Raw genomic sequence first — 72,089 nt, 5'->3', positions numbered from 1 at the left:
AAAATAGCTTAGATAATGATATAGATCCATAATATTATATTCTCAAGGCAAATAAAAATAATCATACATATTTATTAAAGAGTGAATCATAAACTCTTTGGATACATTAAATTGTTTATCAAAGCATTTTTGTAAGAAAATGATTAGAGATGATGAACTACTTCAAATTGTTTATTAAAGCATTTTCATAAGAAAATGATTAGAGATGATGAACTACTTTTCACAAATGCTACAAATATATTGTGATTGTAAGTCCCACAAGTGTATGGATCTTGTTTACTATTCATGCTTGATTTTGATTTTATGAATGATTCTTTTGGAATATATTGTTGATTTGCTACAAATATATTGTGATTGTAAGTCCCACAAGTGTATGGATCTTGTTTACTATTCATGCTTGATTTTGATTTTATGAATGATTCTTTTGGAATATATTGTTGATTTTTGTTTTGTAACAATTGTGTTATTATTAAATGTTAAATCCATTTGACTTATTCAATTTCACCATTTCTATTTGTATATGTTGATTTTATGTTAATTTTATGAATTCAATACTTTGATGTGATTTAATGACTAAAAATAATTTCACATATTTTCCAATTTGCTATATTTGCTATATTTCTATAGTTTAATTTAGGTTTATTAATTTTTTATTTAATATTGTCAATGTTTCTAACTTTAAATTTTTGATCAATTGATGAAAATATTAAAATTGAAGAAGATGAATAATTATTGAGTCTGATAAATTTGATTTTATATGGATGGCATAAATAGTGTGATACAATTCTTCAATTTTTATTAAGAATTTAATTTTAACATGATTTTAGTGTGTAGGTTTTTAATTAGAACATATACATTAGTGTTCAAATTACGTAAGTATAGTAAAAAATTATTATATATTAATTTGCATAAACTTTGAATAAGAATTTCTTTTATATAACTATCCAGCAATCTTCATCATATTATTTAATTTAACTTTTGATCAATGTTTGTTTATAATTTATTAAGTTTCTTAATGACTATATTGTCTCTTAACATGCTAGTCAATGGAAAAACAAAATAAATTCCTATAGTTGCAAATTATTAAATGTAATTATGATATCAAAAGTATATTGTAAATATCAAAATAAACTTATTAAATTCAAATAGTTATATTTAAGTATTGAAGAATGAATTGAAAACTCTTCAAATAATTCCCTTAGCTATTGCATTGTCACTTGAATTGCTAACTCTATGTGTATTAATAGTAATAAAACTAATCCCTAAATATTTTCAAATATAGTCAAGATATTTAAATAACAAAATATACCCCCTAGTTTTGGTTGCTTTATATTTCAAAAACAAAATATACCCATGATATTATCTTCTTGATTAATAAAAACCATCATACTTATGTATCAAATAATGAATTGAAAACCCTTTGAACCACTTAAGTGAATCACTTCAAGTTATGGATTGAGATGGCTATACAAGGAAAAATAAATGGATATGATGAATAGATTTTTATAAATTCTCTAAATACATTATGCTAGCAATAATTATCGGGTTAAATACTTTTTATATGTTGAAATTTAGTTGAGATATTAAAAAAAAAGATTTAAAAACACAATAGATCGATATGATTATCTTCTTGAACATATATACATATAAACATAAATGTATATTAAGGAATAAATTAGAAAATCTTTGGATCACTTCAAGTTGTTGATCAAGGCGGTTGTAGAAAGAAAAATATTGAAGATGAAGAATTGATTCATATGAATGCTCCAAATACACTATGATATCAATCATAATAGATAATTAATTCCTACATATTTGAATATAGTCAAGCTAATAAAAAGTAGCTTTAATAATGTAATAGACCCATAAGATTATCTTATCAAGGAAAACAAATCACTTATACACATTATCTATTAAAGAGTGGATTGTAAACTATTTAGATCACTTCAAATTGTTTATCAAAGTGATTGTATTAAGAAAACGATTAGAGAATATGAACCAATTTTCACACACTACAACATTTGGGGTCAAACGGTGATGACAATTTGCGATGGTGGTGTAATTTGTGTTGATTTTCATATTTTTTTGTGATTGTCCTCGATGTTGTTGCAATAACTGACATTAGTGTCATAATTGTGACACTCGCGTGAGTATAAACAAAAAAAGAAGAGAAAATGACAAAAATCATTCCTCATTTGTTTTGATTGTGGAGAGTTGCACGTGAAAGAGGGTGGAGAGCTCCAAATGAGAGTGGAGAGCTCTAAATGTTGTCATGCCCTTGTGATTGGTGCATTTTGTTACCGTGATCTCTATATTTCATTGCCATGCCCTTGCTTTGTAATTTCGTTGCTATGATCTTTGCATTTCATTATTGTGCCCTTGCTCTACGATTTTGTTGTCGTGCCCTAGCTTTGTGATTTTCTTCAACAACTATGTAAATGTTTGTTTCTTTTCCTTCTAAATACGTATCTCTTTATATTTCCTTCTAAACATGTATATTTAGAGATTTTTTTAAAGGTTCTTATTGCATCTTAGCATAATAGAAAATTGATCCAACTGCATACATATTCCAAAATCTAAATAATAAAATGATAAAACTCACTCAACTTGTGCTAAGTGACTTACCTCAAGATCCTCCACAAAAATAATGTAGACCAGGAAAAATGGGCAAAGTTCGCAAGAAATTTTACAAAAACATATCATAGCAGATATTTTTAGAAAGAAACTAATCATAACCTAATTAAATGGGTTTAGTTTCTAATTATTTGGGTTGATTACAAATTCCTATATAACTATGATTAAATTAGGTACAATAAAATGAACAATCAACCATTCCCAACTAGCAAGATCAAATATAGTTTTCCAAGGTGATAAAATTGCATATGCAAGGAATTGAAGAATAACTTTAGTGAAAAGTTGAGTATAAGGAGTTGAAGAAGCAAGTTCTACTTCTGTGTAAATGCCATAATTTTGAGGCTCATTCCCTTGTAGAAGCCTCTGCCACAATGACATTACCTCTAAACCATGCAAAGGATGTTGAAGTGGTTCCCAACCTTGAAACACTCTTATAAGCATTTGATACTTGGGATCATCATAAGGAGACTATGCCAATAATTGATTTACACTCTTATAAGCATTTGATACTTGGATTGTAAATTCTCAAAGACACTTGAAAGTGATTCCAATGTCATAGTACCTACTGCAACACTTTCCTAGATTCTATCTAGTGGCCCCCATACTGTCCTCTATGTTGTCTAGCTATTGTTTCTGTCATGCAGTCTCTTTCTAAAGGCACCCCTTCTCCTTCTCTTTCTAAAGCTACTCTTTCTCCTTTTCTCTCGTGCCTTCAATTTTAATTATCAAAATTCTCAATATCTGCCTCTACCTTATCTAAAATCAACTTCACATTGTGTTGTAACTCTAGGATAGGTGTTTGATCATTGATAGCTTTCATTTCAACATTCAAGTTTTCAAGATTGGTCAACACCCTCACTTGTGGAGCTCTCATGTCAATCACTTTTTGCACTATTTCAACACCATGTTCTTGTTTCTGAGCTAACAATTCTTCAAGTGCATTTTCTTGTAAAACATTAATTTTGTTGAACAATTGTAAACTCTTAGAAAGAGTATTGCTATTTTCATGTATGTATGTATATATGTATGTATATATATATGTACATATGTATATATGTATGTTATATATGTATGTATGTATGTATATATATGTATGTATATGTATGTATGTACACACACACACACACACACACACACACATACGTATTTATATTTGTATATATATGTGTATACATACATACATACACACACATATCTATGTGTCTATGTATGTATGTATGTATATATATAGAGTTCTTGTGGATTGTGGATTATGAATTATGGATTATGGATTATAATTAAAATAGAAAAGAAAAAATGACATTAATAATTCCCCATTTGTTTTGATTGATTGTGGAGAGTTGCATGTGAAAGAGGGTGGAGAGCTCTGAACGTTGATGGAGATTAGTGGAGATCTAAGATTTTGTTGCCATTCCCTTGTGATCACTGCATTTTGTTGTCATGTCATGCCCTTGTGATCTCCATGCTCTTGCTCTATGATTTTCTTCAAGGGGAGAAGATCTACCTATTTAAATGTTCTTTTTTCCTTCTAAACATGTATCTCTTATTCATATATAATAGTTTTGGCCAGATTCAAGGATAACTAATTATGATTATTGTATGCATATGTGCAAGTATGTATGTATATCAATTCACTATATGAATTTCTTTACATGCATACATATACACTTGCATAGTACCTATGCTAAATTAAATTAATCATTCACATCTTGAATTCACAAAAGAAATTATCCTTGCATTCAATCAAAACTATTCATACCAAACTAAGTATGTAGAAATATGTACTTATAGATTATATCATCTCTTAGTTATTGAGTAAAGATCTCATGCATAATATCATCTAGGTAATGATAAGATGCATTCACATTAAGTCATAATAGGATCAAGCAGATGATCCATTTATGCTACTTCATACTTGTTTTATTGAACATTTTGTTTAACATAATCAATAATACTAGAATTATACAACTACGGCTAGTACTCTTATTTATTTTATTTAATCATATACATTTAAGACTATTATTTTTCTTAAAATTTGATAGTATATTTTTTATCACTAAAATACAAATATAGATCTCTAATTGTTATCTTTTTTAATTACAAGATCTTCATATTTAATGTGAAGAGTTTCCACTAATGGACAGTGGAATAGCCACAATGTGGAGCCACATAGCTCATGGTTTTTTCCACTAGATTATATTTTTATTATATTTTTTTCCTTCAAAAATATTATAGGTGAATGTTTTTCTAATTTTCCATATATTTAATAATCATTTTCTTGTTGTTTGAGGTAATTTTCTATTCCGAGATAGAGACATCTATCATAAGGATTGACATGCCAATTTTGATCATCCCGCTTTCAAAGCTGATTCCCTTATCAAATTAATGAAACTATTTGTAACTGAAACCCTGATTTCCTGCAACTTTCTTGATCAACCATTTACATAATCATCTTCCTCCTACCCCACCATAGCATGCAACCCTTGTTTGAGGTTTACATCTTAGTCCCTCTTGGGTTTTGAACCTCGTTGAACTTATTTCAAAATGGTTCCATTGGTTCAAGGAGTTTCATATGTTTGATAAATTTAGTGTCCTGGGAAGTTAAGTGGTTTCAATGTGTTAGAAATCTCTTGGCTTGGATTAGAGTACTAAGATTTAAAGACTCTTTAATTTAGATTGAATGGTTCATATCAATTTGTGTAGATGCTTTCAGATGTCTCCAAGAACATTTAGGTGTATTTTGGTTCATAATAGTCCATGCACCACAAATCAAAATCAAAGTTCACATTTCAAAGGCCAAAGGTTCTAAAAATGAAACTAGTGATTCAAAGTGCCGCTTTATCAATTTTAATGTACAACTCAACGGTTCAAGTTTGACAATTCCAAGTAGCCCATACTATTTTAGAAGACCAAGTCCAGTGATTTGTATCTAATAATTAGATGATATAAAAATTCAATATGGAGGATGATATATTGGAATCACAAATGAATCATCCCATATCCAACATAAAAATCTACTTTCATATGGTCATCGACCCTTCTAAGATACATATGCATTGATATATATATGCAATGTCTCTAATGATCAAGTTTTCAGGTTTGAATTTTTAGTGTAAATGGGTGGAGTCATTCAATGGAATGTTGATGAAGCACACATTGAAGATAGGGGAGTTCATTTGGATAAGTCTTGAAATCATTTGAACATGGAAAACATCGATGATATTTACTAAAACACCCATGAATGGGGAGTCAATGGACCCCATTGAGATTGGCCATAACATCGAGTTCAAATTTGATAGAAACATGTATATTTCTCTCGCAATGTGGAAGGACTTTATAGGGCATGAGAAGACCATAAAGAGCTCATGACAAGAAATCTTTAGGGATATTAGGTGATGGCATAATATGCACACAGTAAATCCAGAGGTAGTCACCTTCTCCCAATGCATATTCAATGCAATCCCATCCAACATCAGCATGCTTTGACTCGATACAAATAAAAAACAATATCACCTTAGATGGAAATGATAGAGGGTAATATCTATAAACAAATGTAGGAAATTCTAATCAATCATTATTCATATCTTTGAAAAAAAATGCAAATAACTGCAGACTTAAATTTTACTAACATAAAATGTGCTCCATGTCCCAAAAAAGTAAAGAGCTAATATAAATGGCATACAGTTGCTCACTCACAGGTGAATACTTACTCTAGTAGAAAAATAAACTTTTGTAACTAGGGTTTTTTCATGAAAAGTGTATGATACACATGAATACCTTTGGCCTATGGTCATTAGATATGAATCCATATAAGTTGTTTGCAAAACAACATCACAATAATTTTATTCAAATCTCATCTCATATTTTTATCTTCTAAGCAAGTAGGGATTCTAAGTGAGTAGGGATATTATAATTTTGATAGTGGAGATATTATTTGGTCTTCAAGAATGACACACAACACATAAGTATATCTCTATGGCTCCATTATAATATCATCTTACTAGTAAAGTAGTATTAATTCCAAATAGTCCACAAGTTTGAATGTCTCTCACGATATGAGATTTTTGCATGAGTGTAATTTATTATTTGGATAAATCTTTGGAGGTACTATGTAGTTTGATAACATGATAATGATGGATAGAGTGTGGTAATTGAAAGGTCAAATTTGGATTACTTAATTGCTCAATTTATTGAGTTCATCTTTGACATAATTCTGAATATCTATAAGAGGATTATATATGTTTCTTCATTGTTTCCAATATCTATGTTCATTATAAATATGCAATCTTGCTTGTTTTTAGCACATTCTTTGACAACAATTAACCTTTCAACTGTTATTAGGGCCTAAGCTTTAGAATCAATGTAAGTTAATTTGCATGGTAGTAGATTTTTTTGAATTTATTGACATAGTGCTAAGTGAAATCCAAAAAAAATGCATTTTAATTCTTTGTTAGGGATATAATCATATTTTATTCCTTAATTTTGGATGCAGTAATGATGGTTTTAGCTTAGGCCATGGGAGAGCATTTGAGTTGTGAACATTTGAGCTAGAAACAACATCTAATCTTTTGTAAGCCTCTCTCCTTTAAAGACACAAGACATGGAATCATTATCATCATGAGTAGACTCACTCTCCTCAGATGAATTCAATCAAAACTATCCATACCAAACTAAGTATGTATAAATATGTACTTACAAATTATATTATCTCTTGGTGATTGTGTAAAGATCAAATAAAATTTTCCAAGGTGATAAAATTGCATATGCGGATGTATGTATGTATGTATGAATATATGTATGTATGTATATATATATATATACATACATACATACATCTCTGCATTTTGTTTCCATGGCCTTGTGTTCTATGCATCTCATTGTCATGCCCTTGTGATCTCTCTCTCTATATATGTATGTATGTAATAGAGAGATCAATGTATATATACATATATACATACATACATAGAAACACACATATGTGTGTATGTATATATATACACATACATATACATAGAGAGAAGATTCTCTATATATACATACATACATAGACACACACATGTGTGTGTATTTATGTATATATACACATATATATACATAAAGAGAAGCTTCTTTAATCACCTACTGGGGGAAATATAAAGAGATACATGTTTAGAAGGAAAAGAAAATAACATTTACATAGGTACCTCATCTTCCCTTGAAGAAAATCATAGAGCAGGCACTACTACATTTGGGCCCAAATTACAACACAAATTACACTGCCATTGCAAATTGCAAAAAAGAAAACATGAAAATCACCACAAATTACACTACTGTCATAAATTTCCATTGCAATTTGACTCAAAATATTGTAGTGAAAAGGGCATAGAGATCACAAGGGAAAGTCACGAAAAAAAATCATAGAGTAAGGGCACGAAGATCACAAGGGCATGTCAACAAAATGTATAGATCACAAGGGAACAACAATGAAATGTAGTGATCACAAGGGCACAAAAATGAAATCGTAGATCTCCACCAATCTCCACCAAGGGAACGAAAATAAAATGCAAAGATCATAAGGGAACAATAATGGAATGTAGCAATCACAAGGACACGATAATGAAATCTCCACCAATGTTTAGAGCTCAAAGCTCTCCACCAATGTTTAGAACTCTCTACCCTTTTTTGGAGCTCCTCACCCTCTTTCATGCTCAACTCTCCATAGTCAAAACAAATGGTGAATGATTTATGTCATTTAAAAATAATAATTTAAATATCTAAAATTAATTTCACATTGTGTTGTAAATCTGGCAGAGGTGTTTGATCCTCGATAACTTTCATTTTAGCATTTCAACATTCAAGTTTTCAAGTTTCTTCTTCATTATATGTTAGGTTTATCAATGATTTCCTCCAATTTGATTACAATGCATCTCAACTAGCTGCTCCAATGATGCAATCACCCATCTATCTCCAAATTATGCAAGTGCTTGTTGTTTTACATAATCTAGATAGATACTGAGTGTCAAAGTCATAAACTTGAAGACCATCATGTGTGTGTTCCACTTTAGAGAAAAATTGGATGTCATGTTCTTGTGCATATATTTCAATCACTTCCTTCAAACTCAATTGAATGGTACCCATGGAATTATCCATGTGGCTCCCACTACCCATGGAAGCTAAGGCTTGTTTTTGAGCATATGTTGTTGTTGCTTGTTGCTATTGAAGTGCCTCAAATTGGTGCTACTCTATCACCTTAAGATAGCTTACATTATTTCTAGCCAATGATACAAACCTCTGCCACCCTCAGGGAGAAATAGTCCTTTCCACCCTAAAAACCACTTTGTTACTTCATTAAAATTAGGACTTGAACAAAGCCAATGATACAAAACCTGCTACCACTTTGGAAAAAATGTTGCCTCCAACATTGAAACCATATGATAAATGGGAATTGTAGTGCCTGCCCCTAGGTCACATTTTTGCTATCATGGTCAGACTATGTTAGACTAGTTTTATGTTGATGGTTAGTAACATTATTTTGAGATTATTAGATATTGTGCTATGGATTCAGTTGATATGTGATGAGATTTCTTAGACTCTACATTTAAGGTACATATGATGATTATTTAAGTGATTTCAGTTATTGAAGATGATTAGATTAGATGGTTTATCATCATATGTGTTTTCTTATGGATACTTACCCCATACTCGCATATGTATGGTGTGCATGTTTGCTTTTGTATGGCGTGTCTGATGTGGTTAAGGAAGGGATTCGTAGTCACCTGCTAGTCGAGATCTACACGATGCACCACTTCTTGCCATTGCCTATTTAGTTAGTAAATATTGTGCTTGTACATGCATGGTTTTTATGCAGGTTGCAGGTACTGGGTATTGACTTCCCTGAATAGTTAGGATGAGCGTACCCTATCACATTATCTCAATGATAAGAGAGGGGAGATAATTCTCAAGTCCAAATCCCAACCCTTTAAGCCATTTGTTCTAATTGAAAATTAGGACAAGTATCTGAGTTGAGTACCCTCCAAATATGTCGGATGATGTAATTCATGATATTAACCCTTGGCTTGATTTTGTATGTATTTTGGCTATGACAGGTTTTCACATTTTTACCTTATGAGTCTTTGGAGTATTTTCTATTAATTAAGCCTAATTAAAAGATTTAATTAATGGTTTAATTTAATGGAAAATTAATATGATATTTTAATATTTATTTTATTTAATTAATTGGAAAATTAATTGAATAAAATAATTAAATTTGAGGATAAAAGTTATAATTTGAAATTTGAAATGTGATAATATTTATTTAATAGTAATATATTTAGAATTCATTTTTAAATAAATGACTAAATAATAATATTATTAAAGTTAATAAATATTTTAGCAATTAAGTTTTGAAAATGAAATGTAAAAGTGGAAAAGATATTAAAATTATTAAAAGATTCTAGATTTCATGTGATTAAAATATAAATATATTAAGATAAGAATAAATGGAATTATTAAAGTTAGTGCATGAGTTTTAAAAATAAATAAATAAAATTGGAAAGAGTAAAGTGAATATTATATTAATTAATGTACATTATTTTAATGTTTGCTCACATAGGAGTTTGTAAATTCTTGGGAGTTGTCATGTAGACAACATAGAAGTTTCAACTCTAAGTATGCACAAGTTGTCTACACTTAGGAGTTAGCATATTATTTAAGCACATGGTGTCTACAACCTTATGACTCATCTAGAAGGTTGGAGTAGACTCATGCTTAGTTGTCATGCTTATCTTCTAGTTGTTTCTAGAGACATTCTAGATGCATCTTAGAGGCCTTTAAATAGAGGCTCTCCTAGTGTGTTTGGACAAGCTTCAAAGCTTACATGCATTTGAGAAGCTCATATGCTTCTACATGCTCATATGTTTCTATGTGCTCTTATGCTTCTTCAAGCACTTCTAGTCACGTGGGAATTTCAGTTGGCTTGGATCTTGGAGGAATTGCGAATGTTGGAGAAGGAAGGGATTTTCTATGGACTTCTGAGGCATGAAAAGTTAGCATCAGTGTCCAGGTGCACTCATGATATTTTCATATTCCTTTTGCACTCTTTCTCTTCCTATCTTCATTGTGTCTGTTATTTGTGTTTGAATACTCTTTGTGATTGAATTTGCAATTTGAAATTAGAATCTAGATATGTATGTTATTTGGTTGCAAAGAAAATAATAGAAAACCCTAGCTTTAATTTAGAAAAGAAATTAGATTTGAATAGGGTCTGGGTTTGAATTGTATTGGAATCAAAGATTTGATTAGACAAGGGTTGGTATTTTAATGAAAAAATTCTAAGTTGAAATTTATGATCAAACCTATTAGACAAATTAATAGGCAATTCTGAGGAACGATTATTATGAGTAAATTTAGAGACCATTATTTTAAAAGGGAAATTCTTAATTTAAAAAGTTGGAAGACCCTTTTTATTTAGAACTATGTATATGTTCTCATTTTATATATATATGTTTATGAAATACTATAATGCTTAAATTTTGCATATATATATATATACACATACACATACACATACATATACATATATGCATATACATACATACATACATACATACATACATACATACATACATACATACATATATATATATATATATATATATATATATATAATTTAAACACTGATCATTTATAATCGTAATTAAAAATGCGACGAAAAAACTTTTATTAAAAATGAATCGCATAGTTGCTGAGATCGTTTTATACGATTTGAAAGAAAATATTTATTAATATTGGTGAGGGTGGGCAGTCACACCCCACCCCCACTGGCGGTCAATGTCCATGACAGTGGTACCGCCGGCAGTCATTTAAGATTGCACGGCGACCACTGTCGTGGTAGTGCCGCGACAGCCTCCCATATGGGAGTGCTACGTTCGCAGGCTACAGACTGTACTATACAATACCGTGCATTTTATATTATGTTTGATACATGTGCAATTCGATTTTTTATATATGAAGTTATTAAATATTATTTTATGTATATATATATATGTGTGTGTGTGTATAAATGTATACATATATATATATATATATATATATATATATATATATATATATATATATATATATATATATATATATATATATATATATATATATATATATATATATATATATATATAAATTAAGTAATGAATTGGTGTAATTAAGATTAATAAAAATGTTGTAATTGAAATATTGAAGTTGTCCAAATAATTTTGGAATTCTCATGAATGGAAAATTGAGAAAATTATATATGAATTTTAAAAGAACAAATTTTCTTAGAGATATTAATGTTTACTTAATACTCATGAAATGATTGAATGAACGATGAGTCTGATCTAAATATTGATCATTATAATTAAATAATGAAATTATTAATGAGTTATTATTTATTAATAATTGTTAAGGTTAGCAATTATTAATGAATGATAAGTATAGCTAGTATAACTATTAATTAATTCAATTCAAATTGAAGTTAGTTAATAATTGAAGTATAGCAATAAGTCATAATTTTAAATTGGTTTAGACAATCTCAAGAGATATGAGACGAAGGGTTAAAGTAATTAATAGATAAAGATATTAAGAGGTAGTTATCCTTATATCATTGAGAATATTAATGCATCGAAAAATAATTATGGAAGTTTCTCTAGATCGACTAATAATAGTTTTGAAGAGTTTACTATTTATTAATATTTGTTGGGTCTAACAAACTATTAATAAATAATGGTTTAAATAGTTATCAATAAATTTGATTAGAGTTAATTTAGTGGAGATTATTTAATGATTGAAGTTTTGTAAAAGATATTGATTTTTGGATTTGGAGTATAGTTGATTTTTAATCAATTGATATTTATTGAGTTGATATAATAACTATGATATTATTAATTAAGTTGTGTGATAGAGTCTTATTTGAAATGATTATTGATAATACGAATTTGTCAAGGGAATGTTACTATTCTTTGAAAGAAAGATGAATGTGGTCATTATAGATTTATTAATAAGATTTCCAATATAGATTGTTATTAAATATTAACAAGATATTATTATTGAATTATGAATATGAATATTTGTGTATTGGATTATGGCTGACTTTTAGTTATTAGCCAACTGATATTCATTAGGTTGATGGTATGGTTGTGTAATTATTAATTAAATCAATTAACTAGAGTTAATTGGATTTAATTAATGATTATGTTATGTAATAGAGATTTAATTGATATAAATATTTTAACGAGATTGTAAAAAATATTGATATCGATGTTGATAAGTCTTATTCTGATGACTTGAATAATGACCTTAAATATTTTAATGATGAGACTTAGTAATATTTAATTGAGAACTATTAGAATGTTAAAAGGTCATGGATTGTGTACCTATGTTAATTGATCGAGATAAATAAAGTTATAATCTTCTTATTCGAAGATTGATAATTGGCTCTCTTATAATATAACGAATAATGATCCTCTGATTATGTTGAAAAGTTGAAGTAACATTAAAGAAGAGTTAATCAATAAGAATATGGATCTTAGTTAAATAAAGATAACAATTTAATTAAGGGTCAATGATGATCAGTTTAATGAGTAAAATATTTACCCTTAAGTTATTCTTAGAATATTATTTTAAAATAATGGAAGGATAATGCTATCGGGGAAACAAATGGGTTGACTTGTAGGTCAAATGATAAATCCTATACACTAGAAGTATACTGGTAAACAGAAACTAGAAACCTCTACAGATTATTCAGCTATGTGATTTTAGTAAACCAAAACATGTGTTTGCATTGTGTTTTCTCTATGCTTCTATTTTGGGTTTTGGGTTGACTAGTGTTGACCAGTTATAGGACATCTACTAGAGGCTCAGGGGTTATGATTGTGATGTCATGATGATGTCTTAATTCTGATATTTATAAACCCAATCATGGTTATGTGATGGTATGCTCTATGAGATGTTGTATTTATTGATTTGTTAATGCTTTTCAGTCTTCATGTGTGAAGCTGAGATTCTTATGTATCTGAGAACACTGGACTTAACCATTTTGAGTCATTGATCAGTTATCCTTGGGTTACTTTCCAGTCACCATGATGGGACTGAAATGTTTATTTATGATGTCATGTTGTGATATGTTTTGACTCAACCATTTTGGAGTCTTCGATCAGTATTAATTTGAGATACTTTTTTTGGATGCTTGTTAAGAACCAATGGGTATTGTGAATTCATATTGGTGATTACATTTATGAGGTTTATTTTGTGGAACTTTTATGTGTTCTTGGATGGGAGAACCATCTTATTATTAGGTTGCCTGTTAAGGAACCGAGTTTGATCTTTATTAGTGTTGTGGTATGGGACACAACTGTGAATTTATGTGCTTAGGAGAGGTTGTCTAGGTACATGACTGTGGGAGTGGCTTGCATAGGGGTCCGGGGCCCAAAGTGGTAAGTACTAGGGTAACCTAATGCAAGTTATGTAATAAGTGATAATCTAGTAATTAAAATTTATGAGAGGAAACACACTAAAAAGATAAGTTAGAGATATTTGATCCACCCATGCCTTGAGTGCTTGTATAGACTAAGGATGGGATGAGTGCCTCATCTTCTTGAGAGGGCTTCTTGGTTTCCACATGTGCCACATTGAGGGTTCGTGGTTCAAAGTAACTAGTCCAAGGTAACTCAATGCTTGAGGGTCCGAGGTCTATTAAGAGACCAATCTAAGGTAACTCAAGCAGCCATGTGATGACACTCCCTAGTATGTAGCCTGAGTCTGGACTCTATAGATTTTGTGTACCTCTGGTGGTGTACTTATTCTTGTGTCTCTAGGATTAGATGTCAATTTTGTGATTGGAACCTTTGAGTTAGTATACTTTTAGGATTCCTGGACTTAGAGAGTATTTTTATGCTATGTGATTTTGATAGCCTATTTGGGACTTGAGATTATCTCCTCAGCACGGTGGGAGTGGACCACTTAGGTTCCACGTGGTCGGGTGGTAGTTTTTTTCCACTCTTATCATTTGAGATCTATCCAAGACACCGTGGCTGGAACATTCTTGATTGGTATTTATCTTCATTATGTTCTTGGAGTATTATGATAGATGATATACCCTATGATGGATGTATTTACTAGTATGTTTCTTATATTGATGATTTGCATATGTTAGATGATGATATCTTATGCTTTTATTTGCATGTTAGATAACTTTCTATATATGATGTAGTATGTTTAGGTGTGACATTCCTACTATGTTAATACCGATGATCTCTTCAGTGCTTTGGGATGTTATGCATGGAGGGATGGCTAGGATCCACGATGGTCTAATGATGCTATTAATAGTTGGGAGGAACCGTGCACTTAGTTATGTTTGTGATATATGGTTATCTTTTATGATGGATGTTTATATCTTTTGTGATGATGTATCATGTATGGTTTTATTTATGTTATTGCATCATGGATTAGAGTTAGTATGATGATGTACTTTCTTTACATGGATGTTTATTCTTTTAAGCCTCTCATACCTTGTGACATGTATAGTGGATAATTGAGCTAAACTAAAATGTAAATTTCAAAAGGACACTTGTATATTGTTTAAGAACTTTGGATGTATCATTGCTAAGGATGTAATGATAGATGAATAGTTAGCTTAGATGTAATTCAACGTTAAGGGATCCTTAAAGAATGCAATCTGTTATGTTATGTTATGTTTACTTTTAGTTGGATGTTACTATTGCTTCCGTGAATGTTATGAATGGTTTTACTTTCATGTTTAAAAAAAAAAAATTGTTTGGCAAACTTAATAAGAATTTAGGTTAATTCTTTTGGGTCCCTTGGCGGGGCATTACAGGAATAACACATGCCCAAGCTATAACCAAGTTAAATTGGTCTAGTTTTTGATTAGCTAGGTTGATTACAAATTCTTGTAGAACTATCATCACATTAGGTGTGATAAAATGAACAATCAGTTGTTCCTAGCTAGCAGGATCAAATACAGTTTTCCAAGGTGATAAAATTGCATATGTAGATGCATCACTTGTATGCTAGGCATGTAGTGCATTCCCCAATTTATAACGAATGGTTGGATATAAAGGCTCCATATAATGGACCAAAAATGGAAGCCAAGGATGTAAGCATGCATGTATTTGCATGCTCTCCTTGTGATGATCCCAAGTATTTGTTGCTGCTATTAATTTGGGAATCACTATATGATCCAGAATGTTATGAAGTACTAAAATTACTAGTAACTTTTCCAATGTCTCTAGAAAATGTGGCATAGGTTTAGGATCCCTTGGCTCCCATAAATTTATAACATAGGTTTAGGGTAGTAGTAACTCCTTAAACTCAACTCTTCACTGAAGTTATTCTCACTACCACAATGACATTACCTCTAAACCATGCAAAGGATGTTGAAGTGGTTCCCAACCTTGAAACACTCTTATAAGCAATGGCAAAGCAAATGTAGATGCAATACATGAAAAATTGTACAACTTGAAGTCTTTATATGTACAAAGAGATATTTTTAAAGGTGCTTATTACATATTAGCATAACATAAAAATTGATCCAGCTATATACATATTCTAGAATCCAAATAATAAAACAATAAAATTCACTCAACTTGTGCTAAGTGACATAGCTCAAGATCCTGCAATAAAATAATGTAGACTAGGAAAAATAGGCAAAGTTTGCAAGAAATTTTAGAAAAACATATCATAGAAGATGTTTTTAGAAAGAAACAAGCTGCAACCTAGTTAAGTTGGTCTAGTTGATTAGCTTAGTTGTTTACAAATTCCTATATAACTATCATTAGATTAGGTACAATAAAATGAACAATCACCTGTTCCTAGCTAGCATGATCAAATACAAATTTCCAAGGTGATAAAATTGTATATGTGGATGTATGTATGTATGTATGTATATGTATATATATATGTATGCATATGTATGTATGTATATACATATATACATATCTATATGTATATATGTGGATACATACATACACACACACATGTGTGTGTGTATCTATGTATGTATGTATATATATAGAGAGATCATGTGGATTGTGGAGATTAGTGGAGATATACAATTTCATTGTCATGCCCTTGTGATCGCTAAATTTTGTTGCCATGCCCTTGTGATTTCTTCATCTCATTTCTATGCCCTTGTGATCTCTGTATATGTGTGTGTGTGTGTGTGTGTGTGTGTGCGCGCGCGCATACATACAAACATAAGTGTGTGTCTATGTGTGTATGTATGTAAACATAAAGATCTTGGCACAATAGAAAAATAATAAAACTCACTCAATAGGTAGCATGGCCATAGATGTGATGGTAACACCTATTGGTAAGTAGATTCCTCTTTTTCTCTCTCATTTGTCATGTGTTTATTTCACTTGAACTATTATTTCGTATAGGCCATTTTGTAACACTGGATACATTTTATGCAGGAGGTGTTGAGGACATTCCAGGTACTTTAAAGAATGATCTCATGAAATTCTAGGTATCTTACCATGCTTATACACACATGGATGTTTAGGTAATCAACCTTATTTTTAATAAAAGGAATATGTGCTTCAAAACCAGCTTTGCATTAAACATAAGAATCTTGCATGTGCAACCAGTTTTACATTTGAATAAAGGGTCCCCTTATAGAACAAATAATCTATACTTGTGGTTTATCTTAAGATATTTCAGCAGATGCAACCTAGTCTACTTGGCTTTTGAAAATAGAAGGCTAAACTTTGAGTTTCAACATTAACTTTACTGGTCTATTTAGACCCATTGATTATTGTTGCAATCTTTTAAATATAACTATATAAGGAGTAAGTTAGGATGTATATAGGTTAACCTTACATTAATTGCAAAATACAATACAAAGGTTGTAGTAGGGTATTATAGTATTGTACTTATAGAAAATTGCCTGATTCACCTGAGTGGGTGTATGATGGCGAAGAGCTGTATTAGGTGAGTAAAGCTCATTAGTGATTATAGGAATACAACTACATAAAATTAATTAGAAACTAGAACTACATATTCATTAGAGTGAGTAGTTCAAGGGTCTTGATCCCATGGATACAGGTATGTCAGTAGTCTAGTACGCAGAGTATGCCTCTAGTGTATAAATGCCTTAGACATAGTTAAGGTAGCACTTAACTATTCTAAGACATTATATGTTAACTCACGAGGCTCATTCCCTTGTAGAAGTCTCTGCCACAATGACATTACCTCTAAACCATGCAAAGGATTTTGAAGTGGTTCCCAACTTTGAAACACTCTTATAAGAAATGGCAAAGAAAATGTAGATGCAATACACATATTACTATTATTTATGTATGTAGATATGTATGTATGTATGTATATACATATATATATACATATAAACACATAAGTGTGTGCCTATGTATCTATATATAGAGAGAGAGATCTTGGCACAATATAAAATTGATCCGGCTACATACATATTCTAGAATCCAAATAATAAAACAATTAAGCTCACTCAACCCATGCTAAGTGACTTACCTCAAGATCCTACACAAAAATAATGTAAACCAAGAAAAATGGGTAGAGTTCGCAAGAAATTTTACAAAAACATATCATAGCAGATATTTTAGAAAGAAAAAAGCCATGACCTAGTTAAATTGGTCTAGTTTTTGATTAGCTGGGTTGATTAAAAATTCCTGTAGAACTATGATTAGATTAGGTACAATGAAAGGAAAAATCAACTGTTCCTAGCTAGCAGGATCAAATACAATTTTCCAAGGTGATAAAGTTGCATATGCAAATGCATCACTTGAATGCTAGGCATGAAGCACATTCCCCAATTTATAAAAAATGGTTGGATATAAAGGCTCCATATACTGGCTCAACAATGGAAGCCAAGGATGTAACTATGCATGTATTGGAATGCTCTCCCTACAAGGATCCCAAGTATCTATTACTATTATTAATTTGGGCATCACTATATAATCCAAAATGTTATGAAGTACTGAAACTGATAGTAACTTCTCCCATGTCTCCAGAAAACATAACATAGGTTCAAGTCCCTTGGCTCCCAAGAATTTGTAGCATCTATTCTCACTGCTGGAAGAATAACTTCAGTGAAGAGTTGAGTGTAAGGAGTTGAAGAAGAAAGTTTTGCTTCTGTGTAAATGCCATAATCATGTCACTCATTCCCTTGTAGAAAGCCTCTGCCACAATGACAATACCTCTAAACCATGCAAATGATGTATGTATGTATACAAAGAGATCTTGTGGATTGTGGAGATTAGTGGAGATCTAGTATTTCATTTCCATGCCCTTATGATTGTTGCATTTCGTTACCATGCCCTTGTGATCTATGTATATGTATGTATGTATGTATGTATATATACATATGTATATGTATAAGTATGTATATATACATAAATATAGAAATATGTGCGTGTGTATGTATGTATGTATGTATATAAACATAAAGATCTTGGCACAAGAGAAAACCAATAAAACTCACTCAACTAGTAGCATGGCCATAGATGCGATGGAAACATCTATTGGTAAGTATATTGCTCTTTTTCTCTCTCATTTTTCATGTGTTTATTTCACTTGAAATATTATTTCTTAGGGAGCATTTTGTAATACTAGATTCATTTTATGCAAGAGGTGATGAGGACTTTCCTCAATGTACAATCATTTGAAACTCAAATTTGTGACTATGTTATGCTTGAAAATATTGCAACTGATAAAATAGCATATCAGGTAAGTGTATTTTTTTATACACCCAATGAGAACATTAAAAAGTTTCAAAAATTTGTAAAAAGGCTACTATAGTTGGTGATGTCCTTTTACCTCTAAACCAATTTATTGAATGATTTATTAGCATTTTAGATTAATATTTGATATTTTCATCAGAGTAAGGGTTTCTTATCACTTGGAGGAGATTATTTGAGATTTTTGAAGCTCATTGATGAGATTCCATTCAAATTTTGGTTGTTGAGAGAAGAGAGAGGCTTTCTAATAGTAGGGAATGGAGTTTCAAGTGGACATGTGTCACTTCTAGATCAAATCTAAGATTTCTTTCCTCTCCTATATCTTTTTTCTTTCTTTCTTTCTCTAGGATTGATAGTTGGTTATTTGTCCAGACAATTGAGTAGAGCTCTAGCTATGATCCCAACATTTATGCCCAACATTTTCTCTCTGTATATGAACAACATATAATGAAGTTATATAGATAGTTTTGATCTATTTAATTTTTTCATGGGTTATTTACACGCATCTTGAATGTATTGTTTCAAAGAAATGAATACAAGGAACATCAAACTTCTTAGTTTCATTTTGATTCTCATCTTATATCTTTGTTGTTTGCAATGGTTTATGGTTTAGGAATAAAGGACTTGAACCCATTTGCAAATCCTTAAAGTTGTATGTCTCAATATAGGTTTTCTATTGCAACAAAGAGCCAAGTAATTGCTTACTTATCTTGACAGGGTTGTAGGTTTCATGAGAAGGCCATCTTAGGAGTATGAGGGTTTTTATGAACATTGATGTCTGATTCAGAAAATGATAGGATAGATCTAATATCTTGATGTATGGGATACACCATTGATATCATGGATGTATGTTTGTGATTTTTGAAATTACCCAATAGACAAGGCACTTATTAGTTATAGGATCAACATGTTCTTATTGTTGCATATTTGGATTTTGCTGATATCAAACTTTAATCAATTATCATTTTCCTTTTCTATTTAGGAGCTGAAAGGATGCCCCCACTCAACTTGTGGATTTCATAGGATTTGCAATTTTCTATTGCATTCCTTCTTTCATTGAATGAGTATAGGAGAAATAGGGGTTTTTATCTGCTTTGTCAAGATTCAGATTATATGATTTGGAACTGGTACCATATGAATGAATCTATAGGTTCACTTACCTAGGTTTTGTAGAGCTTGAACAAGAAGGAGGAGTATAGCTTTATAGTTGGCCCCGATGTTTGAATAGGTATGTTGAAGATGAGAATTAGCTACCCCTAGATGTATTTGTTACTATCATTGGGTTAGTCAAAATTTGTTAATTCAGGAGCCAACAATATGGAAATGTCATCTCTATTTTACACAATCTATAGACCCAATAAAAACTTAATCTCACCAATCATACTCATCTCAAATTCATTATTCATCTTATCAACAAACTTATAACTTGCTTCATCATTGCCTCCAAAGATTATGTCATCAACACATTGTAGTGCCTGCCCCTAAGTTACATTTTTGCTATCATTGCCAAACTCTTTTAGGCTAGTTTTATGTTTGATGGTTAGTACTATTATTTTGGAGATTATCAGATGTTGTTTTACATTCAGTTTATTATATGAATAGATTACTTGGTACTCTATATTTCATGTATGTATGATGATTATTCAGTGTTTTTAGTTATTGAAGATGATTAGTTAGATGATTTATTATCAAATGTGTTTTCTTATGGATACTTACCCCATACTGCATGTGTATGGTGTGCATCTTTATTTTCTTTATGTATAGCATTTTTTATGTGGTTAAGGAAGGAAATCATAGTCACCTACTAGTCAGGATCTACACGATGCACCACTTCCTACCATTGCCTGTTTAGCTTATAATATTATGTCTGTACATGTGTGAATTTTATGCAGGTTGCAAGTACCGAGTATTGACTTCCCTAAATTTCCAGGATGAGCATATCCTATCACATTATCTCAATGGTAAGAGAAGGGAGATAAATTCCCAAGTCCAAATCCTAAAGTTTTAAGCCATTGTCCTAATTAAAAATTAGGACAAATATCTTAGTCAAGTACCCTTCGAATGCATCAAATGATGTTAATTCGTGATTATAACCCTTTTGTTTGATTTGGTATATGTTTTGCCATGATGGGTTTTCGTATGTTTTTTAATGAGTCTTTGGTGTATTTTCTATTAATTAAGTCTAATTAAAAGATTAATTAATAATTTAATTTAATGGGAAATTATTATGAGACTTTAATATTTAATTGTATTTAATTAATTGAAAAATTAATTAAATAAAAAGAATTAAATTTGAAGATAAAAGTTTTAAGTATAAATTTAGAATGTGATAATATTAATTTAATTTAATAATAATATATTTAGAGTTCATTTTTAAATAAATGCTAAATATTATTATTATTTAAGTTAATAAATATTTTATCAATGAAGTTTCTAAAAAAAATTAAAAGTGAAAAAGATATTAAATTGTTAAAAAGATTCTAGTTCACATGATTTGTGCATGAGATTAAAGTAGAAGAAATTAATTAAAAAGATTAAACAAGTAAATTTAATAAAGACATTTTAATTGCATAAAGTGCGCATGGGATTAAAGTTAATAAATTAATCAAAAAAAGTCAAGTAAAAATTAAATAAAGTAATTTATTAATTCAATTGACGTGAATGAAAAGATTAAGAAAGTTAAATAATAGTTAATGGAGAGTTTAAGCCTTGTGAGCAAGGAGTCCTCTCGGGTGAACACACAATTAGTGCCCCAATTTGAGGAGAAAACTCCTTATCACAACATTGGGGTTCATTTTCGAGGGGGACACAAATTTTGGGACACAAATTTTGGAGACAAATTTTGGAAGCAAATTTCAGAAGGAGAATTCTAGGAAATTTTTTTGGAGAAAGGTTCTTGAAGAGGAGCGAATTCTCTCATAGTTTTTGGGGATTGTGTATTAGCATCAGGCTTAGGTAGGGTCTTGTGTTTTGATCAATGATTAATTATGCAATTAATCTTTCCTGTCTTCTTCATGTCTGTGGATTGTAAATCCGAATTCTCTGTGATGAAATCTTAAACATTTCAATATTGTAAATTATTAATTGCTTGTCAATAACTTCTGTATACGTAAGGAATATAAAAGTCATCAGAAAAAAAACCCTCATTTTCTAGATTAAAGAAAGTAGGATTAAATTTGGGAAGGGTTCAAATTTAAAAATGAAAATTTTAGAATAAAAATTCGGATGGTTACTAGTATTTCCTCTATCAAAGTAATGTGGAAATCAACTTTTATATATATATATATATATATATATATATATATATATATATATATATATATATATATATATATATATATATATATATATATATATATATATATATATATATAAAAGAAGTTATTTAATAAATTTTATATAATTATAAATTTTTATTAAATAAATAAATCTATTTATATAAAAGGAACATTTCCTAAAATATTTTTAAATACAATTTTTTTAATAAAAAATGGGAATGGGGAGGGGTGGCTTAACCACCCCCTACCCCCTTATTTATTTGGAGCAGGTCGACTGCTATACATAGTCATACCTGCTGACGTAGGATGACTACGACAGTAGCCCCTACACTGTATTTAAACTACATGCATCAATTATATTAAAATCACTTTGTAATACTTTTAAAAAAAAACTTTATTATGTGCCCTTTGATATATGTAAAATTTGATTTTGGTTTAAGTTTTAAAAATATAAATTTGCATTTAATTTTAATGAAATTTTAATTATTATTTGAATTAATTTTTATAGATTAACCTTATTATTATTTAATAATGTTTTATTAATATTTAATAATTTAAATATTAATGTATTTTAATATCATTTTTGGTAAATATTAATTTATTAGTAGTTTTGGTTAAATATTAATAAATTGATAATTAATGAAGATATTAATATAAGTGTTTAGACCAATAATTATTAATTAATTTAATTCAATTAGTTTAATTAAAGTTAATTAATGATGGATATCGTTTAATAAAATTGTAGAATTATATTATTGTTTTAGATTAGGCTAGAATTTCTTTTAAAAAAAAAAACCAATAGTTATTATTTTAATAAGTTAAGTAAATAATTATCCTTTGGTTATTTGCCAAAAATTGATTTAAAACATGATGGGAGGGTAATTCTAGTTTCATTCAAACAAGTGAATGGGTCAACCTGTAAGGTTATCTAGAAATCCTTTACTTGAAACATACCTTGAAAACAAAAATTGAAATTCTAATGTTTAACTCAATTGTGTGTTTTCAAATCCAAACTATTAGACTATTATGTTTTCTATACATACTGTCTATGTTTTGGGGTTTTTGGGGTTGATTTAGCATTCACCAGTCTTAGGTTGTGACCAGAGGCTTGGGGGTTGTGTGATTATGATGTTATGCTAATTTGGTCTTGATTCTTTTTAACCCCAACCATGGTAATGTGATTATGTGTGTTCTATGATGGGATGCATTTATTGTTTGTTATTGCTTTCCAATTTCCTTTTGTGAAGCTGAGGTGTATGTATATGAGATACCTGATTTAACTATTTTTGAGTCATCGATCATTTATATTTGATTTTCTTTCATGTCACTTTGAGATGACTGAGGTGTTTTGAGTAATTTATTCTTGATGATGTTATGTCATGACATGTTTTGATTTGACCATTTTGGAGTCTTCGATTAGTATTGTGATTTATTTTGAGATATTTTTTGGTTGCTCATTGAGAACCGATGGATATTGTGATTTATAATTGATGCCTTTAGTTGCTGATAGAGAACTATTGTGATTATTATGATTATCATTTGATGCTCTTCAATTGCTCGTGGATAACTGATGTGATTATTGTGGCTTATCTATTGATGCTTCCCAGTCGCTTGTATAGGGTTGAGGTGATTTTGTGATTTGTGATTTCATGAGCCTAGGGTAGGTTATCTATGTGTAGTGTTAGGAAGTGGCTTGCAATGGGGGATGGGGGCCCTAAGAGGCTCTGGGGATGACTCATTGTAAGTTGTTTTTTTAATAAGTGATAACATTACACTAAATATTGACTTAAATGAACCTAATAAGATAATTGTATATTCTCCCCCATGCCTCGAGTGCTAGTACAGACTAGGATGGGGTAGGTAGAACGCTTGGTTATGACCTTGCATTCCATAGTATGATTCATCAGTACAAGAGGATACTAGTGGCCATAGGATCACTGGCGACCTGGGATTCCTAAGGGATTGCTAGGGTAACTTCCAATGTGATTTGTGTGATGACACTTTCCTTCTTACATAGTAGGTTTTCTACATGTCTTTGTGTGCCTCTGGGTCTAGATGTCAATCTATGTGTTGGAACCTTTGAGTTAGTATACTTTTAGGATTTCCTAGACTTAGAGAGTATTTGTGTTATGTGATTTGATATCTTGTTTGGGACTTGAGACTACCTCCTCAGCATGGTGGGAGTGGGCCATTTAGGTTCCACATGGTCGGGTGGTAGTGCTTTTTACCCTTACCATTGAGATCCATCCATAATCATTATGGCTGAAACTTCTTGGTATATTTGTTTATCATGTTTAGATGATGTTGTTTACTTATGCTTTATTGTAGCATGTTAGATTTCTTTATGCATATGTTGTAGCATGATTTAGGAGTGACATCCCTATTATGATAGTACCAATGATCTCTTCAGTGGCTTGGGATGTTATGCATGGGGGATGGCTAGGGCCCACGATGGTCTTATGATGCTATTAATGGTTGGGAGGAACCACACACTTAGTTAGTTGTATTTCATGTTGGATGTTTATATCTTTTATGATGGATTGATGTATCATGTATGTTATTAGTTTCATTTATTTTATTGTACTTTGTATCATGAATTAGAGAAGGATGATGTATCTTTATATGTATATTCTTTTAGCCTTTCATACCTTGTGACATGTACAGTGTATGATTGAGCATTTCGAATTTAATTTGCCAAAAGGCATTTAGAACAAATGTATAATATGGACATTGGACTTTATAATTATTCTTTCATGTGGATATGGTAGTTGTTAGACTTAGAATTAATTAAATTTAAATTTGACTCAACGTCTTGGGATCCTTAAGGAATGTAACCTGTTATGTATGTTTGTTGATGATTACATGTTATTGCTTCCGCTACTATGTGTTTGATGTGTATGATTATCTTTCTTGTTTAAAGAAAAAAAATGTTTGGAAAACTTAGTAAAAATTTAGATTAATTCTTTTGGATCCCTTGACGGGGCGTTACACACATATGACAATGATTAATAATCCATTCTCAATTCTTTCAAATCCAAATTATTATCTATTGTACCTTTAGCAAATCCAAGTTTTGCCAAATATTTTTCCAATCTTTTATATCAAGTTCTTGGTGCTTGCTTTAGACCATACACTGCTTTATTCAATTTTCATACCATGTCCTTTTCTTCTGTCAAAGAAAATCCTTCAGGTTGCTCAATGTAAACATCTCCTTCAAGTTCTCCATTTATAAATACTGACATTACATCCATTTGATAACAATTTTATTTAGGATCTACAAGTTTTATGACTTAATCCCAACAATCAAATATACCTTCCCAATCCAAGCAATAAATGCGTGGCTATGTATTTAAAACCATTAAATTTACAAAGAAGTAGAATCTAGGACTGATGCAGAGGAATTCTGACTAATTATGTAAAGTTATTTTAATGCTTTTACTAGAGAAAATTAACATAATTGAAAATACAAAAAAGAACAACACATAATCAACTGACAAAAAAAAATGAGAGATAAGAGGTACAACACAATTTGATATTGGAGTTTGCCCTATTTGAACTACGTCTCTAGGTCCTGCTTCAACTGGTGGACCAATCTGATTAACTTCAAAAATCAATTATAATGTGTTACAATATCAACCCCTCCAACTACATCAACATTACTCTGCTCTAATGTACAAGACTAAAAAAATCTCCTCTAAAATTTTCTCTCTCCTCCCCACTAATTAGCCGTCCTTCTGTTCCAAAATAATCCCTCTAGAATGCCTCAATTCAAATGACTGAATTCCCAATTTTTCATAATCTCCATCTCATCACCTAGATGATTTTTGAAAGGACTAATGCCTCCTTTTATACATAAAATTTAGCCAAAAATGGGCTAAAACAATTAATCAACATAATCTCCCATTTTGATTACATATATTCAAATTTACACCTTTAGCATTTTCTTGTTATGATCTCTCACCAAAATTAAGGGTTTATTTTTAACAAATACCCTTATTTAAATAAGGTTGGGCAGATTTGTTATGGGTATATAAAAACTCTTCCTCTAATATTAAATATACCATAAATAGCCCATTGGTTGGCCTTAATTTTAGGAGGGCAATGATCAGGAGTTCAACTCCCATCATCTAATTCCTTCAATTCAAATTAAATAATCATTTTAATTTGAATTTGAATTTTTTCCCTCTCTTTAAGATTTCATGATGTCATGCTAAAATATAATCCAATATTCTTTCATTAACTCCAAACTTTTCATCCACTTTGACATTTGCACATTCAACAATTGTCTTAGTTCTATGATTAAAACATTTATGAGCTTTTCTTTTCAATGAATAACCAAGGAACATACCTTCACCATTTCTTGGATCAAACTTACCAATATCATCATCTCTCTTTATGAAACATTTACTTCCAAAAATTCTGAAATACTTTACTAATGGTGCATGTCCAAACCATAATTCATAAGGAGTCTTGTTTGTACATTTTCTAATCTACACTTTGTTCATGGTGTATAATGTTGTGTTGACTTCTTCTCTCCAAAATGTCTTGGATACATCATTCTCACACATCATTTCTCTTGCTACTTTTGATACATATTTGTTCCTTCTTTTTGCTATCCCATTTTGCTTAGGAGTCTTGGGTGCTGAAAGCTATCTTTTAATACCATTTTCTTCACAAAAGATGTTAAACTCTCTAGAAGTAAAATCTCCAAATCTATTTGATCTCAAACATTTAATGTTTACACTAGATTCATTGTCAACTCTATTCTTAAACACCTTACATTTTTCAAATACCTCAGACTTTTCTGTAAGAAATGCCACCCACATCATTCTAGTGAAATCATCAACAAATATCATAAAGTACCTTTCTCCATAAAATCCTCTTGTTCTGGTAGGACCACTTAGGTCTGTATAAACAATCTCCAACTTCTTTGTGGTAGTGAACTTCTTGCTAGAAAATGAGACCTTATTCTACTTAGCCATAATACATTCTTTGCAAACAACATTAGCAGGCTTCATGATTTTAGGTAAATCTCTGACCACAAGTGCACTAATAGCCTTTACAATATTGTTAAAGCTTATATGACAAAACCTTATATGCCATAGCCAAATGTTATTCAATTTTGCAACTAAAAAAGTCATCTTAGTAGGATTCAATTGAAGACATTACCTCTTGATCTTGGACCTATTCCAATCAACTTACCATCCTTATCTTTGATAATGTAAGTCTTCTCGGTGAACTGCAATTGATAACCTTTATCAACCAACTATTTAACACTCAACAAGTTATGCTATAACCCTTCAAAAAAATAAACATCATCAGCATTAGCCTTTCCATCAAGAGTAATAGATCCTATCCTTGTGATGTGACAAGATGCATTGTTACCAACTCTAACAATTCCTCCATCATGATTTCTAATCTTGACAAACATATCCACATCTCCATCCATGTGATGTGAACATCCACTATCTATAATCCAATCATATTTATTTTCAACTTTTGAAACTAAGGCCTTTTCTTCTCTAATTTATTTTTTAGGATTTTATTCTTTTATAGCCACAAATCCTAATTCATCATCACTTTTACTATGAACTTTTTCCCCAGATTCATCATCTTCATTTGCGTAAAAAAAATCTCTAGGTCTTCTAGGCTTGAAATTTCTCTTATATTTTTTTCTCTCTTTTAGGATACTTAGAAGCATAATGACCAAATTCATTGCAAGTCCAACACTTCAATTTTTTCTTGCCATTTGGTTCTCTCCTCACAAGTAGGGCTATTCATTCTTCAATATTTTTGTCTTCTTCATATCTAGATCTGCTACTACTAGCATATTATCCATTAGTGCTTGTACTTCTTGATAAAGAAGGATGAACACTTAATGCACTGAAGATTAACATCATCAGATTTCCACAATCCATTTGTTAATGAGAAGTTTTCTAGATTTGATTGTGTGTGTTTTTTTACCATCAATGTTTCAGATCATACTACATGATCCATCATCAGGATGAGAAAGAGCAAGATTATAGAGATATGCAGACTAAGCCTTATTCAAGAGATATAAGAAAAGAAAGGGAGAGTACACAAATTTGTGTAAAGCACAAAAAAGAGAGAAGTATAACATCTAATGAAATAAATGAGACAATAAAGATAAGGGGCACAAAAGAGTTTAATAATAAAAATAAAGGTGATGAAAATAAGAAATTAGAATGAAATAAAAAATGAACCTAAGAGAACAACAATAAACATACATAATGAGAAAAAGAAAACAAATATACTTGCATAAGTGAAAGCATAAACACACACACACACACACACACACACACACACAATTATATAAATATAAATAAGTATATACTATTATATATAGCATACTATTATATACTAATGTGTATTATTATGTATGATTACATCCTAATATATACCAAAAAAACTTACACTCAGAGAAATGAAACCAAAATACATGCACAAACAAAAGAAAGTATACACAAACACACACACACACACAATTATATTCTATTAGGCACTATTACTACTGATATATACTAAAGTATATACTGTTACATAGTATATATATAATATATACTATGTAAATAATGTGTACATACATACATACATACATACATACATATATATATACATGCATGCGACTACGCAACTCTACGCATGTACCATATCCATATAAATATGTCTAGAAAATATATACATATATGTGCAACAATATATATATATGTATAGTATATATACCTATATATATACTATACCTATGTATATACCCAATTTATATATATATATGTATGCATGCATATGTGTGTGTGTGTGTGTGTGTGTGTGTGTGTGTGTGTGTGTGTGTATATATATACCCACATATGTATATATCTAAATAATGAATATATGCCTATTTATATATATAAATACAAATGTATGCATATATATATATATATATATATATATATATATATATATATATATATAACAAAAGCACACACATACACACACACACATATACACACATATGTATATATCTAAATAATGAATATATACAAATTTTTATATATAAATACAAGTGTATGCAAATATATTTATAAATACAAATATATAACAAAAGCATAAGGATGAAAGTGCATATATATATATATATATATATATATATATATATATAAGTGCAAAATTATGTGAGGAAATATGTATGTATGTATAGAAAGAATACACACATACATACATACATACATACACACACACACGCACGCGCGTGCGCACACACACACACACACACACACACACACACACACACACACACACCAGGAAACTAAATACATAAGGAAACCATACCAGAGAGAAACTGATAAGATTAAAAAAAAAAAGATGGAAAAGGAACTAAGAAGTGTAAAAAAATGAACCTGATTTGACAACAAGTACAACCAAGATGCAAGGTTTTAGTGTGCTTGTGTGTGTGTGTGTGTGTGTGTGTGTGAGAGAGAGAGAGAGAGAGAGAGAGAGAGAGAGAGAGAGAGAGATCAGCACTAAAGATTGTTTCCACTATGATTCTCTAAATTGCTTCATACTTGATTTTATTGCTTCTATTTTTCCAAGTAAAGTTTCCCTAGTGAACTTCTCAGTGCAAGTTATCAAAAGTTCAATCATCTATGCTACTTATTTGAATGGTGGTGTTAAGGTTTTCAAAATCTTCCATATAATATCATCTACCTCTTTGGATCCTTCACAAGACTTAATTCCTACGATAATCTCAAACATTCTACCTACATAGCTTCTCATAGATTCATCTTCCATCATTTTAGCATCTTGAAAAAAATATATCCAATTATGCAATTTGACTATTTTAGCATGCTTATCACCTTCAAAAGTAGTTTCTAAAGCCTTCTAAATTTTATGAAATGTTTCTAAGGATCTTGCCTGTCTGTATTCATTTTTAGGAAGAGCTGACAATAATGCTTATCTGGAAAGCATATTGCACATAAATACATCTCTTTCTGCTTCACTACATTCCTCAAGCTTTCTTTCTTACACAAAATTTTTGTCATCCTTTATTAAAAGACAATATCTTCGACCCATACACAACAAATGAGCCTTCATCTTTTGCTTCCAGTTGTCATAGTGAACTCCATGAAATTTAGGACTATCTTTTCTGAAGTGGCTCACCATTGATCTCTGAAATCCATTAAGCTTTATCTTCAAGGACTTGAGGCTCTAATACCAATTTTTATAAAGTAAATTCCACCAAGATAATTGAGAGGAGTGGGGGGTGAATTAGTTATCCAACTATTAAAATATTTATCAACTTTATTAATCCTTAAGCATGTGATCAATATAATAAAAAACCATAAGAAGATACTATTAGAGTGGGGTTTTCATTACACCAAAATACCAATCTATCAATGTTTGATACAACCACTTAGCTTAATTACATAGGAGGAGTTTAAGCCCTTATCACAAAACTTGAGGGGAGTTCTAAATAAATTTTCAACAATCTCCCCCTAAATGTTACCCAAGGGTCTGAGGATTTGAACTTGTGACCAAGCACTGATACCACTTGTTAGATTGGGGTTTCCATTGCACCAAAAGACCAATCTATCAATGATGGATACAACTAATCAAATTATAGTATACAGGAGGTGGTTAAGCCCTTGTTACAAATCTCTAGGGGAGAGTTGAACAAATTTCCAATAGATATCATAAACAATAACACTAGATATATTATCTAGGGAAATCCTTGATCAGAGGGAAAACCTCGATGAGGATGGTACCCACAATATGATGTACTAATATAAAATTTCTTTTTATAAGGGATGGACTCTCTTAAGAGCCAATAAAATACATTCACTACATACCAGTCACTGCTAGGAGACTTTGAATCCTTGTTAGGAGATTCCAACCATATTAGGAGTTGTGCCAACCATGTTAGGAGTCGTAGAGGGCAGATGGACCTACTATCCAAATAACTTTAGGGGAAAGACCACTGATCTCACTATCTAACTAACCTCTATATTATTCCTTGTAGAATAATAGAAATATATAGCTCCTTCTCTATCCTCTAGCCAAACTTATCCTCTTCTAATCTCAATACCAGATCACCAATATCACATCCAAATAATCCCTTGGATCGCTTACGTGCATTTACTAAATACTTTGCATACCACTTTACTATGCACACTTCATACATCAATCACACATTTCATCACAAGGAAAAAAACTTGCCTTTATACCATATCCTCAAAATAATTCCTTGAGTTGACCTTGAGGCTTTCCCAATTAATTATAATAGGACCTCACTAAGATATTACAAAACCTTACATATTTTTTCAATTACATCTATCCACACGTGTGACCTTAGACCTTGCACATTTGATGATGTCATCATCAGGTTGTCTACTGCCATATCAAATTACACTTATCATGATTCTTTCTTAGTTAAGAGATACAAATCAATCATTAGAAAAAAATTATTAGATACTTTTTCTTCTTACTATATTGAATAACTTTGACATGACTTTGACTCTCTATATGCACACCTTGCCATGTCGTCAGGATGCAATGTAGAGCACATCCTTAACTACACTTGACTTGATCATCAATACACAGTTTGTACAACCACATTCTCTATCTTCCACTCTACCAGTCTTCACAAAAATAATACTATGTTGATATCAATGTCAAACATAGTCATGAATGCAACATGTCAATCACAAACAATCTCTCCAATACTTAGGATACTCCTCATAAGGAATGCCATCACTCTTCATGCCAACAATTGCATCATTGGTTTGGACTCTTGGCCTATTGGGTGGTCTTGGATTGGAAACCCCATCCTTCACTTATAATCTGAAATCTCGCACTTTGAAGAATTTTACCAGAGAATGGACACTCAAATTTTTCTTATACATACAACTTGAAATGACGCCTTAAATAAAATAGTTGCATTTAATAAATCATTAACTCAAAAATTCCATCAATGACATTCCACACATGTTTGGTTGTGTAAGCACAATATTTATGTCATTTCCAATTAGAATTTTGCAAAATTGACCTTGTACTTCTCAACATATCTGAAAAATGGTCATTGAACCTTTTTGTATGATTTTTTGACTCCCTCTTCCAAACCTATAATGATCATTAATACACCACAAAAACTCATTTTTTCCATTTTGAACTATACTTCAAATAATACATGTAATTTTGCAAAAATTGCCATTTCATATTGTACACTCTACTTGCTCCCTAAAACCTCATAACCCCATTTTTGCAAGGTCAAATCAATATCTTGTGTGAAATCTCAAAAATCTCTATTTCACAAGGTACCTTTTTCTTATTACCCAAAATTACAATCTCGCAAGGCCCATCGAGAACCTACTTTAAAATAGCAATATATCACATTTTTAGACAATGTTGACCTCTCTACCTACAAATTGGAAGACTTTTTCCATTTTGTACCCCCTTTGGCATCATGCCCGTGAAACTATGTTTTTTAATATATTGCATATTCATACACACTCTTTTGAAATAGAAAAAAATCAACCTTTAATGTTAAATTGTATCACAAAATTTAAGGTTCAACCAATGAGTATTCTCTTTAAAATAACAATGTGAGATTATTTGGAGTCTTATGGAAACCTAGAAATACATCAAATAACATCACAATGTCTAGTCTTGTAGTGTGTGTGTGTGTTTGTCTATATATATATATAAAATTGGTTTCTACCTTATTTAATTAGCCTTAGGTGATTCATCATCCTTTACTTATCTTAGATCTAGTAACCATGGTTGTGCATATAGGTCTAGCATTCTCCATCATAAAAAAATAGCATTTCCTTCACATATATTTATTGTGGATTGAAGATACCATTACTTTTTGATTAAAATTGGTAAGCCTAGAAAGAAATTAATTTCTCCAATCATGAACATTTTAAATTATTTATGTATTTCCTCAATAAACTTCTTACACATATTATCATTGTCTCCAAAGGATATATTTTCAAGATAGATAATCACAATCAAGATATCATTTGACTTAAACTTACATAAAGGTTACTATCAACAATACCTTTTTAAAATTCTTTCCTTAGTAGATAACTGGTAGGCCTTACATACCAATCTTTGGGACCTTGCTTCAATCCATACAATGCCTTCTTCCCTTGAATTTTTTTTGGGATCTTTAATAGCTTGAATCCTTTTGGTTGTTCCATGTACAATTCTTTAGTTCTCTATGTAGGAATGCAAATTTTACATCTATATAATATAATTTGAAGTGCTTATGTGTCGCAAAAGCCAAAAACATTTTGATGCCTTTTATTCTTTTCATAAGAGCACAAGTCTCCTCAAATTCAATACCTTCAACTTATGTGTATTCTTTTCACACTAGTCTTTCTTTCTTCCTTATCATGTTATTATCGTGATCTAGTTTATTCCAAAATACCCATATTGTCTCAATCACATTATTGTATGCTAGTCTTGGGATTGATCCCTTAGTTTTTTTCTTCTCAATCTAATCAAACTCTTCATTTATAATTTTTGTCCAATTCTAAGCACTACAAGGCTCATTTATAGTCTTGAGTTTAATTTCTAAAATTAGGTACAAGTTTTCTTGTTATTTTACAACTTTTCTTTTGTTCATTATTCCTCTTGAATGATTTGATTTTATAAATGATTCCTTTGCACATATCTAGGAGTCTTTTGAGTGGTTGCCTGAGTAACTTTCTCAATATTGTTTTTTTCATTTCATGTAGTATTTTCTTCTTCTTTCTTTTCACTAGACTCATTTGATTCATACCCAAACCCAATTTTTATTTTCTTTGGAATTCATTCATTAAACTTTTCATCTTCACTCTCAACTATCGTTCTCATCCTTTTGTTATAATGTATGTAATTTTTCCTCTTTATAGAATATCCAAGGAATATCCTTTCATTTGTTTTGATATAAAACTTTCTTAGGCTCTCTTTATCTCTTCTAATGTAACATTTCCTTTTAAATATTTTAAAATATTTTAATAGGAGCTCTTTCATATCATACTTCAATTTTATTTTTCTTCTGGTAGATGTTTAGCAGATTCTCTTCCTTTATCATTATCTATAATGCTTCATATATTATTTTGTTCATCCTTTCAACTATTCAATTCTAGCATGGTGTTGTAGGACCAAACAAATTCCTTCTAATTTTGTGTTTCTCACATTAAATGTTAAATTAATATGAAGTAAATTATCTTCCTTTTTTGGATCTCAAATATTTGATTCTTCTATATATTTGATTGCTATTCATAAGTTTGACCTTTTATAGTGCTTAAAGAATATTTCATTAATAATGTGACCCATGTTGTCTTGGAATAATCATCAATCAAACTTGTGCAATACCTTTCTCCTTATATACTTCTAATGCTAGTAGGTCTTCATAGGTCAATGCACACCAAATCCAATAGTTCACAAGTGAATTTTTTACACAAATTTTTTTATCTTGCATTTGTATCACTTGTAATCCAACAAAGGATTTTATATCAACAATCATGGATATTTTAAACTTTTCATCATTTCTTCTAGAAAAATCCATACTCATATTATCATCTCCTCCAAAGATAATATTATCCACATAGACTTTAACAATTAACAATATGCCACCTTCTACCTTCAAATAGATTTTTCTATCTTCACTTTTCTTTTGAAACCAATATAACCAAGTATGAATGTAACCTTTTATACAATTCTCCCATTTCTTTCTTTAAACCATACTAATATTTCTTCAATTGTAAACTATATCCTTATATCCTCATCTTATGATAAAGTAAACATACCAAGTTGTTCAATGTAGACTTCATCCAATACACCATTCAAAAAAGAAGATTTAACATCCATATGAAAGACTTTAAACTTCTTCTAAAATTTATAAGATAAAACATCCTAAAACCTTCAATCCTAGATATTGGTGTAAAAGTATCACCACAATCGAAACTTTCTTCTTGAACATATTCTTTGCAAACTAATATTTCTTTATTCTTAACAACTATACCATCTTCATTCAATTTATTTCTAAATATCCACTTAGCACCAATCATATTCTTTTTTTTATTTTAGAATCAATCTCCAAGTATCTTCTTAGGTGAATCGAGTTACTCTCCTATTTATTTCACCCACTCATCACTTTTCAAGGCTTCATTCACCATTCTGGACTCAAATTAAAAAATCAAATACATGCTTTCTCTAGTTTGAACTCCTACATTCTTATTTCCAATTATCTAATTAGAGGAATGATGAAATTTCAAATATCTTGGTAATTCTAGTTTATGCATTTGTTGTTGTTCTTCATTTATTGGTTGTACACGTGTATTTTATTTATTGGTTTGCACAATAATCTCTTTCGCTTCTAGTTGTACAAATATCATACACTAACCAATTTTTAGTCGTACAAATATCATACACTAACCATTTTTTAGTTTCCTACATATTTGAATCTTCATGCACTTTAGATATGTCTAAAATTTTATCTACCTTCAGATTAACACTTTCAATCATTTTATTGGTTCTTTTGGTCCGACTCTAGTATGCTTTACTCTTGTACAATAACCTAAGAATATTCCTTCATCACTCTGAGGATAAAAAAATTAAGTGAAGTAATATCTCTTTATATAACTCTTAATTCCAAATTATTTCAAATAATTCACACTAGGAGTATGAGCATACCATAATTCATAAGTTGTCTTACCAATTCCTTTTTGGACTTGTACCTGTTTTAATGTATAAAGTATAGTAATTATAGATTCTTTATAAACAATCTTTGCAACATCTCCTTGAAGTAACATGGTTCTTGCAACATTAATAATTTTTCCATTTCTCCTTTCTTCTATACCATTCTTTTGAGGATTCCTTAGAGTTGTCATCTATTTTTCGATTTAATTCCTATCACAATAAATTAACTCCCAAGAAGTGTGCTCACCACCCTAGTATGATCTTAAGAATTCAATATTCTTACCACTCTCTTTCTCAACTAATGATTTAAAGACTTTGAACTTATGAAACACTTCTAATTTTTCTCTTAAAAAAAAAAACTACATCATTCTTGAGTAGTCATCAACAAGTAACATGATATAATTGTCACCATGACAACTTATAGTTCTCATAGGTACACATTAGTTACTATTTAATAAATCTAAAATGTTATCATATGAATAGTGTTAGTAAATAAATTTGTCTCCTCAAAATAATCTTTACAAATGCCCCTTAAATACCCAAAGCAAGAAGACAAACTAAACTAATAGTTGAGTCACTTGTAGTGGTTATGTGCAAGTGCTCTCTGAGTTTTGATATGAAGGCTCAAATCCCTTCTAAAATATATTCAATGAATTAAATATAGATTTTGTCGTTAACCTAAAGATATGAAGGATTTTGACATTCACTCATCACTATGAAATGAATGTGTTTTTAGACTTTAAAAAATGGCCAGAAGATCACTCACTCAATTCTCCCTTATTGTAGAGAAATCAAAGGATTAAATATCTCAATTCACAAAACATGAAGGCACAAACTAATAAATTCTCTGGTTTGACATGATAATGAAATTGAATTTGAATAAGAAAAAAATAACCACAAGATTGATTTCAATTAGAAAGATAAACAATCACACCACAAGATCTAGAATTTGTAATCTTCTCTTTTTTTCAAATACATATGATAGATAACGATAAATTATTTATCCTTGCAACTCTATCAAGCTACATGAACTAATCAGAAAATAAAACATATTAAACTCCCCTTATCTTCTACAAGACCATATAATCATATTCTCCCCTCTCTCCAAAGCCACATGTCTGCTGATAGAAAGAAGAACCCTTTACTTTGAGAAAATATTTTCAATAAATAAACTCCCATGACCTCGTTTTAGTTCCTAGCATAATTGATTCTTGAAAGCAATTGATTTTGTATTAACAATATTATTGATTTCTTGATTTATTTTGTAATCCCATCCCTCCTTAAACTGATTTGTGATAGGAAAATTAGTCCATCTCTCATTATTTGAAATAATGAATAAACTGTTTCTTTGTTATGTTATGCATTGGTAAGTGGACACAATGTTGTATTCATTTTCAATGCCTTAATATTAAAATATTTTTGTCTCCTTTACTTTCAAACATAACATCTTAATAAAAATAAGACCAAAATCAATTCTAAAGTAACATATGAGTTCTCTTAGACATGTATCACTTTTTAGTATAAGAGTCAGGTTATTGGGGGCACTTAGTTATGTAGCTTATTTAGAGGCATTTCATTGAACACTTCTCTATCTTCTACATTTTCAAGTGTACCATGAAATTGAAAAAATTCTTGTTTCTACTTAAATTCTCTATTGTATACCAATGAATTGGCTCCAAAATGTTTACATACGTCTCTCGATTTGAGATCTTCATTTTCCCTACTAAAACTCGTATCACCATGATCAACCACATGCACTTTGTGTGATTCTTTTATATCTCAAAGCCCCTTTTTATATGATATTGTGCGGAAGTCACTACTACAACCTTATGAACAATAGTGGTTTCTTCTTTGCAGTTGCACAGGTGTGGGGTCCATGCTATTAGCTTCCTAGTTGAACAGTCACCCCTTCCAATATGATGGACATTCTAAAAAATAGTTTGTGTGCATGGTCCATGATCCCAAAAATATGGAAAGACAATAAGGACTCAATCATATCTTCTTTATCTTTTATGTGGCATCCATTGTAGAAGCCTATACATGAACCCTTCCATTCTATTCTCTCACATCCTAGTAGAATGTCATTCACTGTGGTACATTAACATCATTTAATGGCCATGTTTGAATTTTTGTGATGATATTCTTCTCATATTGAAACAAATCAATCTTAAACTATTTCTTCTAGTAATGAGTGATACCTTAATTTATTCCATATTACACACCATGGTTTGAATTATGATAACACTTTTATGATTCACTTGAACTCAATGCCCATGTCAATGGTGATGGTCAAGAAAACAAACAACTTCAATCAGTGCCTTATGAAATCAATTTGATTATGATGGAATACATTTTGCATTCTATCCTTATTCACAATAATCTAATTCTTCCCAGTAAACTTCAAGTACTGTGTAAGTATTTGTCATTGCAATTATTTCAAATAACTCATGTATTATTGCAACCATTTTTTCACACTTGTAATGAATCCCAAACTTTTCATAATATGGATATGAGTCAAGGTAACTAGACTTGTGAATAGTTCATGCATTGATTCTTTGTACTAAATGTCTCTCCTACAATATATACCTATACTCCACTTTGATGACATAAGACAATACCTCCTTTTCATTGATTTCTTATATCATGATGGCCATGTGTTCCATACCACCAATTATGACCCATAGATCATGTAGGTTTACCTTGGAGGTATGCATGGTGTAAAGATTTCAAACAATAAGTTTGTATTGCCCCTTTTGAAACAATGTTTTGAGTACCTTGTAATTTGAAATGTGAAATTGAATTAGAATTAACTCCTTTAAAATTCCAATCTTTTACAACCTTCAAATTTTGAGCTAAACTTTGAACCTTGAACAGATCATTCATTCTCTTGAACCCAAACTTGAACTTTGAACCTTCTAGTTTGAAGTTCAAGTTCAACACAACCTTGGAACATTACTTCTTCACTGATCAAGTCTTAGAAAGACATCGTTAGTAATAAAAACCAATGAGAAATGAAATAGTTTAAGCATTTGTTCCATGGGTCCAATTTTCAAAGTTTAAAACTTGGGTTCTAAAAGGATTCTTACAAATAGGACTTGCTACTGAAAGTGGTACTTGTTAACTTACCCAACTAACATTCCTTACACATAAGATTGTTTAGTCTTGGTTAATAAAGGGACTCTCTAAATAGATCAGTCTTTCTTATCTTTATCAAATTATCAAAGTTTACATGGAAATACCTTTTATTCCATAACCAAATACCTCCAACCTTTGTAACCAAATAAATATTAACTATTGCACTCAAATGGAACAAGTTACCTTTTGTCTATCTCTCGATAGAAATAAAATATCTCAAGCTTCCTATAATCCTACACACACCTTCCTTTAACTCTTTATCATAGATTTTATAATTCTGTTGATCAAAATAAGAAAATTGTGTTGATGACCATTTAGGAATTTATGATTATGATTAATAATTACAATTATGGGTCCATGGTTTAGGAGACCAATATTAGGTGCTTATAGGTAGTAATTTAGAGAAAATTTCAATAATAGTTAGTAGTGAAGAGTTCATGACAATGACCAAAAAGTAAAGGTAGAAAAATTTATTTCTATGGTTGATAGCATTGTTCATGTCAATTGCATTATCATGAGAGTCTCTGTTTATCCTTGTAAAGAGTTATATGTACCTTATCCCTAAGATAGTGAGTCTTTGAAGAACAAGTTTATGTCATATTCTCTATTTTCAATTCTATAGAAGTGATATCTTATGTGTATTCTTTTTTGTAGAGATTGTGAGCCATTGGTAAGAAGTATGAAGCAATGAGATCCTACAATATTTTATAGTTAGATTATAGACATCATTGAATTTTTTTTTGTGGGAAAGTGCTCACTATGGTTACCCCAAGTCTGGAGTTTTCACATATAAAGCCTAAGTGTTTTGTATTATAGGTTTAATTTATTACTTGATTAATATTTCATGTGATGAATTATTAAAATTTTCTAGTGTATTTTGGTTTATATTGATTCAACCCCACTAGTAAATTTGGACCTAATTTTTGACCAATTTTGGTCAAAATTTCAACCCAAGTTTGTCGCTATTTTTCTTGTCAAAAATTTAACCAAATTGTAGGTCGGTTGAAATTTCAATGAATACATTCGTCGAAATGTTTTTATTTTGACCAAAACAAAACATTTTGACAAATAAATTCCTAAATGGTCATAAACACAATTTTCTTATTTTGATCAACAGAATTATAAAATATATGATTGAGAGTTCAAGGAAGGTGTGTATAGGATTATAGGAAGCTTGAGATATTTTATTTCTATCAAGAGATAGACAAAAGGTAACTTGTTCCATTTGAGTGCAATAGTTAAGATTTATTTGGTTACAAAGGTTGGAGGTATTTGGTTATGGAATAAAAGGTATTTCCATGTAAACTTTGATAATTTGATAAAGATAAGAAAGACTGATCTATTTAGAGAGTCTCTTTATTAACCAAGACCAAACAATCTTATGTGTAAGGAATGTTAGATGGGTAAGTTGATGAGTACCACTTTCAGTAGCAAGTCCTATTTGTAAGAATCATTTTAGAACCCAAGTTTTAAACTTTGAAAATTTGAGCAACCTACAATTTGGTCAAAATTTTGACGAGAAAAATAGTGACAAAATTGGGTCAAAATTTTGACCAAAATTGGTCAAAAATTGGGTCCAAATTTACTAATGCCCTCTCTCAACATTTGAAGTGTGTTCAAAAACTAGTATCATATTCTGTTTCCTCTTGAAGAATCTTTGACTTGAGATGAATCCAAGAATGCATAATGTTTTACACTTTCAGGATCTAGTAGTTGATGTCACTAATTTTCCCTATTCATACGAAAAGATGGAATCATACCTATAAATATTGCAAAATGGTATAAGGGAGGTTATTCAAACTATTTTATATCCTACTTTTGACATGTAACTATTGAAGAGGAAAGACAAAAGGAAGCTCATATTAAAACAAGAATAATTATTTTTATTGGTCTATGTGACACAACATTTAGAAAGTTAAAAGGTGTTAAGGATATTAAAGAGATCTCGGATAATTTGGTCTTGGTATAAGAAGGATATTAAAAAATATAACAAGAAATACTAATGAATATCAAATGTAAGTATCAAATCTTATGAAAGATAGAAGGTGAGAATGTGGAAAGCTATATCTATATAGTTGTTGATATTACTTATAAAATCAAAGTTATCACTATACATCTAGAATACTTGAATTTCATACTCAAGATCCTATTAACACTACTAAAGGAGTTCATACCAATGACATGTTCAATAAGAGAGAGTAATGATTTGAGGCAACATTCATCTAATCAACTTATTGGCTCATTTTCTAAATTTGAGATTGTAGAAGTTATGCTCAAAGTGATGGTTGTGTTATAAAAAATAAATAAACAATTACAAGATTTTTTAAAAAGATTTTAGGATTGTCATGAATATTTATTATATTGAAGAGTAACATGAGAATATATTTTTTCTAAATTAGTAAAATAGAATATAGGGAGATGAAATTGAAATGGAACTGAATCAATAAACATGTGGATTCTTGTTTCCAAAGAATGATGAAGGAAAGAAAGGTTGAATCAGATAATTTGGTGAAAGTTGAATGGATCATGGTAGAAAAGAAGTAAGAAGATGACAAAAAGGATATGATAAACTAAAATAATGTCAAAAAAATAAGAAGACAAAAAGGAAATGACAGACAAGAATCTAGAACAAGAAAAAAAGGGCACGATAGATTAGGGGAAAATCAATATGGAAGACTAGAAGAAATAATAAGAGAAGAAGGATATGATATCCAAGAAGTCATTGCACCAAAAGAATTTAGAATATCGTGAAAAACTATTAGATCACAAGAAGGTAAAGAAAAAAATTTGCTGTAGCAAAAGTACGAAAAGGGTATGATGAATAAAAGAGCTTTCCCTATTCATTCCATATATTATTCACCTGATATTGTCTTTTTTTCTAGTACAATAGAGTATGAAAAAATTTAATGAGTTTTGAAGTTTGCAAAAGATATTATTTTTTAATGGAAGATTTTATTAATCCAATAATTTAGGGCATAAGGTAGTTCAACGCAAAAGTAAAATGAATTTTAGTAAAGGTGAATGTGAATAAAAATATCAAAAAAATGCAATTGATACTACTATGGTTTCAATGGATATGTATGCAAAAATGTTGAATGTAGTATACATATTAAATTTAGAAATAATAGATCTTTTAATATGAAAAAAAGATGGTTTGGTGTGCAATAAATATAACATAATGTGATGCATTGCAAGGCTATACAAAGATGGATATGGTTTTCTATAAATGTAGTTGTGAAAATATATGGAGAAAAAATATGACTTCTTAATGATTTTAGAAGATTCATAGGAAATTAAATAGGATATATTATGATGTGGAATATAGAAGGCTCTTTGATGGTAGTTTGACAATCATTTTAGATCTTGTTTCCTCCTCTATCAAATGACTCTGAAAGTTAGGTCTGAGGTAGATTTTTCATATGAATCTATTTTTTCTCTCAAGGTTGGATGTTGGGTATCCTATCGATATCATAAAGATTTTTTTTCTAGTCTAAAAAAATAATATTTTGGTTATTTACATATTGTAATATTTATTTCGTGGTATCAAAACATATTATTTCATAGTTGCATTCAAATGAAGGTTGGAGATATGAAATGTCTATAGGTATTCAAATTTAAAACATTTGAGTTTCTTAGATAGAAATATTATGAATTGGAGAATTTCTGTTTATGGGATAAGTTTGTGGGACAATTGTTCATCTAAGACTACTAATGAGCTTAAGGATAGTAAGTGTTAATACTATTTATAGAAAATAAAATCTAGAGACTATTGAAAAATAAATAGAAAGACGTCAATGTTTTGGTTGTTGCTAATGAGGATCAAGATACTTCTCATGTCCCTTTTGATGAATTATATAAGTTAGATGAAAATATTTCTACTTTTGTGAAGATTATTGGAGATATGTTCCATCATATGGTCAAAATTCTTTTAAGATTTTACAAGGAATTATTGGGGTTAATGTTTACCTACTTTTATCTAATTTGGTGCATTAGGGTGATGCATATATCTCAGGGAAATCTCTAAATTTTTTTAATTTATTTTTATTTTATTTTTTCATTATTAGGTTTTGGAAGTGGTAAATATGCTTTGACATTTTTCATTGATGGAAATGGGGAGAAAGATAAAGAAAAAATTTATTTATTTAGAATTCTTTTGGTTGTTTCTATGAGAGTTGATTGTGATTGATATTTTTATTAAAAAAATAAATTATGTCTATTATTCATCAATGAGAAAGGGGGATATTATTATAAATATATGTTTGGTTGTGTACTCTCACTGATGTTAAACATTTTATAGAAAAAGTGTTTGTGGTTTCCCAAACACTATGGGGTAAAAGCATAGATCTGTGTCACCATTTAGGATACCAAAACCTATTTTGGTCAAATCTCATTTCTCTATCAAAACTCAATTTTTTTCAAAAACTAAAAATATCCTTTTATAGATCTCAAATTCAATATCATCATTATATAAATTTTGAGTGTTTTGATTAGTTATAATATGTTATAATCTCAAAATATTATAAGTCAATATTTCAACCTTTCAAAAGATAGTCCCTCAAAAAAGGAAAAAAATTAGTAAATCATATCAAAAAAACTAAAAAATCATATTTATCTCTAGAGGAGAGAATCCTCTTCACGAATATGTAATTTTTTTTAAAGAAGGTATAGATTTGATAGGGAAAGTTTTGATGGGAGGAAAAAATTGTTGGATTCTGATAAGGTCAAACTAGAGTACTTATAACAAATAAAATATACATAAAATATAATATATATTTTTTGTTCCCTAGATATACATGTCATCTATAAGATATTTTCAAATCAAAACAAAAAAAGATGATTTGCATATACTTTTTTGATAGGAACTACACCCTATATTTTTTACAGTTAAAAAAGGGACTTCAAAATAAAATAAAATGAATAAATTCTGACTCAAAAAAATTATAAAAATTATAGGCATAAAATTCATCCAGTTCTACACATTTAATCAGTTTACATCATCTTCATATTCTAAACACAAAAACTATTTTTTTGTCATTAATGTTGAACTTTCGCATTCTAATATCCTGTTTCTTCATAAAAGGTGATGTAGGTTTGTGCTTTTACCTAGTACAAAAGTCTAATATTCTTGGAGAAGTAAGTTTTTGTATTAAATCTATATAATAGTAGAAGACATGTATATAATTAGTGCTACACTATAGTGTAATACACGTATAAATTCAAGACAATAATATATAGTTATACATTTTATGATCATGTGAAGCTAACATTTAAAAATGCAACAATATTTTACTCTTATATCTAGAAGTTGGTGTGGTCTAGATGTTTATGGTTTAGTAAACAAAGAAGAAATTTTTTACAATTACATTCAATTGTAATTAATTGTTCTTGTCAAAAATTTTACACTCTCAAAATTAAGGCATAAGGTGTACAAATATTTATGTTGATGGAATCAATTTTTGGTCTTGGTTGTGGAATTCTCTAGCAATCTGAAAAACTATGTCACCCGATGTTGAAATTTTCTTCATTTGTTGTCCTATTCTACAAATATAATTTTTCATAATTTTTGATGTGGACTATTTATATCTACCAATATTTTTTTGACATGGTCTGTGGGGTTCTTCTTTGAATATTTTAGAATATATAAAGGAGGGAGGGAGGGGGGAGTGAATCAATTATCCCTAGGTCCAAATGTATTGATTGAAATTTTAATCACTTTAAATACTTAAGATCTAAACATTTAGTAGCTTAATCTCTATAGAAAATAATCAACAACAAAAACTTGCACTCCACTATCCTCACAATAACTAAATTTGCAGAATGTAAAACATTAACTCTAAAATATCTCAAATAACATCCACACAAGTATGATACTAGGATTTATCATGGAAACCCAATTTGGGAAAAATTGCTAGTATCATGCTACCAATTTTCACTCTTTTGAAGTGAGCTTTGTGAGGAGCCACCTTTGTTAAAGTTTACAAAACACATTGTTAAATGTGACCTTTTTTAAGGATTTAATCACCCTACTAGGAGTGGTCTTTTTAAAGGGATTTATAATAGTCCATTAGAATGTAACCTTGATTAAAGGATTTAGAAATGACTATTAGGTCAACCTTGATTAAAGGATTTCAATTACTGATACAATTGTTAAAAAGTAACAATAGTTTGCTATGATAAATATAACTCACTTTGCAAATATAGACCATGATTTGGTCAACAACTAACTCATTGACTAGCCTCCTAATAAGTGTTTTTGTCACTAATGCAAAAGGGGAGATTGTTGACATATCAATCAAGTTTGTTATTAGTGACACACACTTATTCAGATTCTGTATAGCTACCGAACTCATAAAATAGTTTACAATGTTTTCCATGTAATTCAGTAGCCATTGAGTCTTTTGGACTAATACCAATGCTTACTGAGGAAATTTAGTTAGTGTGAAGTCCAATAGTTCAAACCATGCATTTAGTGTATACCAAGTTTATCAGTGGTTACAAAGTATTGCAGTATCTACTGAGTTTGCAGTTTATGTGATGTGAAGCCAATGTTAACTAAGCATTGCGATATCTGCCAAGTTCACAGTTCATGTGATGCGAAGCCAATGTTAATCGAGCATTGTAGTATCTACCAAGTTAGAAATTCATGTGATGTAAAGCTAGTTTTAATTAAGCTACTTTATACTAACCAAGTGATTCAGTGTTTGTTGAGTTGCACAATATCTACCGAGTCACTAGTGTAGATCGAGTTCAAGACTACTTGAAAGTGATCAATATGGACTGAGCTTCTACGTCTACCAAGTGCATGACAATGCTGAGCATTGACAGTGGATGCTAAGTATCAGAACCTCACTGAGTCAGTCTTCAGAACCTGAGTATCTTCATGTGGGCCAACTTTGTAATATTTGTGTTAACTCATATCTTGGCCAACTTTGATATTTTGAAATTTGATTAATATATATATGTAATGAATTATACCATATCAATATGTGAGAATATGTATTGTATTGTGAAAGTGGATGCAAAAAAGTTCAAGTTATGAATGCAATAGATAAAGAGAAAATTGGAAAGGCCATATCAGTATAAGGAGCAACAGAGACATATCTATCATAGAAAGGTGATCAATACACTAAGGAATCTCTATTAGCAAACTCAGTTGCAAATCAAAAATCTACTACTTCATCTTAACAGGTGAACTAGTCAAAATCCTTTAACAAGGTAGATTGTAAATCCTCTCACAAGGTGGACCTAGCAGTTCTAATTGCTCCTAACAGGGCAGATCATCAGAAGTGATCAATGTAAGCCTTAATAAACCAACTTTATGTTGCAATACTAAAGTTTATGGGTATCATCGCCACCCTAGTTTTACTTTCTATTTGAAAGATTTCTGGGTCACCAAATCTTTGTGTTCAAGTGTTATGGATGCTTTCATGTTTTCAGTTTCTCATGCATGCAATTAGATCAGATGTGATGAATTAAGTGCTAATTAATTTATTGGACTAAAATTGAAATTTTTAAAGTTTTAGAAGTTATTGATTCACCCCTCCCCTCTCAATAACTTAGCATAGTCTTGAATATTTCTAACAGTTGAGATGATCAATAATGATGATATTAAGGGAAATGAAAAGCTTGTGAGGTGGTTTGGGACCAATGTTTTGCAAAAAAATTCAACATAAATTACTATTAAAGAGGTTAGACTTTCCACTATTTTATATACTTTAAAGGAAGTTATACAAAATATTCATTCTTCTTATAAGAATCTTTGTGATGTTAAGTTCTTTACCTCAAAGAATCAATAGTCTATTGATAAGATTTAGTCATATTTGAAGTCAATTGGATATTCTTTGAGTATGGACACAATTTCAAGCTCCATTCATTTCAACAGATTGAATTTTTTCACAAGGGAGATTAGTTGAGTTAATGGATAAAGACTGCAATATAAGAGAAAAATTTATCTGTATTAAACCTATATTGATACCTCATTTGGAGGTGATGCAAAGAGAACTTTTAGTGGAAAGGGATTTGGTGTAGAGAGATCCACATCTCTCTACAATAGATAGTTTAATGGATCTAGGTTCTTAGCTAGAGATCAAGATACAAGTTTTGGAATTTGTCAAACCCAGTTGGAATCATGCATTGGCTATGATTTTACAGGTTCGTAAAATATTTTTGGATAAGTGTAATTTGATCCCAACAACCCCAAATCTTGGAGTGATAATAACAAAGGGAAAAAGAGAGAAATTATATATATATATATATATATATATATATATATATATATATATATGGGGAAATAGTAATCATGATATTCAAGGGGGAAACCAAATGAAAGATCAAAAATAGGAATAGATGAATGATCAAAGGTTTGATAATGTAATATTACTCATTTTTGTAGACATGTACATATGATTTATATAGTAAAGTATTTATGAAAATTGAGTCACAATCTAAGGGGGAGTGCTATCTTATAATTATGAATGTAATGATAAGTCATGAAATAGATTTTTTCCAACTAATATCAAAGGGGGACATTTTTGGTCTCCATGTCATGGTTCCTATTAGTATCAAACACTTAGTCATTTTCTAGGTAGATTTGGTTGGTCATCACTACAACCTAGCCATCTAATGAAGGATGAACAATTATGGACTTGTTTATATTTTAGTGCGAGCCAAGAAAGTCTTAGTTTGCCAAGCACCCTAAGATGGACCAATTGCCAGTTTATGCCAAGTAAAGAAAGAAGATGTTGGGAAAATAAAAGTAAATTCATGTTGATACATATAGTTATTACCAAGCATACAAAAGTTGGGGGATAACATGAATATCAGTTCTAACTAAGCATCAAGGTATTCAAGTGTCGAGTAAACCAGTTTTGGCATATGCGTTTGTAATAACTCAAACACTTATGTTAACCATTTTGGCCAACTTCTACATGATATTTTAAGATTATAGAGATAACTAAGGAGTTCTTTATGCATTATGTTAGATATCATCAATCCCTATACAAGTGATCAACCAATCAAAAAAATGGAAGGACTGAGTGACAAAAGGGAGAAATTTGGATTGTTAATTATGATCTAGACCCTTATCTAGAGGTTTATTTAAGAAGGGTCCAAACCCTAAATCCATGTGCATGTGAGAATGATCAGGAGTAAGAAAAGAGACAAGTGTATAAGTGAAGGAAGGTTATGTTTGATGATTCAAAGTAGAGATCAAATAGAGAAACCTAGCAATTAAGAACATAATAGAGCATATCTAATTACAAGATCAGATTAGAACTAAAGAGACAAGATCTATAATATATCAACAGAGTGGTAACCAAAGGATTAGGTACTAATAAATTCTAGCAAGTGAATCGACATAAATATCTTATCCGAGTGGTCCTAAAAGGTCTATTCAAATATCCTAACACAATGATTACTTAGTTGTAAGTTTAAATCCTTTAATCAAGGTAGACTAAATAAGCATTGAAAGCTCTTAGCAAGGAAGACCCCTCATAAGTTAATTCACTAGAAGTGATTAAAAATTGTAGTGTTAATAGGCACACTTTATTGATCTAGTAGTGAAGATTTATGAGTGTTATCCCCACCCTAGTTTTACCTTCACCTTGGATGGTTTCTGGGTAACCAAATCTTTTGTTTTATGTGTTTACATTTACTTTCAAATTTATGGATAAAATGGATAGATAGATATATTTCTATTTATGGTTATATAATTCATTATGCTAATATGAAATAGGTTAATGGTGAATGCGTTTGATTTATTTTGAAGAGATACAAGTTTTAAAGATCTCAATTCATCCCCCTCTTAGTATCCTAATTTCCTAATAAGAATTCCAAAAAAAATATTCTTCAAATTTTTCGTTTAGAAATCCCAACTTTACATCCATTTGATACACTTTGAACTTCTTACTAGTTGCATAAGCTAGAAAAATCCTTATTACTTCAATTTTGGCAACATGTACAAATGTCTCTTCATAGTTTGTACCTTCTTTATGTGAATATCCTTTACACACCCATTTGTCTTTGTTTCTCACAACCTTACCTTATTCATTTATCTTATTTATGAAAACCCACTTAGTTCCCATAACATTCTTATCTTTAGGTCTAGAAACCAATTCCCATGTCTCATTGTTCACAATCTAATCTAGTTCTTCCTTCATTTCTTGAATTCAATGATCACCCTTGCATGCTTCATCTACACTCTTTGGTTTAACTTCATAAATCAAACATATTCTTCATGAAATCTATTTATTTTCTTAAATCCCATGTCTTTTCTTCCAATAATTTTATTAGTAGAGTAATTCTTTTTCAAATTCTTAATTGATATATGTTTTAGTGATTCAGTTCTTACTTCTTCTCTAGGTTCACATCGGGGTTCTTCTCTTTGTTCAAAATTTTTAATATCATTATGCAAATCATTTTTAGTCTCAATGCAAGTTTTAATATTTTCTTGGATAGGCTTAGGATTAACTTCTTCATCATCAGAATTATAATCAAGCATTCTCTCTTTAACTCCAAACTTCTCATCCACTTTCATATTTCTACTCTCAATAATAGTCTTATTTCTTTGATTAAGAAATCTATAAGCTTTTATTTTCAATGAATAACCAAGGAACATACCTTCATTGCTTCTTGCATTAAACTTACCAATGTTATCATCTATATTTATATAACATTTACTTCCAAAAAATCATAAATATTTCACCAATGGTGCATGTCCAAACCATAGTTCACAAGTTGTCTTGTTTGTACCTTTTCTAATGTGTACTTTGTTCATTGTATATACTAATATATTGATTTCTTCTCTCCAAAGTTTCTTTGATACATGATTCTCAAACATCATAGCTCTAGCTATTTTTGTCACAGATCTATTTCTCTCCGCAATTCCATTTTGCTCAGGAGTCTTAGGAGCTGATAGTTTCCTCTTAATGTCATTCACTTCACAAAAGGTGTGAAACTCATTCAAGGTAAATTATCCACCTCGATCAGATCTTAAACATTTAATATTCAATCTAGGCTCATTCTCAACTCTATTCTTAATCAACTTAAACTTCTCAAATGCTTTAGACTTTCTTTAAGGAACACTACCCACATCATCCTAGTAAAGTCATCAATAATAATCATGAAGTACCTTTCATCGTAAAATCCTTTTTTCTTAGTTGGACCACTTAGATATGTATGAAAAATCTCTAATTTTTCTATTGTAGTAAACTGACTACTAGGAAAATATTTTTTCTTTTGCTTAGCCATAGCACATTCCTTGCACACAACATTCGCCAAATTCACAATTTTTGGAAATCTCTAACAACAAATGTACTACTTGCCTTCACAGTATTATTGAAATTTATATGAAAAAACCTTCTATTCCATAATCAATTGTTATCAACTTTACAACCAAACATGTCATCTCTATAGGGTTCAACTTAGAAAAGTTAACTCTAGATCTTGTTCTAGTGCCAATCAATTTACCACCTTTTTCCTTAATAATGCATGTCTTTTCTATGAATTGTAAGTAATATGCCTTATCAACTAATTTTCCAACATGCAATAGGTTATGCTTTAATTCATCAACAGAGTAAACATCATATGTGTTATTTTTCCCATCGAGAGTAATAGATCATATTCCCTTGATATGACAAGCTGGATTATTACCAACTTTGACAACTCATCCATCATGACTATTAAACTCAACAAATTTATTCATGTCACTAATAATATGATGAGATAATATACTATTTATGATCCAATAATCTTTCTTCTCAATTTGTGACACTATGGATTTCTCTTCTTTGACTTCTATTTCATGATTTTCTTCTTTTATAGCTACAAATCCTAACTCATCATCTCTTTTACTCTAAACTCTCTCATCAGACTCGCCATCTTCATTTTCATACAAAGAATCTTTAAGCCTTCCATACTTCAAATTGTTTTTGCACTTTTTAACTCTTTTAGGACACTTAGAAGCATAATGTTTAAATTTATTCAAAGTCCAACATTTAAAACTTTTTCTTACTATATGGTTCTCTTCTTACAAGCAAGGAAGTTCCTTCTTCAATGCTTGTGTCTTCCTAAGATCTAGATTTTTTGCTACTAGCATAATCTCCATTGTTGCTTGTACTTCTTGACAAGAAAGGGTGGACACTTAATCCACTAAAATAAGTTTGTAGTCTAGGAAAATTTTGAAGCTATTTCAAGCTTATTTTTACTGCTTCAAATCTTCCAAGAAGAGTCCCTCTAGTGAATTTCTCAGTACAAGGTATCACTTGTTCAATCATCTATTTTGTCTTCTTGAATAGTAGTGTCAAGGTTTTCAAGATCTTCCATATAATCTCATCTTTATCTTTTGGTCCATTATAAGACTTAATTCGTCCAACAATTTATGATATTATTTAAATATAACTTCTTACAAATTCATCTTCCATCATTTTGGCCTCTTGAAGCAAATATATCCAATTTTGTAATATGATTCTCTTGGCATGCTTATCACCTTCAAAAGTAGATTTCAACACTTTCCAAATTGCATGAGAAAAGTTTGAGGATTTTATTTGACTATATTTATTCTTAGGAAGACCTAACAAAAATGCTTCTCTGGTAACAATGTTATGCATAAGTAGATCTCTTTAGCTTCACTGCATTCCTCAAGTTTTCTTTCTTCAACAATTTTTTTTCCATTCTTTGTTGTCGGCCAATAGTATAGAACCATTCATAGAATATGTGTCTTCATCTTCTATTGCTAGCTATCATAGTTAACTCCATCAAAATTTGGACTTTTTTTTCTAAAATGACCCTCCATTGATCTCCTTTAGTGATTAAGATTTCCTTTGAGGACCCGATGTTCTTATACCAATTGTTAGAAAGTAAAGTCCACCAAGATAACAAGGGGGCTAAATCAATTATCTAATTTGTATAAATTTTATCAACTTTATTAGTGTTGAAAGCATCAATGCTGATGATATTCCTATGGGGGAGTATTTTAGAAACACGATTATATCATTATCATGATGATATGTTACATTCATGTCTGTGTTTGTCATTGACGTCAACATAGTAGTTTTCTGTGGTATCTGATAGAAGAACAGTGGTAAAGATTAAGTTGGTATGGATAGATCATTGAGTATTTTAACTAGCAAGTTTAATGGAAGTTACTACTAAGTGTCTAGTTTATGTAGCTATCCTTAGGTGTAAAAAATATTAAATTTTGAAGAAGTCGTGCAAGTTTTGGTGAAGACTATTCAGAGATAGAGTTTACCAAAGCATGTTTTGGTAAACTTGTTATATCTCTTATTAGAGTTTTTATTTTGAGAAGCAAGGTTAGAGGTGTGTAGAAGACATGCTATAGATGATGTGGCTAAGCTTTCTCATCATAATATTACATGTATGAAAAGTTATTCAAGTTATAGGGTGACAAATTGATGTTAACACTAAGTAAAATGTGTTCCTAATGAGGTCTTATAATAATTAATTAAGAAGGTGTAATAGTTGAATCAAGTGAATTGTTTTATGGACTTGGTATAAAGGAAGGACACTTTCCTTTATTAGACAAGAAAAGAAGAAGAGAAAAGAGAGGAGAAAATATATTAACATCGAGTAATTAGGTTGATATGCAAAGATAAGTAGAGCAGAGTGAAGCTGGAGAAAACTTTATTATCAAGGTTTTATTTTGAGATCCAAGGTTTGATATTTGGATCCTAGGTTTGTGACCTAGTCTACAAGGTCTGATAGTGATTGGTCTGGTTGAAAGGATAGAGGAAAGAGGATAAAGCACAATACAAACAATTATTCTACAAAACTAGATTTGTGCATTTCAAGATGCTAAAATGATAGAAAATGAATCTATAAGAACATATATAGGTAGAATATTAGAAATTGTTGTAGGTATAAGATCTCAAGGAGGAACCAAAGAAGATGATGAAGTGATATGGAAGATATTGAAGAGTTTAACACCACCATTTAAGTAGGAAACTCAATGATAAAGTTTTAATCCCTTGTGCCAAAAATTTTACCAAGAAAACATTACTTGGGAGACTTCAAGTAGTTGAGAATGAGCTTAGATTTTTTGGAGAATTGTCTAGAATTAAGACAACTTTTAGTGCCCTAAACATTCAACCTAATTTGTCAAGGAGCACAAGTGCTAGAGGAGATTTTGCTAGCAGTAGCAGATTTGATGAGAACAAAGAGATAGAAGAAGTAGCCCTTCTTGTGAGAAGAGAAAAAGATGGTAAGAAAATCTTTAAATGTTGGACTTGTAATGAGTTTGGTCATTATGCATCTAAGTGTCCTAAAAGAGAGAAAAAGTATAAAGAAAAGCTCAAACCTAAAAGAGATAGAGATTTTTTTTATGCTAATGAAGAAGAAGAATTTGATGAACAAGCAGTAAGTATCAGTGATGATGAAATAGGATTTGTGGCTATTAAAGAAGAAAGTCTAGAAAAAATGGCCTTGATATCATAGGTTGAAAAGAAATCTGATTGGATTATTGAAAGTAGTTGTTCACATCATATGACTGGTGATATGAACAAGTTTTTTGATTTCAAAAGTTATGATGGAGGCATTTTTAGAGTTAGAAACAATGTAGCTTACCATGTTAAAGGTGTTGGATCTATAACTCTTGATAGAAAGACTAACATTGAGGGTGTATACTTTGTTGATGGTCTAAAACACAATCTTTTGAGTGTTGGGAAACTAGTGGATAAAGGTTATTAGTTGAAGTTCATAGAGAAGACATGCATGATTAGAAACACATATGGAAATGTAATTGTAATAGGAACTAGATCTAGAGGCAATGTATTTTAGTTGAATCCCACTAAAATGTCATGTTTGGTTGCAAAGGTAGATGACAATTGATTATGGCATAAGATGTTTTGTCATATCAACTTTGATAACATTGTGAAAACTAGTAATATGTTTGCAGCCAGAGATTCGCCTAAGATTGTAAATCCTACTAACACAGTTTGCAAGGAGTTTGTATTGGTAAAGAATAACAAAACTTATTTTCCCAGAAAGAAGTTTACTACTATAGAAAAGTTGGAAATTTTACAATCAGATCTTAGTGGTCCTACAAAGACTAAAGGATTTTATGGTGAAAGGTACTTTATGATTATTGTTAATGACTTTTATAGAATGGTGTGGGTTGCATTTCTTAAAGAGAAATTTGAGGCATTTGACAAGTTTAAGATATTCAAGAATAGAGTTGAGAATGAATCAAGTATGGAGATTAAATTTTTAAGTTCAGATAAAGGAGGAGGGTTTACTTCAAATTAGTTTAACATCTTTTATGAAACTAATGGAATCAAAAGACAACTTTCACCTCGTAGAACCCTTGAACAAAATGGCATTGCAGAGAGAAGAAATAGGTCAGTAATAGAAGCAACAAGAGCCATGTTAACTAAGAATGGTGTATCCAAGATATTTTGGAGATAAGCTGTTAATACAACATTTTACACTATGAATAGAGTGTAGGTCAGGAAAGACAAACAAGACCCCTTATGAACTATGGTTTGGTCACTCACCTACAATTAAGTATTTTAGGATTTTTGGCAAAAAATATTATATCAAAAGAGATGATGATGTTGGTAAATTTAATGCTAAAAGTGATGAAGGTATGTTTCTTGGTTATTCATTGAAAAGTAGAGCTTGTAGATGTTATAATATGAGAACTAAGACTATTGTTGAAAGTGCAAGTGTAAAAGTTGATGAGAAATTAAGGATACAAGAAAGAATAGTTAACTACAATTTTGATGATGAGAATGTTGTTGTTACTAAACCAAAGAATGATGAAGTAGTCTTGGAGACTAACAATGATTTGCAGAATGAAGGTGAGCTAAGGCAGGAAAATTTTTTGTAACCTAGAACAGAGCTAAGAGTTGAGATAAAAACTCCTACTTTTGTTAAGAATATGACAAAGAATCATCCATCAAAGCAAATCATCAGAAGCAAAGATAAAGTTGTAATGAAAAGAAGTATAATCAATGAAGAACTATGTTTGATATATCAAGTAGAACCAAGTAATGTAGATGATTCATGTAGAGAAGACTATTGGAAGCAAGCTATGAAAGAAGAATCAGATCAGATGGTGAAGAATGAGACATGGGAATTAGTCCTTAGACTAGGAGACAAGAATATGATAGGAACCAAATGGGTATTCAGGAACAAGATGAATGAACAAGGTAAAGTTTTAAGGAACAAAGAAAGATTGGTATGTAAGGGTTACTCATAGCAAGGAGGAGTAGACTATGAAGAAACCTATGCTCCTGTGCAAAGGATTGGAGCAATAAGGTTATTCTTAGCCTATGTAGCACATAAGAAATTCATAATGTATCAGATGGATGTCAAGTCAACATTTCTAAATGGAGAACTTGAAGAAGAGGTATAATAGAACAACTTGAAGGTTTTCCTTTAATAAATGACAAGGATATGGTATGTAGATTGAAGAAAGCATTATATAGCTTAAAACAAGCACCTAGAACCTGGTATGGAAGGTTGGATGAGCATTTGAAAAAACTTGGATTTAGCAAAGGTATAGCAGACAATAATCTATACTTGAAAGAAATAGGTGATGGATTGTTGATTTTGGTAATATTTTTTGATGATATCATATTTGGAAGAGATGATAGTGAAAGTGACAAGTTTGAAGAAGAAATGAAGAAGGAATTTGAAATGAGCATGATAGGGGAAATGAAATACTTCATAGGATTGTAGATTGTATAGGATAAAGAAGGAATCTTTATTTCTTAGACTAAGTATTTGAAAGATCTATTGAAAAGGTTTGGTTTGGAAACATGTAAAATAGTTGGAACACCTATGATAATTGGACACAAGTTATCTACAAAGGATGAGACACCTACTGTTGAGAAGAAGAAGTATGGATCTATGATTGGAGGATTGCAATATTTGACTCACACAAGGCTAGATATAGTAGATGTAGTTGGAATTGTTGCAAGATTTCAAGATGACCCGAGAGAAGTACATTATGCAACAACTAAGAGGATATTTAGATATCTAAAGGGAACATAAGAGTTTGGATTATGGTATGACAGATCTAATGATTTCACTTTATATGCTTATATTGATGGTGATTGGGCAGGTAGTATGGATGACAGAAAGAGCACCAGTGGTGGAGCATTCTTTCTTGGAGGAAGATTGGTTTTTTGGTTAAGCAAGAAGTAGGATTATATTTCATAGAGTACAACAGAGGTAGAATATGTTGTAGCAACAAATAATTATAATCAAGTTGTTTGGATGAAGTAGATGTTGAAGGATATAAGGATAGAATTTACTGAACCCATTGTCATACATTGTGATAACACAAGCACAATGAATATGTCTAAGAATCTAGTGTTGCATTCTAAGACTAAGCACATTTCTATCAAGTATCACATTTTGAGAGAGAAAGTTGTAGAAAAGAAAATTAGATTGGAGTATGTAAGCACCAAAGAGAAGATTGAAGATATTTTCACTAAGCCTCTTCCCAAAGATACTTTTGAGTATTTGTGAGGTATGCTAGGGCTTATGCCCCTACCTTTATGAGATTAGATGATGAAAGAGTGCACCAATCCAGTGGTACAAAGCACTATTTTTTGTCTAGATTGAATGTTGATGCTTCCTATATGGGGGAGTATTTCTAATGGATAGAGTCATCTAGGACTTTTGATAGATGTTGTTTTAAATAGTGTCTTTGGATACTTGAGCAAGTTAGAGATAGTTGTTGCAGAGATTGACAAGATGTAATGATAGATGATTGTTGAAACCTTTGTCATTGATGTCAATGGGAGAGAGATTACAACATGAAAAACATTTTGATACATGAGAGAAGTTATGGAGCACATTGAGGTATATCAATAGGGGAGAAGCATGTGAACAATTGATGCCAATAATAAGGTTAAGGAAACATAGAAGCCAGTATGATTGATGAAGAGGATTTGAAAACAAAGGATAACAATCTTTAATAGTTGGTATTTTTAGAACTAGAAGTTTTTCATCTATGTTTCCATCAGTGCCGAAGGGGGAGATTGTTGGAAGCACGAATGTTGATGATATTCCTAAGGGGGACTATTGTAGGAATATTATTAGATCAAGTTATCATGATGATATGTTATATTCATGACTATGTTTGTCATTGATGCCAACATAGCAATTTTTTGTGGTATCTAATAAAAGAACAATAGTAAATATTAAGTTGGTACAGAAAGATCATTGAGTATTTTCACTGGCCAGGTTAATGAGAGATACTACTAAGTTTTGTACATCTAGCTAACCTCAGGTGCAAAAAATATTTATTTTGGGAGAAGTCATACAAGTTTTGGTGAAGATTTTTTAGAGATAGAGTTTATAGAAGCATGTTTTGGTAAACTTGTTATATCTCTTAGCAAAGTTGTTATGTTGAGAAACAAGGTTAAAGATGTGTAGAAGACATGTTATAGATAACATGGCTAAGCTTGCTTTCTATAATATTACATGTACAAAAGGTCATTCAAGTTACAAGGTGACAGATTGATGTTATCACTAAGTAAAATGTGTTCTTAATGAGGTCCTATAAAAATTAATTAAGAAGGTGTAATAGTTGACACAAGGGAATTAATTTATGGACTTAGAATAAAAGAAGGGCATGTTCCTTTGTTATACAAGAAAAGAAGAAGAGAAAAAAGAGGACAAAAGATATGAACACCAAGTAATCAAGTTGATATGTGAAGATAAGAAGAGTAGAGCGAAGTTGGAGAAAACTTCATTGTTGAGGGTTTATTTTGAGATCTAAGGTTTGATATTTGGATTTGAGGTTTGTGACCTAGTCTACAAGGTCTTACAGTGATTTTTCTGGTTGATAAGATAGAGGAAAGAGGATAAAGCATAGTACAAACAAATATTCTACAAGGAATAGTTGAGAGATTAGTTGGACAATGAAGTTTAGTGGTCTTGCTCCAGAAGTTGTTTGGACAGTGGGTCCTTCTTCCTTCTACAACTCTTATTAGGGTTGGAATATTCTAACAAGGATTCAAAGCCTCCTAATAGGGACTCTTATGTATAAAATGTATTTATATACTGCTAATAGGGTCCATCCTCTAACAAGGAGTATATCAGTATATCTTTGTGGGCATCATTCTCACTGGGGTTTTTCCTTTGATCAAGGGTTTCCCTAGTTACCAAATGTGGTGCAATTTTGTTTGTGCATCTTGTTATGGTTGATGTTTACTTTGGCTACATGGTTAATATTAATTAAGGTTGATAAATTTTTTAGTTCGATAACTGATTAACCCCCACCCCTCTCAGTTATCTTGGTAGACTATTATTTATAACAATTAAACCTTAAACATGTGATCAATATAATCAAAAACCATAAGAAGATACACATACACAATAATACCATGTATGTTAACTAAGGAAACCCTTGATCATAGGGAAAACCTCAATGGGGATGGTACCCATAAAATGATGTACTTATATAAAATTTCCTTGTAAGAGAATGAACTTTGTTAGGAGCCAATGAAATACATTTAGTAGTAAATATCAATCCATGTCAAGAGACTTTGAATCCCTACGAGGAGATTCCAACCCTGTTAGAAGTTGTGTTGAGTAGTCATTTTGCATGATGCTAAATGGAAGGAATTCTTTTGAACTCATGTCTTGAAAATCTAATCGAGGATTAACTCTAAGGTTTTGAGCGATCTTATGCGTTATTGAAATCTACCAAAATGAAGATATATGTGTATGTTCCCAAGGAGGCCTTTGTTGGTTTTGAGTAATTTTGGATAATTTGTTTGATCTATTGTTATCAAAAAATATATATTTTATATTTTTTGTTTTTATGATGAATTCAATTTATCAATGCAACTATAAGAATTCATATTTTAACCAAGTGTTAGAAAGGAAAATAAAAAAGATAGGGTAATAATGGATTAAAGAAAATAACTTGAAAGGGAAATTCCTAATGGACCTAAACCATAGTAACAACACACCTATTTATTAAATCATTAAAATTGATTTGGTAGAAAACTAATGAAAATAGGAGCAACACTTCTTCAATTCCACTGATGTAATCATTGATGGGAACTCAATATAAACTGAAAGTATGGTCATGTAAGACAAGATGATATAGAAGAAGAAAGATGATCCTTTCTCCAATTTGTTACATCAGTGAAATTTGTTAATACAAGGAAAACACAAGAACTAAAAGATTACACAATCATTATAATACAATAAAACCATTGGCTTCATTGTTATTGATGAATGAGAGAACCAATATAATCTCTTATTGCATCAAAATAACATCCTAGAGTACATGTTACATCCATGTGTTTATAATAAATCATCTCCTCCCTTTGTGTTAGGAGAGAGAGTTCTTAAAATACAACTCATGCTATAAACTAAAAAATAAATCCAATTATATACAAATTGACTCTCTAAATGGCACTAAGTAGGTCTCCACCTTTGTTTATATAAATTAATGGGTGCATACACCTTTCCATGACACAAAAGAATAAAAAATGAGAAATAAGAAGAATGAAGCTGCAAGATGATCTAGAAGTCTTTGGAAGCTCTAAAAAATAGAAGCTCAGCCTCTAGGCATTTCTTAAAGTTGAATTATCATCAAAATGTCTTTCTAGTGCATGGAATGCTTTAAATTAGGAACTAACAGTTTAATTATTGGTGCACTACTTCTTCTCCAAAACTATCATGCATCTCTATGAAAAGCACACTTGCACAGCTTGGTGACAGGTTCCAAAAATCTAAAATTTTCTTAAGTGTCAAAACTTGATTTCTAGCATCTGGGTTTTTTTCCCTATTTACACTAAGACTTTGTTTGGATGTTTGTTCTTAAACTTCTCTATTATCTCAGACACTTGAGTATCTTTTGGTAAATCCAAACTCTCATACTTATCCTTTACTAGCTTTTAGTAATTTCTTACTTCGATCTTTGTTTCTACAAAATCCTCAAGCCTGGTGTTCAGTTCCACCAATGCTTCATTAGTTTTGAAGACTTGTTTGATGTAATCTTCTAATGAAGCTTCTTCAAATGTAGCTCTAAATTGTTGGACAATTGACACCACAAAAATCTTGTTCTTTGACTCATCCTCAAAAATCTCAAGGCTAGCAGCATTGTAGTACCTCTCTACTTCTAAAAACTACTCTTGAGCTCTATGTTTAATTTGTTGAATCTCATTTTGCAATCCTTCCATAAACTTATTACCTATAAATATTTTCTCTATCCAATCATTAAGATTATCAAGCTCTACAATCACATATATCTACATTAGCATATGATACCTTTGGCCTTTTATTGTTCTCAAATCCTATAGGTCATTAGCTTAGGTATGTACTTTATCCAGTAGCCCAAAATCTTGGTACACAATGGAAACCAACTTGCTGGCACTTGACTAGATGTGGTGCAATAGGCCCAAATTTCCTTGTATGATCTGCACATCTTTCTCCAAATTGTTGTGACATATCTAGCATGCTTCAAAAAATGGATCTAACTATGTTGTCTCTACTCCTCTTCTCTTGAATGCTACTGCAAGAGTAATCTTTGAATTTTCTAGGTTGATGGGGCCCACAACTTCATGCAAATAAACTCTTAGTAGTTTTTTTTTCTTCCATAGCATTATCAACTCAGACTCATCTCAGTCCAGTGCCTAAGCACCTCTTTCATACTTGTAGTGATCATTACTTTTGTTGTTTTGATTGTGGGGCTTCCCAACATGATCTCCTTTAGTTGTTTATCTTAAAGAGTCAATTCTTCAATGTCAGCATGAGGAGGAGGAATGAAAATATGTGCAAGTAGGTCTTGATCTTAGTTCTTCATTATGAAGTCCAATGTTTATGCATTAGCCTTAGGTGGTTCATCTCTCTTGATTTCTTTTATTAATTCCTTCATTCCCTCCTCAGTTGTTAGGTATAGCTACCTATTCTAGAAAAAAAAACCTCCCTCTTTAGTCATGTCAGTGTGGTGCCCATGGGAGACATGTATTTAGTTTAAGAGGTTGGTCCTATTGCAAGCTCCTTTCCCTTATTTTTCCTCCTTAGAGTCTTCTCCTATCGAGAAAGATCTTTAGTTGGAGACACTATCTTTGGTTGGGCTATGACCCTAGCCTCTATATTTTGAGGATTTTTTTGAGGCTCTTCATGTATTTTCCCTTCCTTAGATACTTCATTGGCATGAAACTACTAGAATTCGCCTTCCTTAGTCACTTGTTCTTCTTTTGTAGCCAGGGGAAGTGGAGTCACTAATTCTTTATCCAAAATTGTAGAATCCTTAGATGGTGGTGGTGGAATTCCTAAAGGTCCTTGATGTAGAGGCAACAATTGATTCCAATCCTCTCCTAAGGGTTTACTCATGGGAGTATTTCTTATTTTCTCTTCCACCATCTTAGTTCCTACTAGCATAAAGTCAAAATCAAAGAGGTCAAAGACATTAGTTTCTTGACCCTCCATATCATCTATCCATTTTTTTGTTCATCCTCTAAAGTTGACCCTTGGATAAGCTCCCTCAGAGGAGATGGAGGTTTTACTATGGAGATTTTTCTCATCTCTTCCTTTGTTCCTTTAGCCAAGTGGGTTCTTTGGCTCAAGGGGACAAATTTTATTTTCTCCCCTCCTTCATCCTTTGCTTCTAGGATGGTCTGAGGCACTTGTGGGGATATAGTGTTTTTCTTCTTTAGTATTCTTCTTTGAGTTCCTACCATAGTTGATTCAACTCTTTCCTTCTTTGGAGATGAGGGGGAGACTTCTTCCTATTCAATTTCTATTGGTGGTACCCTCTGCTTCTCTATCTATTCTTTTGGTTGTTCTAGTTGTGGCTCTTGGGCTAGCTCTTATACTTGAGACCCCACTTGAGGCTTAACTTGCAACTCATCTTGTTCCTATTCTTGTAGATGCACTTGAGATTGAGCTGTTTTCTTCCTTTCCTTATAAGGTACTCTCTTACTTTTATTTCCTTGATACAGCTATGAAGTACTCAACTTCCCGCTCGTGTTGATATACCATTTCTAGCCTTATTGGGGATTGAGCAAGGAAGGTTGGTAAGGTGACCTTTGCACCTTTCCCTTTAATCAACCTCATTGTGGCTTGTAGGGGTATAGCCTAAGAACTAGATCCATTATAAATGGATTCTTGATCCATTCCTTTGTCAACTCGACAATATGCCTAGCCTGATGATTTATATCATCATTTTCAACCCTCCCTATTTCAACATTCATTATTGGTTGGTAATAGATTTTATCCTTGTTGTATAAAGGATTCATGATATCTTCCTTTTCCATAGACTTGAGAGGAATCTTCATCTTTATCACTTTTTCTACTAAGTATAGAGTCATTCTACAATAGTCCCTTATACGGATATCATAGTCATCTATAACATTCATCCAATGATCTTCTAACACTTCTTCATGTATAAACTCTTTCCCTGCCAAGTGTTGTACCAACCCAATGTTAGCAAAGTATAGTTGAGGGGAGTCATATTCTTCCAAGGGATATTGATCCCACTTAGAGTTAAAGTTGGAAATATAATGTTTTTGCTTCACCTCAAAGACACATATTGTGATGGGCTGGACCCATGTCTTCTCACTTTGCCATATATAGAAGTGAGTTAGCGTGCAATCTCTAGCAGTATAAGCCTATTTGATTAATATCTTTGGAGCTTCTTTTGAAATAGTAGAATACCAAGTACACAAAGATAGGTTACGGTCTTAAATTGAATGTAGTAGGCACCAATCTATATGATCTTGACTATTGCCTCTACTGACATTCTTTTAGCATAGTCACCTTTGATGAACCTGATGATTGCAAAAATGAACTTGTCATTCACCATTCTATATTCCACACTTTGTAGTGGGAGATTTTTCTTCACAAATTTTAGATATACCACATAGGGACAAGCATTTGCATCTTGCATGCTTCCCTTTCTATAGAGGCTTGGATAATCTATGTTTATAGCTACCAATAAATACACCATGTATGATGCCATATAGAAGAATGGATTGGCTTTGAAAGCTACTAAATGCTCATCCAAGTTATCACTTAGGATGGTATCCCAATCAATTGGCATCTTTATCATTTTGATAGTTTCAATAAAGTGGACTATCTAGGTTTGAAGGTGACCTACTGCTAGGAGTCCCATAACACTACTGAATAACACAATTGCATATCCAATATCCTCCTTCATATATATCCTTGTCATATCAAATTTTCTCACCCTACAACCCATTGGTGTTCTATCATTTAGGAAGGAGGATTGAAAAATTTTCTGTGGATTTTTCAGATTTTCCTTCTACCATCATTCTGCTCTATCATATGTTATTCATAGATATTGGTCTACCCTAGAAAGGTTAAACACTTTTTCTATGTTTTGGGGTTGAATTTCTAGGACTATCTCCCTTGTGACACTCTTAATAACTTTCTCTTTAATCACATAATGATCTGCAAGGATCATTATCAATTTTGAGGATTGAACTAATGCTGGATGAGATGTTGCATTTGGAAGGCCTAACTAGATGAGTGTTGACACCATAGAAAATCTCTCTTTAGGTTTGTTGCAAATTGTGAGGAATATATTCCAATCAATATGTCCAAGTTTTGTATATTTAATCTCGGTGTGTTTAGCTTGAAACCTTGATTTCCATGGTGCCCCTTGATATTTGAATGTGACTAGTTTTAGAGCCATCTTTTTTTCCATTGAAGAGGATGATGATGCCATCTTATCTGCATAACAAAAATAAACATTAGTTAGGAGGTTAATGATAGGAAGCTTACCTTTGAATTTTCCTTTGCCTCTATGAAATCTTCTAGCTAGTAATGCTTCCAATTGTTCCACATCTTCCTCATCAGTGCTACTATCACTAGATACATATTTCATCTTTCTTTCCTTCTTTGATTTCACTTGTTCAACATCTTTCAGTGATAGCTTGGCCTTGAAAGCAGATTCAAGATTCTCGGGTCTGTAGTTGTCAAAGTTAGGTAACTCAAATGTAGTGAGTCTACCCACTATACCTTCAAAACTTAGATTTTTTCCTGGCACACATCTTAGCTCTTGTATAGCTGATACTCTAATAGCATAGATAGGGAGCAAGGTTCTTAAGAACTTACTATTAACAGTATCATCATATAATTGACCACTCAAACATCTTATTGCACTTACCACTTCCTTTATTCTAGAGGCATATTGAGAAGCATTCTCACTTGCCTCCATTTTCATGTCATCAAACTTTCCTCTAAGGATTTCTCTTTTTTCTCTTTGGACATTTAGATCTCCTCCATAAATGTCTGATAGGGCTTTCCACATTTTGAATGTAGTGTCACATCCTTTGATATCATCAAATTTAGCGTAGTTGAGTGCAGAAGCAATCTCCAACATTGTCTAATTGTGTTCCGATTTATTTTTCAAGTCTTCTACAGTAAGAGTACCAGTTGGATCAACATGTTCAATAACAATTGAATTTTTGGCATAATCTCATAATCTCCTATGGATCCAAGATGTAGCTTCATCAAACTTTGCCATGCAACAAAGACATCTTTTTTGAACTTGGGAACTTCTCTCTTAGGCATTTTGATCTTTTCTGCTTCAAGTCCCTTTAAACTAAGTCAGCAGCAAGGCTCTAATACCAATTGTTAGAATTCTTTAGAATAACTAAGAGGGGGTGGGGGTGAATCAGTTATCCAAGGTCTAAATGCCCTAATAATAATTTTTCATCAATTATAGTGAGCCCATTAAACTATTCATCCATCCAAGCTTAAATCAACCATCTTACCAAGTTACAACAAATGAACATGTAGGAATAAAACATGCAAGATCAACACATGACATAGTGATTTACGTGGAAACCCAATTTGGGAAAAACCACCAGTAAAATGCTACTGAATTCTCACTCTTCTAAAGTGATGCCCTATTAAAGGCTTACAACACACTATTAAATGTGACCTTGTTAGAGGATTTCAACATACTGTTAGGAAGGGGCCTGGTCAAAGGACTTTGGAACATTCACTTGGAATGTCACCCTGTCAAAGGATTTACAACATGGCTATTAAACCAACCTAAGTCCATAGGATTTATTCTAATTGTTACAATTGCTATAAGTAACAATAATGGCTTTTGATTTGATACAACTTACAACATATGTGAGGTATACACACGTGCACATGTGCAACTACACACTATGCAGTGCAAGTTTGGAGGGGAGATAGTTTTGATGCTTTTCTTATTATCTTTTTTCTTAGGAAGGTGTCCATGTGCACACCTTGTGGAGGTGTGCATGTTTTATTTACTTGTTTGTTAAGCATGTTTTGTTGTTTGGGGAAGGTTTGGTTGTGTGCACCTTCATAGTGCTTACAAGTTAGGTTTCTTTTCTTAGTTTTTTAAAAAAAAATTTGTTGAGAGTTGTGCACATGTGCACCTCCATGTTGATGTCCTAACCTTTGTGTGCAAGGGAATTGTTTGCCAAAGGAGTACATAGGGGACAACTATGGAGTTGAGGTCTCGAAGGGGGAAAAGAATGAAGTGAGGAGAAGTGAAGGGGTCTAGGGTCTTATATAGACCTTGGGCCTAGTGCACACCTTCGTGGGTGTGCATCTTCTAGAGCTACATATGTGTGCATCTCCAAAAGGAGGTCGAGTGCATACTTATGAACTAAGAACACATGAGTGTGTGTGCACTTTACATCACATCAAGTGAAAAATCACCTTCTTTATTATTTTTAATATCTAGACCTCTCTAGTTAGAGATTGGGGTTTGACTCAAACTTAGGACAGGGTCCCAAAAGCCCAAGACTCTAGACTAGGAGCCTAGTAGGCAAAAATTTACTAGGGGGTGTATGTTGTGAGACCACAACAAGTAGCCCCAATGAAAATGGAAGAAATGACAAAGGTATTTCATCATTAGCAAGCATTCTTCTGATATGTATCAAGCCACAATTGAATTTTTAAGACTTTAAGCAACTTTCAAGTCCTTTGATAGTAAAAACTTCAGAATCTGAAATCTTTAAACTAAATTTGTGCTCAGTGTATTCATTTCCTTTAACTTCTCAAGGTGTAGTCTATCATGAGTTTCTAGAATATTGGAGAAAATCTCTTAGTTTTGCTAATCCATTTATCAGGAATCCTTGTAAAACTTATTTGTCAGCCATTATCTGACTAGATGAGAGAACCAATTAGGAGGGCTCTTGATGAGTTATCAATTCTTTTTTTTTGAGTCCTTGGTAATCTCTTCTAATTTTCTTGATAGATCTCACATGTTACCATTTGACTCTTCGTTGAAGCTTTTTGTATATTTGGTGGATAGCCATTTTGGAGTGCATATCCCCTTTGTCTAATTACCTTTTTTGATCTTTATTTTAGCACCATTTGTAATTCCTTTTTCTCTCTTATATACCCTAACCACACTTAGATTGTGTGGTCAATGCATTGGTGTTGTTTTCCAATTTTTTTCTTTAGCTTGATAACTCTTGCATTCCTCTTTTATTGAACTATTAGGAAACTCTCATGTCAAGTAGTGATCTTAGTAGTTTGTTGAAGAGACCCTTTGTCTGAATTGGTAAGTTTGGATTATCCCTTGCTACTGTCAACCTAGATTTGAAAATTAATAAGATAGTCAATCCTTTTATTTGTAAAGTGTTGAGAGCCATCGATCTGCAATTCTAATTTTAAGACTAAAAGTCCTTTACAAGTGCAAGCCATATTTCTTTTCAATTGGTACAAGAAACAACATCATCTAAATTCTTTGACAAAGAAATACCTCTTCCCTAAATTTGAAACCACTAGGAATGATCTATTGGATGTGTCAAGAAAGAGTCTTGATTGCACTTAACCCCCAGATTGACAAGAAATGACAAACACAAATTTTTAAAGAAAACTCTCTTGCCTAAAGTAAACATACTTCCAGAAAGTTTATTTTATTTTATTTTCTTTGAATTTTTTTCCACTTATAGGCCTCAAAATAATGTTTCAGGAACTGGCCATTAACTAGAAATGGGACTAATTCCCCTTGTAGAGAACTTAATCTAAGAGTATTTTGCCTTGTCCTATGGGAGAAAAATGTTAGATATTCTAAAATATTTAATTGTGGCCCACTTATTGAACCATCATTTAATGATAGCCTAATGTTTCACCATATGCTCTAAAGTTGCACTTTTCTCATCCAATTCCAAGAGATTCATTAATCTAATCTAAACTCTGTTAGCATCCTCAACATACTCTCTCATGAATTTCAAAATTGGAATCTTGAGATTGAGTGGGAATATTGGTTCCTATCCATAGATGAGTAAATATGGTGATGTTCTTAGACCATTTTTAATGTTGATTCTATCTGTCCATAATGTATATTTTAGCTGAATGTGCCAATCCTTTGGGTTCTCCTTTAGCTATTTTTTTTATCACTGTGATCAAGTTCTTATTGGTGGAATCAGCCATACCATTCCCTTGGGGATAGTAATTAGATGAGAACTTGATTATAATCTGATTTACTAATACCCATTGAGAAGGAATATTTATGGAAAAGGTGAGTCATTGTCCCATACAAGGAAGAATGGCATTCCAAATCTTGTAACTATATGCTCCTCCAAGAAATTAGTAACTAATTTTGTTGTGAAATTTAAAAAAGTTCAAGATTGTTTGTCAGTATTAGAATAGTTCAATTCATGATTCTTTAGTGGATAACTCATGAACACAATAGTTCTCTCATCTTCTTTGTCTTTCTTCTAAGTGAGAATCTTGGGACATGAATGTTCTAAAGAAAACAAATAGATTTTGAAAGGAAACTTGTAATATGGACTTAAAAGTATTGGAGTCATAGAGATGACTACTTTGATGTATTTGAAAGATTTATTTATTTTAGGAACCCATTTATTCTTTGCTCCTTTCTTCAACGAGTCATTAAGTGGATCTATTATCTCAGCAAATCCATTAATGAACTTATGCACAAAATTAATCATCCTGAAGATATATTTGAGCTCTTTATGACTATCGGGAGGTGACAACTTTAGAATAGCTTCTACCCTTTCAAGATCAATGGATATCCCCACTTAGAAATAGCATGCCCCAAATGATTTTCTTTGGTAACCCAAAATGAACACTTCTTAGGATTAAGAGATATGACATATCTTTGACATCTGTTAAAAAGTTGTCTCAAATTTGCAACATGAGTACTCTAATCTTTTGAACAGATCGTTAGGTCATCCATGTAGATAACTATACATTTATTGATAACCCCTTTGAATTCTTTGTCCATGGTCTTTTGAAAGGTATCTCCTATGTTGATTAATCCAAAAGGCATTCATCTATATGCAAAAGTTCCCCATTTTGTTGTAAATGCAGTTTTGAACTTGTCTTCTTCATTGATCATCACTTGGTTGTATCCTAAACATTCATCTAGAAAATAGATTATTTTAGACCCATTAACAATTTGCAATACTTCCTCAAGAGAGGGAAAAGGGTAGTTATCCTTCTAAGAAGCTTGGTTCAAATTGAAAAATCCATAAAAAGGCAAAATTATGTAGTCTTTTTTCTTATTGGAACTAAGTTAGCAAGCCATGTAGAATGGGAAGATAATTTTAGCATCAAGTAAATTTTGGACATCTTTCATTATCAAAGGCTCAATAATGGGATTCATTGGTCTTTTTCTTTGACAAAAGGGTCTGTCATCAGGCTTCAACAAAATGTCATGAGTGATGATTTTAGGGTCGTATATCTTGAGTTTTTCATAACTTTACAATATGAAAACTTTGTATTCTATAATTAATTGAAGCATACTTTCTTGTTCTTGAGGGTTACATGACTTTCCAATTCTTACCATCTTAGGATTTTCTTCCATACCTAGATTATATAAATCACATTCTTTAATTCTCTTTTCTTTGTAGTTCTTTTACTAAGTGTTGATTCATCTTGATACAAGATATGATCTAACTCTACCATCCCCTTAGGAATAGTATTGGTCTTCAAATTTATAATCCCACCTTTATCCTCTAGCTCATTGTCTTCAGGTTTATCACTAGGAGTGTCATCAATCTCTTGTCCTTTGAAAATGCCATTGGACATAATGAACTTGAGAATATGTTGGTCATCTTGCAAAACTTGGAAGTTCATGATGTTATTTGGGATAGACAAAGAAACAACTAATTTAACTAAAAACCTCTTTAGTTTTGTTCTTTCAACAGGTTGCAATGTACTTGCTGAAATAACAAAGGAATTAGATACCATATTATTTTTCCTCGACATGGACCTTATGTTCAAGGCCTCAAATCTTCTAAAAAGTCCTAAACTCTTTTTTGGTATGCAAGTAATCTTCTATCATTGCAAGAATAAATTAATTTCACCTATCTAATGACCAACTAAGATTCTCCTTCAATTATTAGAGATTTGACATCTTTCTCTAATGCGAAGAGAAGTTTGTGAATCAAGGCTTCATATTCTACAACATTGTTAGTACATCTAAATTGTAAGTGATGTGCTGCATAATAATACCCATCTTTTGGATTAATTAATTCAATACCTAACCAGCTCCTGATTTGCATTTAGAGCCATCAAACCTAAGTTTCCAAATTGGTTGTTCATTGGGATTTTTTGACTTGTGTTTTTTTGTTTGAAGCTTTTCTTTCACTTTAACTTTGAAGGATTGTTTGTTAGGGATCCATAGTAACCTTTCATGTGGTGGACTTGGTGACTTTCTTTTTTTACCTTTGATATTGAGGTTGCCCATTTTTCTTGTTAATCTTGAATATCCCTAATCAATTCTATAATTTTATCAAATTTTGGCTTAGGATGAACAACTACCGAGGTCCAGCCTTGACTATTTACAAAATGTCTTCTCCATAGTACTTTGATCATCCTTGGTGGAGGACAAGATAAACCCCCACAATCTAAAGAGGTGTCACTATGTGATGCATTAAAGTTTTCTTTTTCCTCTTCAACTTTATTCACAACTTCAAATATGTATGTGGAATTTGAATTTTCCTCTTGTATCTCCCTCAAAGTTTGACCATTTTTTAATTGGATTGTCTAAGTCAATACCTGAGTGCTTGCTTCTTAGCAATGTGAGCACTCAAATTCTTGACTTACTTTGTGCATCCTACAAAGTCTAGGAAGAAGAAAAACATTTGGGTCAGCTTCTTCACCTAGGCATTGTAAGTTTGCAACCATGTTGTCTATGAAGTGAGTCATGACCTCTTCTTTTGGGGTAGGGATCATGGATTCTTTATTCAAATTATCTGGTCTCTTGGCTGAAGTTATGTTGAGATCCATCACCTTATAGGAACCTAAATAGACTTGAAAAAAAGCTACCTCATTTGGTACATTGTATTCTATGATCATCTTCTTCAATTTTGGCTTAGGGTCGATCTTGATTTGATTATTCAATCCTTTCCAAGGTAGCCATAGTTGAGTAAAAGCAGTTAAGAACCACCCTCTTAAGAATTTTGTTCATTCTTTGCTTAACAAAAATCTGTATGTTTCTAGAATCTTCACCACATGTATATCTATGATGTATTTTGTTTAGGGGTCTGCAGTAAACTATATTCAAACATCTTTCAATAGCCCAATAACTTTTACTTATGTCTTTTTCGTGTTAAATCACTATTCAATTTTTAGGTTGAGAAGTGACTCCCTGCCTTTGAGCAATCAAAAGTGACATAAAATTACAAGAAGCTCCTGAATCAATGAGACAATTGTGAAGGTTTCTTCCAAATATTGTAATGCTGAGAAAGAAAGGGGCACCTCTACCTTGTCTTTATACATGGTTGGCATAGCCTCGAATGTATTGGCTTGTTGTGATACTGACTTTTTATGACTTGTGTTAGGCATTGCCTTTGTATGATCAAGGGTCTTTATTAGTGCTTCCCTTTGATTAGGAAAATTTTGTAGCATGTCAAACAAGGATATGTTGGCCTTCATTCTTTTTCAAGCTTCCACTACAATATACTTTTTAGTTGACCATACAAGATTCCTGAGGATTGTAGGCACATTTCCTTGGTTTATATTTTGTTATCCAACATAGGGTACTCTGGTAGATTCTAGATTGTTATTACACCTTTGATTTGGTGGCATTGGTTGCAAAGTGAGAGGGATCCCATTAGTCATATGTTCCTTTCAATTCCGCAAATTATAAGTATTCTGATTGTTATGTCAAAAAGAAAGCATCTCTTCTAGTTGAGGATCTTTTTATTGACTAAATGGAAAAGTAAATTCTTCATTAACTTTTTCTTCCATCCCTAAATTCTATGGAGAATCATAAGATTCCAACAACATAGTATTGAACTACATAGGTTCTCATTGTTATTGCCTTGTGAATTTTGATTCACTTCTTGATTTCTATTGAAATATGAGTCATCATCGTTGGGGACATTTTGATTACTCTCATGTTGATTGATGTTTACAAATTGAGCATTGTTGTTTTCTCTATAGGGATTCTTCCATTGTTTGTATGGGTGTTCCATTGTCAATTATGTTTTTGGAAACCATTGTTGTAATCTGGAGGATTAAAATTATTCCTTGCATTGTTTCCACTAAAATTCTTGTTATAGTTCCAACCATAACTATTGTTGTTTTAGGGGCCTGGATTCGTTTTTTGAAAGTTTTTTTTTTGTTTGACAACTTTAAATGGGTTAGTTCATTGGTAATTTGAGACATGGTTTGCTTCATTTTTCCAATC

The sequence above is a fragment of the Cupressus sempervirens genome, chromosome 10 (assembly GCF_028749045.1).
Source record: "Cupressus sempervirens isolate cs-2001-9-10 chromosome 10, ASM2874904v1, whole genome shotgun sequence".
Lineage (NCBI taxonomy): Eukaryota > Viridiplantae > Streptophyta > Pinopsida > Cupressales > Cupressaceae > Cupressus > Cupressus sempervirens.
Note: the sequence above shows the minus strand (reverse complement) of the source record.